This window comes from Nicotiana tomentosiformis, chromosome 5 (genome assembly GCF_000390325.3).
Source record: "Nicotiana tomentosiformis chromosome 5, ASM39032v3, whole genome shotgun sequence".
Taxonomy (NCBI): domain Eukaryota; kingdom Viridiplantae; phylum Streptophyta; class Magnoliopsida; order Solanales; family Solanaceae; genus Nicotiana; species Nicotiana tomentosiformis.
Window position 1 is genome coordinate 51,513,554 of NC_090816.1, and position 72,089 is coordinate 51,585,642.

The 72,089-nt window shown below is 38.8% G+C and overlaps 1 protein-coding gene across 4 annotated transcripts; it reads right to left on the bottom strand.

Moving 5' to 3' along the window:
* Positions 1–23,525: 23,525 nt before the first annotated feature.
* Positions 23,526–30,660, bottom strand: LOC104097071 (potassium channel AKT1-like). 4 transcript variants are annotated; one of them, XM_009603580.4, is made up of 12 exons: positions 30,293–30,660; positions 26,446–26,808; positions 26,299–26,356; positions 26,079–26,175; positions 25,910–25,971; positions 25,578–25,823; positions 25,406–25,504; positions 25,294–25,326; positions 25,009–25,194; positions 24,735–24,929; positions 24,579–24,654; positions 23,526–24,490 (listed from the first exon to the last, which is right to left on the bottom strand). In XM_009603580.4, the coding sequence occupies exons 1-12, from the start codon at positions 30,646–30,648 to the stop codon at positions 23,595–23,597; spliced, it is 2,667 nt and encodes an 888-aa protein (XP_009601875.2). In that variant the 5' UTR covers positions 30,649–30,660; the 3' UTR covers positions 23,526–23,594. The 4 variants fall into 4 exon arrangements, with proteins under 4 accessions (XP_009601875.2, XP_009601874.2, XP_009601872.2 ...); XM_009603579.4 differs by having other exon boundaries at positions 24,735–24,920; positions 25,910–26,227; positions 30,293–30,659; XM_009603577.4 differs by having other exon boundaries at positions 25,910–26,227; positions 30,293–30,659.
* Between the last annotated feature and the right edge of the window lie 41,429 nt (positions 30,661–72,089).

The window sequence follows — 72,089 nt, forward strand, 5'->3', positions numbered from 1 at the left end:
GAGATGAATTATTTGTTGCATGACTTGGAATTGGAAGCTATTGTTCATGCATTGAAGATTTGGAGGCACTATTTGTACCGTGTTCCATGTGAGGTCTATATCGACCACCAGAGTCTCCAACATCTGTTTAAGCAAAATGATCTTAATTTGTTGTAGCGGAGATGGTTAGAGTTTCTAAAAGACCATGATATCACTATTATGTATCATCCCAGGAAGGCCAATGTGGTGGTCTATGCCTTGAGTAGAAAGGCATAGAGTATGGGTAGTTTGGCATACTTACACGTAGCAGAGAGGCCACTAGCCATGGATGTTCAGGCTTTGGCCAATCAGTTTGTGAGACTGAATGTTTCGGAGCCCAGCCGAGTTCTTGCTTGCATGGTTTCTCAGTCTTCTTTGTATGAGCGCATCAGAGAGCATCAATATGAATACCCCCCATTTGCATGTCCTTAAGGACACAGTGCAGCACGGCGATGCCATGAAGGTTTCTATTGGAGATAACGGGGTGTTGCAGATGTAGGGTCGGATATGTGTGCCCAATGTAAATGGGTTACGTGAGTTAAATCTTGAAGAGGCCCACAGTTCGCGGTATTCAATTCATCCGGGTACCGCTAAGATGTATCAGGATTTGAGATAGCATTATTAGTAGAGAAGAATGAAGAAAGATATAGTGGACTATGTGGCTCGGTGCTTAAATTGTCAGCAGGTGAAGTACGAGTATCAGAGGCTGGGCGATTTGCTTCAGAGACTTGAGATTCCCGAGTGGAATTGGGAGCTATTACCATGGATTTCATAGTCGGGCTCCCACGGACTTTGAAGAAATTTGATGCAGTATGGGTGATTATGGATAGGTTGACCAAGTTGGCATATTTCAACCCGGTGGTTACTACCTATTCTTCAGAGCAGCTGGCTCAAATCTATATCCATGAGATTGTTCATCTCAATGGTGTGTTGGTGTCAATTATCTCTGATCAAGGCACGCAGTTCGTATCGCATTTATGGAGGGTCGTGCAGCATGAGTTAGACACACGAGTTGAAATGAGTACATTATTTTACCCCCAGACGGACAGACGGTCCGAGTGCTTCATCAAGATCTTGGAGGATATGCTACGCGCATATGTTATGGATTTCGGGGGTTAATGGGATCAGTTCCTACCGCTTGCAGAATTCGCCTACAACAACATCTACCAATCGAGTATTCAAATGGCTCCTTATGATGCCATATATAGGAGACGGTGTCGTTCTCCAATTGGTTGATTCGAGTCAGGTGAGGCTAGGTTGTCGGGCACCGATTTGATTCGGGATGCCTTGGAGAAAGTCAAGTTGATTCAAGATCGGCTTCGTACAACACAGTCTACAGAAGAGTTATGCTGACTCATGATGTAGCATTTATGGTGGAAGAGAGGGCTTTGCTGTGGGTTTCACCCATGAAGGGTGTGATGAGGTTCGAGAAGAAGAGCAAATTGAGCCCTAGGTATATTGGTCCTTTTGAGATCTTAGAGAGAGTGGGTGAGGTGGCTTAAAAGCTTGCATTGGCACCTAGCCTATCGGCGGTCCACTCGGTGTTTCATGTTTCCATGCTCTAGAAGTATTATGGTGATCCGTCCCATGTACTAGACTTCAGCTTAGTCCAATTAGACAAGGATTTGACTTATGTTGAGGAGCCGGTGGCTATCTTGGACAAACAGGTCTGAAAGTTGAGGTCAAAGAATATTGCTTCAGTGAAGGGTCAATGGAGGGGTCACCCGGTTAAGGAGGTGACCTGTGAGACTGAGCACGACATGCGGAGTCATTATTCTTATCTTTTCATCACTTCGGGTATGTCTCTTTGCACATTCGAGGACGAACATTTATTTTAACTGGAGGAGAATATCCTGACCCGACCGGTTGTTTTGTGTATTTGCACCTCGTTTCCCCTTATTGATGCTTCACACATGTGTATTTGTAGTCTTAAAACTTGCGGGATTGGTTAGTTTCATTCCGGAAAGGTTTCAGGTTGATTGACCCTTTGGTTCTTGGTTTAGAAACCTAAGTTAGAAATGTTGACTAAAGATTAATTTTTGTGAAAACAAACCTGGAATGATGTTTTGATGGCGCGGATAGGTTCGTATGTTGAGGAGTCGGTGGCCATTTTGGACAGGCAGGTCCGAAAGTTGAGGTCAAAGAACATTGCTTGATTGAAGGTTCAGTGGAAGGGTCAAACAGTCGAGGAGGCGATTTGGGAGACCCAGCATGAAATACCTAGCCGTTATACTAATCTTTTCACAACTTTAGGTATGTCTCTATACTCGTTCGAGGACGAACATCAGTTTTAAGAGGGGGAGAATGCAACGACCCGGCCGGTCATTGTGAGTATTTTAGCCTCTTTACCCTATTTATTGCCTACTCTATATTGTATTATGGTTATATGACTTGTCGGGCATGTTTGGTTTTGGTTCGGGTGAGTTTCAAAGTGAAATGGGACACATAGTCCCTATGTTGGAGGCTTAAGTTAAAAAGGGACACATAGTCCGGATGTTGATTTGGAGGTTCGTAGGTCGTTTCAGCTTGAATTGATGAAAGTTAGGAAGTTGAAGGTTTGGAAGGTTGAGAAGTTTGACTGGGAGTTGACTTTATTGATATCGGGGTCGGATTCTAATTTCAGAAATTGGAATAGGTGCATCATGTCGTTTATGACTTATGTGCAAAATTTGAGGTTAATCGAAGTTGTTTTGATGTGATTCGGTGTTAGTTTTGGGAGTTGGATGTTCATAGTTTCAATAGGCTTGAATTGGGTTGCGATTTGTAGAATTGATGTTGTTTGATGTGATTTTTGGTCTCGAGTAGGTCCGTTATATGTTTTGGGACTTGATGGTATATTCGGACGGGGTCCTGGGGGCCCTGGGTGTGAGTCGGGATGGAATCGGATCATTTTGGACATTGGTTGATTTGCTGAACCTGCTGCTATTTTGGTGTCATCGCACCTGTGGAGCGTTTGGCCGTAGGTGTGGACACGCAGGTGCGGGGGATTTGATCACAAAAGCGAGGATCTTGGGGCCAGGTAGTGATCGCAGATGCGTGGTTCTTTCCGCATCTACGAACTTGCAGGTGCGAGGAAATTGGTCGCAGATGCGGATGTGGCCAGGAAGACCCGGGGTCACAGAAGCAAAGGCCTTTCCACAGGTGCGTGAGCGCATGTGCACTAGCTTGGTCCGCAAAAGCGAAAACTTAGGGCATTAGTGTGAACCACACCTGCGATGGAGTTTTCACAGGTGCAGCGTCGCAAGTCTGACAGTAAGCTCGTGGGTGCGCAAATACCTGGGCAGAAAATGCTTAGGTAGGGGTTTCATCTCATTTTTCATTTTGGACGTAGAGAGCTCGGTTTGTGACAATATTTTGAGGGTTTTTCAAGGAAATCATCGGGGTAAGTGATTCTAACTCAGATTTGGCTATATTACATGAATCCATTATTATTTTCATCATTTAATTAGTGATTTGAGTTGGAAATTTGGGAAACAATTATGAAAACTTCTTAGACTAAATTTTGGGGATTTGAAAGGTGATTTGAAGTTGGATTTGAGTAATTCTTATATGGTTGGACTCATTATCGAATGTGTGTTCGGATTTTATAATTTTGGTCGGGTTTCGAGATGCGGTCCCGGGATTGACTTTTTGTGTTCACTTTTTTTTTCTCTTTAAAGATTGCAACTTTATTGTTTGGAATTGCTTCCTTTAGTTTATATTTATGGTATGAAGTTGTTTTGGCTAGATTCGATCCGTACGGAGTTGGATAATCGAGGGAAAGGCTTACTCGTAGATTGCGTTAGCGTGTTTTGAGGTAAGTATCTTGCCTAACTTTTGTGGGGGGGATTTACCCCTTAGGATTGGTGTTGTTTAATGTTAATTATGATATGTGAAAGTTGTGTACACAAGGTGACGAGTGTGTACACAGGCTAAATATGGTGATTGACCGGTATTAGCTATGTAGATTCCTTTCATGCCTTTAATTGAGTTACCATAATATGTTGTACTCATCATCATTAGTATATCTTCACATACTTTACTTATCTTATCTCTTACGTGTTAATTGCCTTTACATGTTTAGTTGAAGTTATTGTTCCTCTATTCCTTATTTATTATTTAATCGTTGAGTTCCTTACTTGAAATTGTTATTTTTTGGAATATCTTGCTGTTGAAATTAGTATTGAGTTATAAAGGATGTGATTCACATTGACGCAAAGTTGTAAGGATGTGAAATACCATGCTTGTTGAATTATTCACTTTCGGTTGTTATTGTTGAGACTTTTGTGCATATTGTGGTTGAGCCATGGGCTATTTATTGTGGAAACACCATCATTGATGACTTCTTTGGCAAGTTGTGATATTGGGCACTTAAGGTGAGATTTGTGATACGTTGTGATATTCATACGCATGCGGTGATACAAGGATTGGGGTTGATATGTTGTGATATTCATACTTGTATTTTGGTTGCTTTGTTTCCTTAGCATATTATTCCTTTTCTTCTTCTATGATGACTTATTTGCCTCAGTTCAGTGTCACGATCCAAATCCTAACCTGTCGTGACCGCGCCTATCGATGGTACTAGACAAACTGTCATTTCCAAATACTTCAAATATTTAACAGAAAAATAATTCAAGACATTTGAAATACGCAAAGTTTTCATAAACAGGGGGGTAAACCCCAAAATACAAGTGCGGAAAAGCTCCCAATATCGGGATGTCACTAAGCCATGAACATCTATACATAATCAATCTAAAAATGAAACGACTGTAACAGTTTGGATCCAAATACAATGAAAGAAAGAATAAGGAAGGAGAAACAAGGACTGCGAACGCCAGGCAGCTACCTCGGTATCTCCAACGATCAGCTACGCAAAATATCAACACTCTCCGCATCCAAAAACTCCTAGATCTGCACACGAAGTGCAGGATGTAGCGTGAGTACAACCAACTCAGTAAGTAACAATAATAAATAAGGAACTGAAAGATAGTGACAAGCTACACAATTATAATTCATTTTCAGTAGTCTCAACAAGAAAAGTAGACATGCTTTCAAATCCGGCAAATTAAGTCAAATCAGTTTATTCGTGCCAAATTCATGTAAAACCCAGATAAAAGTATCCTTCAGAAGTTTTCCAAAATCAATGATATATGGCAACTCTGTGCAACAACAATGAAATCATATACAGCCTCTCAGGGGCAACAATCACTCAGTCCTCCCATTCACTCCAACCTCACAATCACTCATTTCTCACAGCCACTCATTCCTCACAGTCACTCAGCACTCGACACTCATCACTCGGCACTCGCACTCAGTAGATACCTGCGCTCACTGGGGGTGTGTACAGACTCCGGAGGGTCTCCTTTAGCCCAAGCGCTATATCAAGCCAAATCATGGCATAAATCAATGAAAATATGTTGCGGCATGCATCCCGATCCCATAAATATCCTCACAATCAGGCCCTCGGCCTCACTCAGTTAGCAATCTCTCCAGTCTCTCGGGCTCTCGAAAATCAGGAAAATCAGCCCAAATAGCAATAATATGATGTATCAACAAGAATAAAAGAGACGGAGAAATGATATGCGAATAACACTGAGACTGAGTACAAATAGCATTTAGCAGGTAATCCAACATGTAACACGACCTTTGTGGGTCCCAACAGTACCAACACACAGCCTAATTATAGCCTCTAATATGATTCATAGTCAAATTTCTATAACAGATGAAGAGATATAGTTAACAACAAGTTTATTCAAGTCACAATTCCCACGGTGCATGCCCACACGCCCGTCACCTAGCATGTGCGTCACCTCCAAAACAATCATATAACACCAAAATCCGAGGTTTCATACCCTCAGGACCAGATTTAAAACTTTTACTTACCTCAATTCGAGCAAAACTCTACTCCAATATGCCTTTGCCTCGCGAATCGGCCTCCAGACATCTCGAATCTAGCCACAAGTAGTACAATACAATCAATACGGACTAAAGGAATCAACTCCATAAGAAACATACGAAATTATAAGCCAAAATCCAAAATTGGTCAAAAGTCGGCCCTGGGCCCACATCTTGAAATCCGACAAAAGTCACAAAACCCGTAAGCCCATTCACTCAGGAGTCCAACCATACCAAAATTACTCAAATCCGATAATAAAATCCCATTCAAAACCTCAAAAATCTAACTCAAGAACACTTCCTCTTTTTTCTCAATTTTCCACACAAAATCACAAATTAGATGATGGAATTAAAGACATAATCATGGAATTTATCCAAAACCAAGTAAGAATCACTTACCCCCAATCAACTCCACGAAAATCCCTTCAAGAATTGCCCAAATCCGTGGTCTCTAGCTCAAAATATGAAGAATGGGTTCAAACCGTCGAATTTGAAATTAAATATTGTTGCCCAGATTTCCTTCTTCGCGAATGCGACCGACCTCTCGCATTCGTGTAGACCAATTTGACTACCTCTCAGTTTAAATCTTCGCAAACGCGACCAACACTTCGCGAATGCGATGCTTTACCAACCCTGACCTACGCGAACACGACCCATGCCTCGCGAACGCGTAGACCAAAAGTCTGGGGATCCCCAGCTGCCTCACTCCTCTTCGCGAATGCGACACCACTCCCGCGTTCGCAGTGCGCACACAGACCACACCTTCGCATTCACGTCCTCTTCTTCGCAAATGCGAAGAACAAAAATTCCCATCTCACAAACACCCTTCGCAAACGCATATGAGGAAACCAGAAAAACACAGCAACAGATATCAGCCATCAACCAAGGTCCAAAAATGATCCGTTAACCACCCGAAACTCACCCGAGTCCCCCCGGGACCTCAACCAAACATACCATCAAGTCCCAAAATATCATACAAACTTAGTCGAACCCTCAAATCACCTGAAACAACATCAAAACCCTAATTACACACGAATTCAAGCCTAATAAACTTTGAAATTTCCAAATTCTACAAACGACGCCGAAACCTATAAAATCACATCCTATTGACCTCAAATTTTGCATACAAGTCAAAAATGACCCCACTAACCTACTGCAACATCCGGAATAGAAATCGGAATCCGACCCCGATATCAAAAAGTTAACCCCCCGGTCAAACGTCCCAAAAACTCGACTTTTGCCATTTCAAGCCTAATTCTACTCACAACCTCCAAATCACAATCCGGACACGCTCCTAAGTCCAGAATCACCCAACAGAGCTAACGGGACCATCAAAATTCCAATCTGAGGTCGTTTACACATAAGTCGACTTTCGGTCGACTTTTCCAGCTTAAGATTTCAATTAAGAGACTAAGTGACTCAATTCACTCTGAATTCACTCCGGACCCGAACCAACTAACCTGGTAAGTCATAAAACAACAGTGAAGCACAAAAATGAGCAGAAAAGGGGAACGGGGCTATAACTCACAAAACGAGTATAGAGACATACCTAAAGTGGTGAAATGATGAGGATAACTATTGCGCACATCTTGCTTGGTATCCCAAGTCGCCTCCTCGACCGGCTGACCCCTCCACTAAACCTTCACAGAAGCAATATTCTTCGACCTTAGCTTTCGAACCTGCCTATCCAAGATCGCCACCGGCTCCTCAACATAAGATAAATCCTTGTCCAACTAGACTGAGCTGAAATCCAACACGTGACACGGATCGTCGTGATACTTCTAGAGCATAGAAACATGGAATACTGGATGAACTCTTGCTATACTGGGAGGTAAGGCAAGCTCATAGGCAACCTCCCCAACACGTCGCAACACCTCAAATGGGCCGATAAACCTCGGTCTCAGCTTGCCCTTCTTTTCGAACCTCATAATTCCCTTCATGGGTGATACCCAGAGCAGGACCCGCTCTCCAATCATGAATGCAACATCGCGAATTACCTTAACCTTCTGGACTGGACTATGCGCAGTCTATCCTGAATTACCTTAAACTTCTCCAAAGCATCCTGAACCAAGTCTGTACCAAATAATCTAGCCTTGCCCGGCTCGAACCAACCTACTGGAGACCTACACCGCCTAACATACATAGCCTCATACGGTGCTATCTGGATGCTCGACTGATAACTGTTGTTGTATGAAAACTACGCTAGTGGAAAGAACTGATCCCAAGAACCTCCAAAATCTACCACACACGCACGGAGCATATCCTCTAATATCTGAATAGTGCGCTCAGACTGCCCATCCGTCTGAGGGTGAAATGATGTGCTCAGCTCCACTCGAGTACCCAACTCATGTTGTACTGTCCTCCAGAACCGTGATGTAAACTGCGTACCCCGGTCAGAGATGATAGATACCGGTACGCCATGAAGCCTGACAATCTCGCGAATATAAATTTGAGCCAACTGGTTGGAAGAATAGGTAGTCTTCACAGGAATGAAATGAGCTGACTTGGTCAGCCTATCGATAATCACCCAAACTGCATCGAACTTCCGTTGAGTCCGTGGAAGCCCAACAATAAAATCCATAGTGATCTGCTCCCATTTCCACTCCGGAATCTCTAATTACTGAAGAAACCCACCTAGCTGCTGATGCTCATACTTCACTTGCTGGCAATTTAGACATCGAGCCACATACTCCACTATGTTATTCTTTATTCTCCTCCATCACTAATGTTATCTCAAGTCCTGATACATCTTCGCGGCACCCGGATGAATAGAATACCGCGAACTATGAGCTTCCTGGACAATCAACTCACGCAAACCATCTACATTGGGCACATATAGCGTGCCATGCATCCTCAATGCATCATCATCCCCAATAGTGACCTCCTTAGCATCACCGTGCTGGACCGTGTCCTTAAGGACAAGCAGATGGGGGTCATCATACTGACGCTCCCTGATACAATCACAAAGAGAAGACCGAGAGATCACACAAGCCAATACTAGACTCGGCTCAAAAATATCCAACCTAACAAACTGGCTGGCTAAGGCCTGAACATCCAATGCCAGTGGCCTCTCTGCTGTTAGAAGATATGCTAAGCTCCCCAAACTCTCCGCCCGGCGACTCAAGGCATCGACCACCACATTAGCCTTTCCGGGATGGTATAAAATGGTGATATCATAGTCCTTATGAAGCTCCAACCACCTCCGCTGATGCAAGTTAAGATCCTTCTATTTGAACAGATGCTGCAAACTTCTGTGATCAGTGTAAATCTCACAATGGACACCGTACAAATAATGTCGCCAGATCTTCAAGGCCTGACCAGTAGCTGCTAACTCAAGGTCATGGACAGGATAGTTTTTTTCATAGGGCTTCACCTGGTGCGAAGCAGAAGAAATCACTCTATCCTCCTACATCAGAACACACCCAATACCGATCCGAGAAGCATCACAATACACTGTGTAAGAACCAGAAGTTGATGGTATAACTAGAACTGGCGTCGTGGTCAATTTTGTCAAGGGCGATGCAATAGATGGTACTCGGCACTCGCACTCAGTAGGTACCTGCGCTCACTGGGGGTATGTACAGACTCCGGAGGGGCTCCTTCAGCCCAAGCGCTATATCAAGCCAAATTATGGCATAAGTCAATGAAAACATGTTGCGGAGTGCAGCCCGATCCCATAAATATCCTCACAATCAGGCCCTCGGCCTCACTCAATCAGCAATTTCTCCAGTCTCTCGGGCTCTCAGAAATCAGGAAAATCAGCCCAAACAGCAATAATATGATGTATCGACAAGAATAATAGAGACTGAGATATGATATGCGAATAACACTGAGACTGAGTATAAATAGTATTTAGCAGGTAATCCAACATGTAACATGGCCTCTGTGGGTCCCAACAGTACCAACACATAGCCTAATTATAGCCTCTAACATGATTCACAGTCAAATTTCTATAACACATGAAGAGCATATAGTTAATAACAAGTTTATTCAACTTCTCAGTTTCACGGAATGGACCAAGTCACAATTCCCACGGTGCACGCCCACACGCCCATCACCTAGCATATGCGTCACCTCCAAAACAATCATATAATACCAAAATTCGGGGTTTCATACCCTCAGGACCTAATTTAAAATTGTTACTTACCTCAATACGAGCAAAACTCTACTCTAATATGTCTTTGCCAAGCGAATCGGCCTCCAAACGTCTCGAATATAGCCACAAGCAGTACAATACAATCAATACGGGCTAAAGGAATCAATTCCATAAGAAAAATATGAAATTATAAGACAAACTCCAAAATTGGTCAAAAGTTGGCCTCGGGACCATGTCTCGAAATCCAACAAAAGTCACAAAAATCGTAAGCCCATTCAATCACGAGTCTAACCATACTAAATTTACTCAAATCCGATAACAAAATCCCATTCAAACCCTCAAAATTCTAACTCAAGAACACTTCCTCTTTTTTCCCAATTTTCCACCCCAAATCACAAATTAGACGATGGAATTAAAGACATAATCATGGAATTTAGCCAAGACCAAGTAAGAATCACTTACCCCAATTAACTCCACGAAAATCCCTTCAAGAATCGCCTAAATCCGTGGTCTCTAGCTTAAAATATGAAGAATGGGTTCAAACCCTAATTTTTGAAATTAAATATTGTTGCCCAGATTTCCTTCTTCGCGAACGCGACCGTCCTCTCGCGTTCGCGTAGACCAATTTGACTGCCTCTCAGTTTAACTCTTCGCGAACGCGACCAACGCTTCATGAACGTGATGCTTTATCAACTCCGACCATCGCGAACATGACCCATGCCTCGCGAAGGCGTAGACCAAAAGGCTGGGGGTCCCCAGCTGCCTCACTCCTCTTCGCGAATGCGACACCATTCCTGCGTTCGCGATGCACACACAGACCACACCTTCGCATTCGCGTCCTCTTCTTCGCGAACGTGAAGAAAGAAAATTCCCAGCTCACAAACACCCTTTGCGAACATGAGGCTCCTCTCGCGAACGCGTAAGAGGAAACCAGAAAAACACAGCAGCAGACATCAGCCTCAACCAAGGTCGAAAAAAGATCTGTTAACCACCCGAAACTCACCCGAGGCCCCCGGGACCTCAACCAAACATACCATTAACTCTCAAAACATCATAAGAACCTAGTCAAAACCTCAAATCACCTCAAGCAACATCAAAACACGAATTACACACGGATTCAAGCCTAATGAACTTTGAAATTTCAAAATTCTACAAACGATGTCGAAACCTATCAAATCACGTCTGATTGACCTCAAATTTTGCACACAAGTTAGAAATAACCACACGAACCGACTGTAATTTCCGAAATCAGAATCTAACCCCGATATCAAAAAGTCAACCCCCCGGTCAAACTTTCCAAAAATTTGACTTTCGCCATTTCAAGCCTAATTCTATTCCCGACCTCCAAATCATAATCCGGACAGGCTCCTAAGTCTAGAATCACCCAATGGAGCTAACGAAACCATCAAAATTCCAATCCGAGGTTGTTTACACATAAGTCGACATCCGGTCGACTTTTTTAGCTTAAGATTTCAATTAAGAAACTAAGTGACTCAATTCACTCTGAATTTGCTCCGGACCCGAACCAACTAACCTGGTAAGTCATAAAACAACAATGAAGCACAAAAATGAGCAAAAAAGGGGAATGGGGCTACAACTCTCGAAACGACCGATCGGGTCGTTACATTCAGTGTAGCTATTCTTGGTATATCTCTTCATTATCTCATTTCCATTGTTTATCGTTATTACAATGTCATATACATGTTCAGTTTTCTTAGTTATTCCGGTAGGGCCTTGACCTGACCTCATCACTACTCTATCGAGGTTAGGCTAAACATATTGGGTACCGTTGTGGTGTACTCATGCTACGCTTCCGCACATCTTTTTTATGCAGATCCAGGTACCTCTTACCAGTCCAGGCACCAGTGAGTTGAGTTCGTATTTGGAGAATTCAAGGTATACCTGTTGGCCTCTATAGGTCTCGGAGTCACCCTCTATATAGTTTTATTTCATTTTTCCCTTTTTTTTTATATAGATACTATTGTATAGGGATGTTCAGTACTTTTGAAGAGCTTGTGACTTGTTATCACCAAATTTTGGGGAGTTGTGTTCTGTTGAGTTACAAAGTTCTTTATATGATAATTGTTGAGCTATTTGAAAGCTTTTAACATTTCTCTGTTAGATTCTGTATGTATGTTAGGCTTACCCAGTCTTAGAGACTAGGTACCATCACGACATCTTACGGAGGGAAATTGGGGTTGTGACACTTGCCCACATTGTTTCCACCATCATACTTCCCAGGACAGGATCCTACACCACTTTATCTCGAAGAGATACTTTTTTGGTCTACTTCCTTCTCACCAAGCACAAAGTGAAGTTGTCCTCCTAGGTAATTAATTTTATGATAGAATATGTTGAAGAACCATCGAATCTTTCCTGTGGGGTGTTTATTACTCACCTCCTCGAAGCCTTCAATATCCTTCTCTCAGACTACCCCTATGTGTCTATCTCCAAGTGTTATAAAAATAGAGCATTTGTTAGCATGGGTTATGTCGTTGTGGATGGTGCTTGCATAAAGAAGCGGGAAATTGAAGCCAAAGTAATTCCCTCTAGCTCCAAGGCAAAGGTTGATAATTCTCAAGTTGTTGTCAACAATCCAGAATTGCTTGCAAAGATTGTTGCAATTGATGACAAGCTGACTGCCATCAAAGATCTACTCCTAACAACTTAGTCTTCAGTTGGTGATATCTACGAAGTTGACAAGGAAGCAGGTTCTGATGTGTGCAAGTTGAGAGTCATGGTTCAGAAAACTGCAGAAAAGGCAGTAAAAGTCTTCAAGGAAGTTCATGATCGTGTTGATGGAATCTCAGTCACAATGAACGCAAGCTTTGACCGTCTCAAGGAAGTCATCTGCAATACCCTTACCTACTTTCTTCGTCACTAATTAATGTTGGTTGTGTCAAGACAATGTTTTTTTGGATGTTCTGGATGTATTTTTTTATGCTTGCATGTTTTTGGATTATCTGGATGACTATAATTAACTTATTATCTGCTTGTAATTAAACTTATTTGCTAGTAGTTAAACTTGCTTAGCCCTCTTTTTGAGTGATGCCAAATGGGGAGAAAAGATTAACTAACTTGCAGGTAAATTTGAGTCAACTAGTTGGGAAGGGTCGACAAGTCGACTAACTGAATAAGAGTCGACTAATCAACTCACATGAAAAAGGAAACAGGTTGAGGGGGATCCGACTCAAAAGACCTGACAGCAAGCTGAGGGGGAGCCGACTGAAGACGAAATAAACAGGAAAGTAAAATGAAGAGTGGGTTGCTCTAGTGGTAAGTACCCTCCACTTCCAACCAAAAGGTTGTGAGTTCGAGTCACCCCAAAAGCAAGGTGGGGAGTTCTTAGAGGGAGGGAGGCGAGGGTCTATCGGAAACAGCCTCTCTACCTCAGGGTAGGGGTAAGGTCTGCGTACACAATACCCTCCCCAAACTCCACTAATGGGATTATACTGGGTTGTTATTGTTGTTGTTGTTGTTGTTGTTGTTATCATCTAAAAGGGTGGAGATTGTTAGATATATGTTTTAATGATGGAAAATAACTTACTTCTATTTCAGGAAAATAACTCCAAAGAAGGAAGTCAGAAAGCAAAGTGGAAGAGCACGAATAAAGAAGAAACCAAGATTCTACTGAAGATCAAGAAGCAAAGATTAAGAAATCAATTATGCCATGATTACGAGCATCAAGAAGAACAAATATTTGATTCCAGTTATTTACGGAAGGCATAGCAATCAATATGCGTGAAAGATTGCGGAGGATAATCAATCGCGTCTATCAAGGAAACAACGACTTGCGGAGGATAATCGATCACGTCCATTAAGGAAGCAATGGACCAAGTATAGAAAGTTACTCTCTTATTCCTGGAAGAAATCAATTTTAATTGATTCTAAGGATCAATTCCCTTGAGTTGCCCACCATCTCTGGATCTGTCACACCTAGAAGACCGGCATTCAAATCACATATATACAACAAGAGGCGCGATGGAAGAATATACTTTGATCGAATCACTATCAACCTTTTTGTTTTACTCCAAACAAGTATTTTAGTCTATTCTAGATTTATTGTGTAACTATGGAGAGAAGAAAAGGAAAAAAGAATCACTGGTGAGGCATTGTATCAGAAGCAAGAAAAAAACTAAAACCATGAATAAGTTGGTGTATAACATCAACATACTTATATCAAAGATTTCAAATACTTGAAAGATAACTTCCTTGCAACCCAAGGGAGCTGAAAGTAGGATTCACATTAAATCCGAACCAGTATAAAATATTGGGTGTTATTTACTTTCCGCTATTTATTTTTTGTACTTTGTTTATATCTATCTCGCATCAAGAATCCAGTCGACTAGAAAGAAAATTAGTCAACTACCTCGCAAAAGAAAATAAAAAGTTATAATTCACCTCCCCTCTTGTACTTTCAACTAGCATTTGGATTTTTGTTTCTCATCTGTACTTGATACTAATATGTCAAGAGTCCTGAGGGGTCAGTCCATTACTGCTTGTATGTAAGGGTGTACAAAGAAAATCGATAAACCGCACCAAATCGATAATCCGAGTCAAATCGGAAAAAAAAAACCCGATATGGTTTGGTTTGATTTGGTTTGGTATTGGAAAATAATACCCGACCATAATTGGTTTGGTATGGTTTTAACTAAAAAAAAGTCAAACCGAAACCAAACCAACCCAATAGTACATTTATATAATTTTTAAAAATAATTTATACATATAAATATTTATTGTAATGTAATTTATAAATATTTCTTAAACTTTTTCACAGTTTTATCTTTTAACGTATTATTTCAAGTTTAGACATAACATTCCTGAATGGTAAATAAATTTTAGAGCCCATAAATATAATAACTCAAACAAAGTTCAAATCAATACTAATGCTAACAAAATAAATTAAATTCAATACTAGGAATGACGATAGTGTTGAATAATTATTTTAGTTTTACATTGGTTTATAATGAAAATGCATAACTTAGTTTATCTTTTTCTTTAGTGCTTAGTTATGTAATTAATATTAGTACTTATTAGCTATACTTATTTTAGCATGACCTATATAGTATTTTTAGATTATGTTAATTTTCATTATGGCTTATTAATTACCAATATTTATTTTATTTAATTTTATTATTTTATCTTTGTTATTGAATATTTTAGTATAATGCTATGACTTATCTCATATTATTATATTAGTTTCTTGAAAAATACATTATATAGTAGTATTTTACTAAGACTTAAGAAATATTTGGAGCACAAATTACATATTTTATGCTATGAAGATTTTACCGGAAAAAAACTCGAAAATCAGAGAAAAACCGAGATTGAAAAACCCGACTTTATTGGTTTGGTTTGGTTTATAAATTTAAGAACCCGACAACATTGGTTTGATTTGATAATTGAAAAATCCGAACCAACCCGACCTATGTACACCCCTACTTGTATGCTTGCACTTTTTCTCCTTTTGTCACTAGTTACAAACGTTTGTTCCGAAAACTCACAGCATAATCATATTCATAACTTGGATGTTGCAGAGGACATGGTTTCAGTAAATGTTCTTTTAAGTCTCAAGATTTACAGATTTCAAAAACAGTTACTGAACTTATATGAATCTTTTGCTTGTTTAACTATCGTAAACAACAGACGGATGTCATGGGAGGATAAGATCAGTGGCGGGCCAAGAACTTTGTTCTAAGCAAGCAATCACTGGAACATCGATGGTAGTCGACAATAAGGATAATCATTTTTTTTAATTCCCATATACCCCTGAAAAATATCATTTTGAGGTGGTATGCAATTTAAAAATAATAAATACTTTGACAAAAGAAAAATATAACAAATTTTAACTACCTATAAATAGATAGCTAAAACAAATTAGAGAGATATTGCATTTCTGCATATAGACAAGTCACAAAGAAAGAAAAAACTTACAAAAAAGGTATATCAATTGTTAAATACTTATAAGACTTAAAATTTCCCTCGTCTTCAATTTTAATTTTACGTTTTATTCTTATAATTAGTTAGGAACAATGTAGCAATTTTGAAACACCATAAATAAAATATAAACAAAACAAAAACAAACAATTTTTAACTAAAACAATAAATAAGTAAATAAAAATAAGTTAATCTAACCTTCATGCAGAAAGAACAAGAAAAAAGATGCACATACATTATAAATTACAAAAGAATTTAAACTAAGTAAAATAAGAAGTACTATTTAAAATTTATATATATATATATACTCCCTCCGTTTCAATTTATATGAACATGTTTGACTGAGCACGGAGTTTAGGAAAAATTGAAGACTTTTAGAATCTGTGGTCCTAAACAAGTCAAAAAGGGGCCTAGAGTATTTGTGTGGTTATAAAAGCTTCTCATTAAGGGTAGAATTGTAAGTTTAAGATAAATTGTTTCCAAATTTAGAAAGGGGTCATTCTTTTTGGAACGGACTAAAAAGAAAATAGGTTCACATAAACTGGAACGGAGGGAGTGTGTGTGTATATATATATATATATATATATATATATATATATATATATATATATATATATATTAGCAACCAAAAAAAAACTCAATAGGAATATATTTACCAGAGGGATCATTTTTTTATATAACGAATCTCATTATGAATTTATATATAACCAATCTCATTATGAATTTATATATAACCAATCTCATCTATCTATACTATATTAAAAATACAAAACCCCTTAGCGAAATATCATTCGCCTTATTTATCCTTCATAAGTGTATTCTACTTTGGATAAAGTTGTAATTATAAACTCTAATAAATATTTCCACTGGAATAAAACTAAAAATTACCGTTTATTCCCGTTTTTGTTACATACGGCTTTTTCTTTATTTAGGTTTAGGTCTCACTTTAAGTTTAGAATTCTTTTACCAAATATTTACTTAGCTATGTCTTTTAGTTGTTTAGGTTTAGGACACACTTTAGATTTAGGATCCTTTATCAAAATTCTCTTATGCTACAAATCTTTTGTAACAGCTTTGTTTTCGTCTTAATTATTGTATGTAGCTTTATTTTGTTAACAACTTTTATTTTCGTTATAACTATTGTAGGTATCTTACAATTGATCATTGGATGAAGTTCTCAAAATTGTGGGTTTAGATACGGCGGTAATGACATCTCTAGAGGTAAAATTTATTTATATTTGAGGTAAACCCTTTAACCTTTAGTGTGTTTTTGAAGTTAAGTACTAATAATGGTTCATGTATTCTTGACAGACTATTACAAATTGAAAAGTTGTTAGATTTGTGTTTTTTGTTTTGTTTACCCTAAAAAATCGGATAATAATTGAATTTATTCGTGGCTTTAAGGATACGTGATCTAATTTGATACAAAATGAGAAATCAGATTTAATATGGAAGAATAAGTAGAAAAATAAATACAAACCATGCAGATTCAACAACTTAAGCCTTGCAAGGTTAAGTTCCTTCGAATTTAGATGTGATATTATTGAAGCCAGAATAATATGAACAAAGCTGGAAAAAATAGTATCTTGTTCTCTTAAGTATATTACAATGTGTCCAAAAACTTACTCCTTTCCCTTTATATATACAGGGAGATGAAACCTTTAAGACATTATTTTATATGAAATTATATTGTTAGCTCCCCTTTTTGACTTAATCCCGTAATTTCCGCCATAATGATTGGTCAGTGACGAGAATCACAGATACTTGTCGAGTGAGTTGGCAAAACTTTTCTTCGAGGTCGTTAAAAGTGGGGTCGGTCGTGCCCCCGATAAGTTCGAGGGCAAATTTGATGGTCTTGTTCGAACTTCGATTCTCGATATCGAGCTCAGTCACATCTATAACTTCGATCTCTTACGCAGGTGCCGAGCCTCGACCTATTGTTCCAGATACCTCGATCAAGCATAGAGCTCGGTTCTACCTGTATACAGATAGTCTCCTAATTTTTCGGAGAGTAAGCAATTAAAAACGATATGAACCTTCGGTCCTTGCTTCGATAAATCATGACGTTGGGTACATGACGTAGGTGATAAGAATAGTGGAAACGTGCCGTTAGTCCGATTTTCTAGGCATTAAATATATGTCAGTTGACGGTCGGCTACCTCGGGAGTTGAGCTGCCGCTTGGGGAACATATAAATACCCTTTAATCCGTTTGTTTAGAACTTTTATGCTTGGATCCGGTACTGGACTTTGAAGTTGTACGGTACGCCCATAGGACCTCGGGTAGCACTTCTTTCCATTTCCCTTTGGCGTCGACCAATCTCTTTACGAGGTTTTGGATTAGAGTTTTGTTGGTAGATTCTGCTTGTCCGTTCCCACTGGGGTGGTAAGGAGTGGATAAGATCCTTTTGATCTTATGGTCTTCAAGAAACTTGCTTACTTTGCTGCCAATAAACTGTTTTCCGTTATCGCACACAATCTCGGCCGGTATTCCGAATCGACATATAATGTGGTCCCAGATAAAATTGATGACTTCTTTTTCTTTGACCTTTTCATATGCATGTGCTTTCACCCATTTAGAAAAATAGTCAGTCATAAATAAAATAAATTGGGCCTTACCGGGCGCCCGCGGAAGGGGGCCGACGATGTCCATCCCCCATTTCATAAACGACCATGGTGACAATACCGAATGTAACAGCTCTCATGTCTGATGAATCATCGGGGCATGCCTCTGGCATCCATCGCATTTTCGAACGAACTCCTTTGCATTGTTTTCCATGTTGATCCAGTAGTAACCGGCTCTGATTATTTTTCGAACCAATAATTAAGCGCCCGAGTGATTTCCACAGGTACCTTCGTGAATTTCCTTCAAAACGTATTCGGTATCCCCTGGCCCTAAACATATTGCCATCAGCCCATCGAATGTTCTTCTGACCAAGGTTCTATCCTCGGATAAACTAAACTAGGCTGCCTTGGTACGTAGAGCCCTCGATTCTTTTGGGTCCGAGGGTAGTTTTTCGGTCCTGATATATTCCACGTATTTATTCCTCCAGTACTAAGTTAGGCTCGCCGAGTTGATTTCGGCATGGCTTTTTTCCACTACCGATCTCATAAGTTGTACGACCTCTCCTATTTTAAGCTCGTCTTCTTCGATCGATGATCCCAAGTTAGCGAGGGCATCGGCTTCGCTGTTCTGATCCCGAGGTACATGTTGCAAAGCCCACTCTTAGAACCGATGTAACGTCACCTGTAACTTGTCTAAGTATCTGTGCATTCGTTCTTCTCTGACCTAAAATGTTCCGTTAAATTGGTTTACCACAAGGAGGGAGTTGCACTTGGCTTCGATCACCTCTGCTCCCAAGCTTTTGGCTAATTCAAGGCCTGCAATCATGGCCTCATATTCGGCCTCGTTGTTAGTCAATTTCACAGTCTTAATAGACTGTCTAATTATATTACCAATTGATGGCTTTAGTACGATACCAAGTCCGGACCCTTTGGCGTTCGAGGTCACGTCTGTAAAGAGGGTCCAGACTCCCGAAGGTGTCCCTGAGTTAATCAATAACTCTCTTTCGACCTCAGGTATCAGGGCTGGTGTAAAATCGGCCACAAAATCTGCCAATATTTGGGACTTAATGGCAGTCTGAGGTCGATATTCAATATCATATCCGCTTACTTCTACGGCCCATTTGGCCAATCGACCCGAGAGTTCGGGTTTATGCATAACGTTCCTTACGGATAAGTAGTTACGACACATATGGGGTGACATTGGAAGTATGATTTAGCTTCCTCGAGGCACTTAGCAAAGCGAGCGCTAATTTTTTCAGGTGGGGGTATCTAGTTTCGGCCTCACCCAAGGTCCAACTAATATAATAAATCGGAAATTGCGTACCTCGTTCTTCCCGGACTAGGAATCCACTTACCGCTATCTCTGATACTGCCAAATACAAGTATAGTTGTTTGTGTTTCTTCGGTGTGTGAAGCAGCGGTGGGCTTGATAAGTATCTTTTGAGCTCTTCTAGAGCTCGTTGACATTTCGGGGTCCATGGGAAGTTATTTTTCTTCTTCAGCAACGAGAAAAATCGATGACTCTTATCGGAGGACCTCAAGATGAATCGCCACAGGGCGGCGATGCACCCGGTTAGTCTTTACACAGCCTTCACACTGTCCACTACCGTGATATCTTTGATAGCTTTGACCTTGTCAGGGTTGATCTCAATTCCTCAGTTGGATACCATGAACCCGAGAAATTTACCTGACTCAATTTCGAATGCGCATTTTTCCGCATTCAGCTTCATGTTGTACTTCTTCAATATACTGAAGGTTTCCTGCAAATTCTTTAAATGGTCCTCTACTCGCAAGGATTTAACCAACATATCGTCAATGTAAACTGTCATTGATCTTTCTATTTGTTTTTCGAACATCTGATTTACTAGGCGTTGGTATGTTGCACCGGTATTTTTAATCCAAACGGCATTACATTATAATAGTATATGACATTTTTAGTGATGAAGGAGGTCTTTTCCTGATCACTTGGGTCCACCTGTATTTGGTTGTACCCGGAATAGGCATCGAGAAAATTGAGGATCTCGTGGCTGGCCGTGGCATCGATCATACGATCGATGTTGGGCAAAGGAAAATAGTCTTTGGGTCATGCCTTATTCGAATCTTTGTAATCTACACATATTCTTAGTTTATTCCCTTTTTTAGGGACTACCACTACGTTTTCTAACCAATCCAGATATTTAACCTCTCGAATGGACCCTATTTTTAGGAGTTTAGATACCTCGTCCTTGATGAAAGCATGTTTGACCTTCGACTAGGGCCTCCTTTTCTGCTTGACCGAATTAATTTTTGGGTCCATGCTTAGTTTGTGAGTGATTATTTCTGGTAGGATCCATGTCACATCAAGATGGGACCAAGCAAAATAATCTATGTTAACTATAAGGAATTGAACAATTTTTTTCCTGAGTTCGGGAGTTAATCCTGTGTCTAGGTATACCTTCCGATCGGGCAAATGGTCGATTAATACAACCTGGTCCAGCTCTTCAACCGTCGATTTGGTTGCGTCAGAATCATCGGGGATTATAAAAGATCGGGGAACCCCATAATCATCATCGGAGTAAGTCTTTTGCTTATCTTATCCGATGAAGTTCGGGATCAGTAATTGCTATTTGGCTTTTGGATTGGCGCCAGAATTTGATTCATTTGGTGTTGTGAGCGTTGATATCGGAACCACTTTTTCGACGGCAAACATCTCTTTTGCGGCTGGTTGTTCCCCGTAGATTGTCTTGATCCCCCCTGGGACTGGGAATTTTAACACTTGATGCAAGGTTGAGGGTACTGCTCTTATGTGGTGGATCCATGCCCTTCCGAGAATGGCGTTGTACTTCATATCCCCTTCGATCACATAAAACATGGCCTCCCGCACGATTCCGACGGTGTTGACTGGTAACGTTATCTCCCCTTTGGTGGTTTCACATGCCATGTTGAACCCGTTTAGGACTCGGACTGCTGGCATGATCCTGTCTTATAGACCAAGCTGTTCTATGACCTTTGACCGAATAATGTTGGCCGAGCTACCTGGATCAATTAACACACATTTGATTCTAGTTTTATTTACGAGTACAGATATTACCAGTGCATCATTGTGAGATTGTATGATCCCTTTTGCGTCTTCGTCGCTGAAGGATAAGGCTCCTTCAGGTATGTAGTCTCGAGTTCGTTTCTCCCTGGTGACGGAGATTTTGGTGCGTTTCAACATTGGCCCTTGTAGGATGTCGACTCGACCGATGATCATATTTATGACATGTTGAGGTTCGGTATCTTCTCGTCCTGTCGGTTTGTTAGAATCCCTATTTCTAAAGTGGTTCTTGGCTCGATTGCTCAAAAATTCTTGAAGGTGCCCATTGTTGTATAAACGGGCTATCGGGTTCAACCCTGCTCAGTGCCTGAGTTTGGCTTTGCAACTGAGCTATTGCCACCTGTTGAGCTTATAGCATTTTGAAGATCATGTGTAGACTAATCCCGTCTTCTTCAATGTCCTGTGTGTTTCGAGCTGCAGATCGGGCTCTACCACGGATGCTATTTTCAGGGTCGGTCCGCAAGTTTACGTCGATGGCCATATGTGAATTTACGTCAATTGGATCTGCAGTCTGAATCCCAACGACATCAGCGGGTGGCCCTGCATTAGCGGGCGCCATGTTGTTATTCTCACCTTGATGACCAGCCTCGTTGTCGATATGTAGAGGTGCCAGTTGAGAGTTTGCCATTTTCGGCCTGAGATCAAAGATACATCAAAGAGCAAGTGTAAAGTAGTGTGTGTTATGAAGGTTTGTATCAAATAACCACTATTATGCTTAGCCCCACGATAGGCGCCAAACTGTTTACTCCAAAAAATTAGATAACAATTGAATTTATACGTGGTTTTAAGGATACGTGATCTAATTTGATACAAAATGAGAAATCAGATTTAATATGAAAGAATAAGTAGAAAAATAAATACAAACCATGCAGATTGAACAACTTAAGCCTCGCAAGGTCAAGTTCCTTCGAATTTAGATGTGTTATTATTGAAACCAGAATAATATGAACAAAGCTGGAAAAAATGGTATCTTGTTCTCTTAAGTATGTTACAATGTGTCCAAAGACTTACTCTATTCACATCTGTAACTTCGATCTCTTACGCAGGTGCCGAGCCTTGACCTATTGTTCCAGATGCCTCGATCAAGCATAGAGCTCGGTTCTACCCGTATGTATGTTTATAATTTTTCATATATGATCATCAATTTAGTGACTTATTTACATATTTTGTATAAATTGTTTAGACTATAGATCATTGCATTCCGTAACAAAAAAAGGGTTAGGCATTCTAAGTCATGATATAAATTCAAATTTTATTAATTCAAGATTATTTCGCCTTGTGTTTTATAATTAAAATTACTAATTGTTGTGCCAGCTCAAGTTGCTCATATTTTTTAAGATTTTTTTATTACCTATTTTGATTGATTTTATTATAGATATTACATGATCTAAAAATTGTGTTACTTAGAGAATAAACATTAACAATTGGCGTGACGATTCCGTCGGTTTAAGTAAATAACTCTACTTAAGAAAAGCTGAGAATAAACTATACGGAGATAATCGACAGACTTGCAGCATGATCACAGACCCCTTAAGGTAAAAATAAATAAATGATTTTCTTTACTTTTTGTTCAAGAACTTAAACACATTATTTAATAATACACATAATTGTTAAAAAAAAATATACTTATTGATATAGGGTACACGCGCAAAGGTACCCTAAGATTAGTTATGTAAATAGTAAACAATTTCGACGAAGCGGATTCAATTGAACCCCTTAATCCTAAATAGGTCCGGCATCCTAAATAAAATTTCTCCGCCTTTAACTAGATGTTCTAGTTTCGAGCTCTATAAAAGGAGAAACCTTCTTATATGCTTCCCCTAATGAGCCCCTAGGCAATGGGAATTTGAATTAGTCAGTGTAATGGTATCCCAGATGATCATACAAAAAAAGGTTAGAAATTCAGCACCAATGCACCACCCCCCCCCCCCCAAACCCCCCACACACCTGAAACCCAAAAATGAAAAGAAAAAAACACGAACATGATTATGGGAAATGGAAAGTTCGCATTTGCATTTTCTATATCCATATCAAGAATCATCACCGCTAGGGTAACAATGTTCATTGGCTCCTCCATCACTAGCAAAGATTAAAAAATCACCATCTCTAATTAATTCTATGCCCTCAATTTCAGCTCCATCATTGTTTAGAACTCTGGCCTGCAAGATTCCGTATTTTGTGGCACCAAATTCAAGTAGCTCTTGGAAGCTGTGTGGAAGTAAGACAAGCTTCCCTGCAAAATCTCCCTTCTCAGGGCAACTCACTGTTACTCTGGAACTATAAGTCTTGGTTGTCACTGCCGTTGCAGCCTGGTTTTTGGATAAACACAAATCACGCCCATTGGTCTGCTCAGCTGACATTAGCCCGAATAATGAGTTATGAAAGTTATTAGTCCTTCGTCTAGGACGGGATCGCCCCCATGATCCATCTCCTGCTAGAAATGAGCCTCCTTGGAACATAGGAGGCATGATCGTTGGCTCGCTTTTGAATCTTCCAAGAAACCGAACTCCAGACTGAGGATGTTCCTCAGGGATAGTTTGAGTTGTTGTGAGTTTCTTGGATTGAAAGAGTAATTTGATATCTTCATGTCCCTGCTGCACAGCTAGGTCCCTCGGGGTCCAACCATGTTGGTCTACTTGGTCAATATTAGCCCCCTGATCCAAGAGGTAGTTTACTATTTCAACGTTTCCTTCACAAACAGCAACATGCAGGGCTGATGATGATCCATTGATATTGGGACTTGTGATATCCCCACCATAATGGACAATTTTCTTGAGCAAATTCAAGTTGTTTTGTTCAGCAGCAATGCAGGCAAATTGACACACATCACCAGCTGAAAGTTTAGCACCATTGTTGACGAGTAGCCTCATCACTGAATCATGCTTCCCTAAAATGGCCTCCCATAATGGTACATTCCCTTCTGAATCTGTTTGCATGACAGACAGTAACTAATTTTGTGATTATTTTGGATAAAAACACATATGGGTGTTTGGCTAGAACGAGAGTATACCTACCTCTAATATTCGGATTGGCCCCAAAATCCAAAAGCAAAAGCACACAATTATCAAGTCCTTTAGATGCTGCTATGTGCTGATGAGAAAGAAAAGATGAATTAATTAATTCTTCAAGAATTTAAACTTGGATAAAAGAGAGCTCCATAGTGTACAAACCAAAGCTGATCTCCCATTTTTGTCAGATTCATTTGGATCTAGACCCCGCTTCAACAAGTGATGCAACAACAAGTTGTCACCTCTAAGTGTGGCAAAGCAGAGTGTGAGAGGAAGGTCCATTCTACCGCGAGCTAGCATTTTTTCTGTCTCCTGCAGAACTCCTTCCATAATTGGATCCTTCATCTCCTTCAGATGCTGCTCAGCGGATTGGCGTCATATTTCAGCCAGATTATGTTATGCGAAAATGGAAAAGAATTTGAGCCATTTATAATACCTGCAGGAGATTATTCATGATTATGGTCCCATCTCCAACATTGGCCTGGACAATGTTCAAAAATGTTGTGCGGTTCATTCTGAGTAGCTGAGTTAGGCTCTTTGTTCGTACTGCAAATAGCTGAGGCATGTAACAAAGAACGCCAATCTCACCACAAAGATCACCAGCCTTGACCTCCCCTATGACCTGAAATATTACAACTATTTCATGCCATTAACTGTGTTTCATTAGAAAAGGAATAAAATTGTGTATGTTCAAAATTGCAACTTTTCAAATGAAACTTACCTGTTCAGCTCCATTTTTAAGTATCAATAGATCCTGTCAAATGGTGATGAATTTAAAGTCCCAAAAAAGCATGTCAAATCCAGAATACATAAAGGAGATAAAATAAAGTTACCACATCTCCTGTTACTAAAATATAGAAGTCAGTTGGTGCTTCATTCTGCAAAATGACATCCTCTTTGGGAGGAAAATACTCTGCCTTCATCTCTGAGACCTTGAATTATGGAGCTAGTATCAAACATCAAAAGATATGCATGCTTGTAGTTATAAAAACAATGACAAGTTACCAGCTGGAAGAGTAAATCATTTGACACGCCATTGAACAAGTAAACCCCATCTACTAGAGAGTAGAAAAGATAATGTGAAATGCTTGAGCGGATTGCTTTAGGAAGAGAATCAAGTGTCTCTTGCTGCTGCACTCCCTCTGAATCTGTTCTGTATTTCAAGCACAAGTGTGCTACCATCTGATCTTGGAGCCGAGCAGGCAATTGGTTCCTCTGTGCAAAATTGGAAGCAGCTTGAATTGTGTCTCTCTGTAGCACAACAAACATTCACATAAGCTAGTGAATTCCATTGTCTAAATCAAATAGTTAAATGCAAAATAATATAATTTACTCACAAACTGTCTAGTCCTACTTGTCTCGTGGACAATCAAGAGTGTCATATTTCCTATTAGATAAGCTGTGAGGCCCAAGTTAAAAAGCATGTAAAAAATATCAAAGATCATCTCCCGTGTATTCTCCGGATGCAGATCACCATAACCTACTGTAGTAAGAGTAGTTATTGACCAATAAATAGAAGTGATATAACGATTCCATAGACTCTGATTAAGGAAGTCATCCATAGATGCCCCAATCCATGTCTTGTTTGGGTCTGGATAATGAGCTGCAATAAGATAATAAAAGCATCCAGCACAGTGAACAGCAAAAAGAGTGACCTGCAGACCAAATAGGAAACATTGATCAGAAACACTCATCTCCTACCACAAGAACAGTCAAATGTACTTACACATATAAGCTTTGCACATCGGACACAATAGTAATTGAAATTCCTATCTTTCTCCAATCTGTTTCAAAGAAAGAAAGGATTAGGTTGAGCTTTGAGGGAAAAAGGAGCTATAAAACACATTTATCATTTTCAAGCCCAAGCAATTACCTGGCAAACAAGGCACTAACTCTTCGTAAACGCCAGAGACGAAGCATATAGAATAAATCATATTCATCAAAAGGTTTCGGGATTTTCCTGGCAAGTTCTGAAGGGATTGTTGATATGACATCACAAATCATCCAAGCTCTTGCATACTTCTTAGCAATCCTTTTGTGGCTATCAACTAGTACATATGTGGTTTTATCCCGGTAAGCTACAAAGAAGTTGAGAACGATATCAATTGCAAAGAATGCATTGACAATATTATCAGCGATGGCCAGTGGTCTTTCTGGTTTCTCAAGGAAGCCAAACTCAAATGGACACACCCAAGCTGTATAGATGACCAGTGCAGCCAGAAAACTCTGCCATGCCCTGCAACATTACTTCAACATAAGCTGATGCTAAGTAAAAGCCAACTTGTTTTCCATGATCATATACCTTTCCATCTAATATGACTAATAATTAGTATTTCCCTGCGAATGGCTGAGAGGTGTACTAAGAACGAAATGCATAATTTTGGTTTCCAGTTTCCAATATGCTTGTCTGCTTTCCAGACCCGCAAAAAGAAAAGGAAAATGAGAAACAGATAACCTGCTGCATGATAACAAAAATGACTACTATTACTTCTTAATCTCAAGCTAGTGGGGATTGACTGTGTGAATCCTCGCTAAATTTTTCATTGACAGACAAATTTCTAAAGAGACTAAAAATTCCTAACAAATACTAGACGTAAGGTAAGCATACTAGCATGAAGCCTAAATTTCTAACTAGTTGGTATTCTCTATATGGCTTATTTGCTTCTATTGCATTCTATTTTTCTTAAGATTCATAGACTTCAAGGGTTTGTAGGCCTTTTAACACAACTTCCTTTCATATGATTTTAGGTTTATCTCATTCTCTTTCTAACACTTCGATTCATCATATCTGCAGATCAGTATATTTGGAGGTTTATGCATGGCATGACGAAACCATCTCTAATGCCATCCTCTCAGTTCATCCTCTATGTGTGCTCCTTACACCTTCTGTTGATATATTTATTTCTACATTTTCAGTTACCTTCGGTCTCATTCAAGACCTAATCAAGGGATTTTCACTTTTGGTATATAGGGGTTTTCCACTTAATAAGTGAAGGGAAGAGGGAAGTGACACTTATTGAGCTTTATAAGGCTGACACTACATAAGCCTCTAGAGGAGAAAGCTCAACAGCTCCCCTTCATTCATTACTACGCAGGTTGCCCTATTAATCGTCGCTCTACCACTGGACTTGTGTTTTCCTTTGAAATTCTCGGACCAGTCTACAACCCGTTAAAAAATGAGTTCGTAACTCTTCTTCACATGCAGTATGGTCGAAGGTTTAGTACATGAGATAGCAGGGGTATTCATTTTGACTCCCAACCAAGAATGTAAATAGGCAATGCACCATCCTTACAGCTATGGTTCTAGCACTTCTTTTTGGGTGCTCACTTCGGTGCCCAATTTGTGCCTTTTTTTCTGGCCCTCACCCTGCTAGAAACATAATTGATCATGTGTTCATCTTAATATATGCATTTCTGCAACACTTATTTTGTGGGTATGTTGTGCCTTAGCGACCCAACAAACTCCCATATAACATTAATCGTGTTATGACCTTTCATAGAACATTCCTTTCACTTTGCTAGTATCCTCTTATCACACAACACTCTCGTAGACACAAACTCCCATATATCATTAGCCTATTATGACCTTCCAACATAAAATTTCTTCCACTTTGCTTGTATCCTTCTGTCACATTACACTCTCGCAGAGCACTACATCTTAACCATCCCACTTTAATTATGTGTTATTCCTTCTATCTCAATTTATGTGACGCACTTTCTTTTTTTGTTTGCACAAAAAGAATGACAGATTTCTATACTTAGAAATAATTAAACTTCAAAATTTCCATTTTATCTTTAATGAAGTGATTTTATAGCCAGATAAATGTCATGTCATGATTTAGACCACATGTTCCAAAAAATTCGTTCTTTCTTAAACTCTGCACCCAATCAACCATCTTCACATAAAATGGGCGGAGAGAATACATCTTTATCTATCTTACCATTTTCTTGGCACAGAGTATACACATCTGAATCATCGGTTATACTCTGCCACTGGTTCTTTCTTTTATTGCTCAGGTAAACTTGGAGGATTTCAGGTTCTCATTAATGGGAATCCCCAATACCGAAATGAGTATGCTCAAGAGATAGATTGACAGTTATACTGGAGAGGATGTCACAACTTAATTTCATGCAAGTGCCTTGATGCAATTTTGAGCTGGACTTTTCTGTATTTAAGTGCCTCAATGCACCTCAGGATTTTGAGGTTACCCTATGGTTATTGAAGATCTGTTCATGCACTATGTTAGATATCAAAAAGAACCAATTTCCTTTTTCAGTCACCACAACAGATTTACTAGTATAAGGCAGGATAGATATATAGCAGATATTTTAGGGAGCAGTATTGTAAATTTGTGGTATTTCATACACAAGGAAACGCCAAATTATTGGAAGTACCAAAAAATAAAACATATATGAAGATACTTTGCTGATCCCATACAGCCATGGTCAATATAGGGTAATGGAACCAACCGTTGATGTAATTCACTATCGGAAAAAGATCACTTTCATATCTTTTTCGGGAAATGGCTTAAGTTCTTCCTTTATTAAGTATGGTCCAAGAGCAAGATCATTTATTTTTGAGCTCTTCGAACTACTTCTCATGGAAAGGATAGACATTATACTAAAGAATAAGCAGCCAAACGTTATGTTGTCCCCCGTCCACGCGAAAATATTAGTTCCATAGGCAGCCTAGAAAATAAGGTACATGCTACAGCTAGTTAAATTACAACGATAGTGTATATCTTTGTATATATAACTCAAATATGATAAAGATAATTATAGTTAATTATCTATAATTACTACAGAATAATGGTAAAAGGGCAAGTAAACCTGTCGTAGCTAGTTAAATCGCGATGTATATAACTTAAGTCCTATAATAAAGTTAACATTCTGCAAACAGAGTGAAAGATCTTCCCAATGAAAATGAATGCCCGGAAGAAACATACTCCGAAACTATAGCATTGAAAACATATAGGATGACATGACACTTATCCAATCAAAAGTCAAAAAGACGTGACACTTTTTCCAGAAAACAGATGGGGGCTAAATCCTTAGGGGTTGTTAGTTATCAGGATTAGGGTTATAATCCTAGTATAGAATTTGAGGTTGTATTTATCCCGTTTGGTTATAGGTGCAAATTTTGTACCAAAATGGTGGTATTAACTAACTCATATTAAACGTGAGATAACAATTCCACGATATTAGTATTTTGGAACCAAATGACTCATTAGAGTTACAAATACACTTCAAATCGCAGGAAAAGCAAGTCAGCTAAAAATTTAAATAATGTCTTTGCGGTTCAAGAAAAAACAAATTCGGCCGAGTCGATTAAAAGTGATGAGTGAGCAAGGATGTCAAACAAACTTGGCCGCAAGATTTTGCCTTCATCAGAATGACATTATGTACAGCAATGTGGCGAAGACTAGAATGAATGGAATAACTTACAAAACCAATAGAACAGAGAAGACTAAAGCCAATTTTTGGATTACAAACGATATTCTAGAAAGAAGACAAAAGTAGTTCTTTACTCTCTTTTTTATTCATTTTTGACAAAAGTAGTTCTTTACGTTACAATCAAGATCAAGCAGCATCAAATACAAATATCATGTTATTATCACAACGTGCAAATACACCCAACGATATTATTAATCTTCCGAATTCATAAGGAAAAAAAAAAAAGAACATGCACAGACGCAAACACATTGGACAGAAAAGTTTACCTATAATGGTGATCACTGGGATGAATGATGAATCTGCGTAGCTTGACTGTGCGGTTGGTCGTTCTGGCACCGAGAGAAGGCAGAATTCCAGTAGAGAGACTGTAATGTCTGCCGTCTCTAGACAACTGTTCAATTTCTTTGGCCGCAGCACCACAAATAGAGACTCCAAATCCCCATAGACTATTTCCTCGCTCATCACCCATGCCTAGAGAGAGTATTTTTTTTCTCAACAATTGGCAAATAATCTTATGTGCAGCTGCAACTAAAAAGAGAATATTTAGGAGGTGATTTCGATAGTTCCTACAGCTCAAGAGAACTACCTTCTTAGACACGTATAGCATTGTGAACCTAAGCATGAGGCATTTGACCGACGTACGTCATGAAACCACTTTGAAAGTTTATTCTCGCTTTTGCCCATACATTATAAGTTTCATTTAACCCCTTAGTCTTTTGGGTTTGAAAAATAATACCTTTTAAATGGATGGTAAACCTCCTAGATCTGAAATCATTAGCAAAAAATGAATGTAGTTTCAAATACCATGTTTGTTTTAATTATTACTTAAATTTTAATGTCGTATTATTAAATTCATTGTTACGTAAGTAAAGAAAAGATCCATTTTATGTAATGATCGATTTATTGTGATGGCTCGTTACTTTATTTTTTTTCTATTATGCCTTTATTATTTAATAATGTAATTGTTATAAAATAAAGACTGTAAAGTAAAGACAAGTATAGAAAGAAACTGATATATTATTCAAACTTATGTACATAATGAACTGAAAACTCCTCTATTTATAGAAGAAAGGAAGCAGCTGCGAGGCTTTGCAGGAAGCAGCTGTAAGGCTTTTCTTTAGCTGCTTGTAAGCTGTCTGCATGAGTTGCTTGCAACCTGCCTGTTTAATAAGAAACTGCTGCAAATTATTTTATTGAGCTGCTTGCAACCTGCCTGCATCAGCTGCTTGTAGATAAATTTTAACAGAGTACTAAATGGATAATCTTCTTCAGGAAGATTATCTATAGCGGAGTAATAAATGAGCATCCACAATATAATTATTTTCATAACACTCCCCCTTGGATGTTCATTAAAAGGTATTGTGCCTCGTTAAAACTTTACTAGAAAAAAATCCTGTGGAAAAAAATCCTAGTGAAGGAAAAAGAGTACGCATATTTAGTAATACGCATTGCTAGCTGCCTCATTAAAAATCTTATAAGGAAAACCCAGTGGAAAAAAACCTTAGTAAGGAAAAAAGAGTACATCGCGTATTTTACTCCCCCTGATGAAAACCTTGTTTCCAATATTTGAGTCTCCGCATTCCAATCTTGTATACCATCTTCTCAAAAGTTGAAATTGGTAAAGATTTAGTGAATAAATATGCCGGATTGTCACTTGAACGGATTTGTTGCACATCAATGTCACCATTTTTTTGAAGATCGTGTGTGTAGAATAAATTTGGTAAAATGTGCTTCGTTCTATCTCCTTTTATAAATCCTCCCTTCAATTGGGCTATGCATGCAGCATTGTCTTCGTATAAGATTGCGGGTCTTTTCTCACATTCCAAACTATATTTTTCTCGAATAAAATGAATTATTGATCTCAACCATACGCATTCCCTACTTGCTTCATGAATAGCTATTATTTCAGTATGATTTGAAGAAGTAGCAACAATAGATTGCTTTGTGGAGCACCATGATATGATAGTACCTTCACATGTAAACACGTACCCGATTTGAGATCTAGCTTTTTGGGGATCAAATAAATAACCTGCATCTGCATAATCAACAAGATCTGCACTACCTTTGTTAGAATAAAATAAACCCATATCAAGAGTTCCCTTTAAATATCGCAATATATGCTTAATCTCGTTCTAATGTCTCTGTGTAGGAGAAGAACTATATCTTGTAAGTAAATTAACAGAAAATGCTATGTCAGGCCTTGTAGCATTAGCAAGATACATTAGTGCACCAATTGCACTAAAATAGGGTACTTCGGGACCAAGGAGTTCTTCATCCTCTTTTGGAGGTCGGAACAAATCTTTATTCACTTCAAGTGATCGAACAATCATTGGTGTACTCAATGGGTGCGCTTTATCTATGTAAAAGCGTTTTAAGACCCTTTCTGTATAGGCAGATTGATGGATAAAGATCCCGTTTACTAAATGTTCAATTTGCAGACCAAGACAAAGTTTTGTCTTTCCAAGATCTTTCATTTCAAATTCTTTCTTAAGATATTCAGTTGCCTTTGGGAGCTCTTCTAGAGTTCCAACAAGATTTATGTCATCAACATAAACAACAAGTATAACAAATTCTGAAGCCATTTTCTTTATAAAAATACATGGACAAATAACATCATTTATGTAACCCTCTTTCAGCAAATATTTACTGAGGCGATTATACCACATGCGCCCAGATTGCTTTAAATCGTATAAAGATCTTTGTAATCTGATTGAGTATATTTCCCGAGATTTTGAATATGCTTCAGGCATTTTAAATCCTTCAGGGATTTTCATGTAAATTTCATTATCAAGTGACCCGCACAGATAAGTTGTAACCACATCCATTAGATGTATTTTAAGCCTTTCACGTAAGGCTAAACTAATGAGATATCGAAATGTTATGGCATCCATAACTGGTGAATATGTTTCTTCATAATCGACTCCAGGTCGTTATGAGAATCCTTGTGCAACAAGGCGAGCCTTGTATCTTTCAACTTCATTTTTATCATTCTTTTTTCGCACAAAAACCCATTTATGACCAACTGGCTTTATACCAGCAGGTGTTTGGACTACTAGTCCAAAGACCTCTCTTTTAGCAAGTGACTTCAATTCCGATTGAATTGACTCTTGTCATCCAATCAGATCTTTGTTGACATTCTTCGACAGATCGGGGTTCAAGATTCTCACTATCTTGCATAATGTTAAGTGTAACATTATATGCAAAAATATTATCCACCACTATTTCAGATCACTTCAAATTAATTCCATCACCGGTATAACTTATTAAAAGTTTCTCATTCACTTGAGTCTCAAGTTCATTGATTTTTTCAGGAATTTCACAACTAATCAGATCTTGGGTCTCTTCAGGAGATCCCTTCATAATATCATTTTGATCATTTGTCGATTTTCTTTTTCTAGGATTTCGATCCTTAGAACCCAAAGGTCTAGCAAATCAGTAAATGCGTCTGGCATTTGATTTGCTATATTCTATAAATGGATGATCTTCTGGACCTCCTGATTACAAATATGGGTATGTGGATCAAAGTGAGATAATGATGAAACTTTTCACACAATTTCTCTTTTGATTTCCTTTTTCTCCCCCCTAATTGTGGAAAATTTGTTTCCTCAAATCGACAATTTGCAAATCGAGCAGTAAATAAATCTCCCGTCAATGGTTCAAGATAGCGAATAATAGAGGGTGATTCAAACCCAATATATATTCCCAACCATCTTTGGGGGCCCATCTTACTGCGCTATGGTGGTGCTACTGGCACATATACAACACATCCAAAAATTCGTAGATGGGCAATATTTGGTTCATGACCAAAAACTAATTGTGACGGAGAATATTTATTATAATGTGTTGGTCTGAGACGGATAAGTGATGCTACGTGCAAGATAGCATGGCCCCAAACAGTAGTGGGCAATTTTGTTTTCATAAGTAGTGGTCTTGCTATCAATTGCAGCCGTTTAATAAATGACTCTGCAAGGCCATTTTGAGTATGCACATAAGCTACATGATATTTAACTTTTATTCCAACTGATAGACAGTAATTATCAAAAGTTTGAGATGAGAATTCTCCAGCATTATTAAGGCGAATAGCCTTTATAGGATAATCTGGAAATTGTGCCCTTAATCGAATTATTTGGTTTAATAACTTTGCAAACGCCAGGTTGCGAGATGATAGTAGGCACACATGAGACCATCTTGAAGATGCATCTATTAGGTCCATAAAATATCTAAACAGCCTACTTGGTGGGTGAATAGGTCCACATACATCCCCATGTATACGTTCTAAAAAGGCAGGGGACTCAATGCCAACCTTCATTGGTGATGGTCTAGTGATCATTTTGCCTTGATAACAAGTATCACAAGAAAATTCATCATTTGTAAGAATCTTCAGGTTCTTTAATGGATGCCCACTTGAATTTTCAGTAATTCATCTCATCATTATTGATCCAGAATGGCCCAAATGGCCATGCCAAAGTACAAAAGTATTTGAATCAGCAAACTTCTGGTTTACGATAGAGTGTGCTTCAACTGTACTAATCTTTGAATAGTATAAGCTAGAAGATAAAGTTGGTAACTTTTCTACAATGCATTTCTAGCCAGAAATATTCTTTGTAATACAAAGATATTCCACGTTCATTTCATCTATTGTCTCAACATGATACCTATTTCGGTGGATATCTATAAAACTTAACAAGTTTCTTCGGGACTTGGAGGAGAATAATGCATTATCTATAATAAGTTTTGTTCCCTTAGACAGAAATACAATAGCTCTTCCGGAGCCTTCAATCAAACTTATATTACCAGAAATTGTAGAAACATTTGCTTTTTTCTTATGCAAATAAGAAAAGTATTTCTGATCTTTGAATATGGCATGAGTTGTTCCACTATCAATTGCACAAATATCTTCATGATTGGTCTTTGATCCAAACATAATTTAAGGATTATCCATATTCTTCAAAATGACATAAACAAAATAAATATGATAGTAAATATTATTATCAAAGCATAACTTTTATTTATGTACAACAATTACATAACCATACCATCTACTACAAACAACAAAAATTAAAATATTTACATTTCTACAGATTCACTACCGATCACATGACTTGTTTCTCCTTCTGAGAGTACAAAATAATCAGCTACATCCAAATGCATGAAGTCTAAATTATCTTCAGAAATAAAATTTACTTCATCATTTTTCTCTATCTTCTTCAGGGAGGCTTGATACAGCTCTACCAGGTGCTTTGGCGTACGACATGTACGTGACCAGTGCCCTTTTCCTCCACATCTATAGCATGCATTTTTGGCTTTGCTGCTTGCACCGCTTCATGTTTTTGTTCCTTCCTTTTCCACTACTGGTGGTGAAGAGGGTTCTTTGGTGCATTGTTATTACCACGATTAGAGTTTCCTCCCCGATCACGGCCATGACCACGAATGGGGCCACGTCCTCTTCCACGCTTAGCTTGGTGAAAGTTCGTCTCATTCACTTCAGGGAATGGACAAGAACCAGTAGGTCGGCTTTCATGGTTTTTCATTAATAGCCCATTATGTTGCTCGGCTATAAGAAGATGTGAGATAAGTTCAGAATACTTTTTGAATCCCATCTCTCGATATTGCTGCTGCAGGAGCATATTCGAGGCATGAAAAGTGGTGAAAGTTTTCTCCAACATATCATGATCAATAATATTATCACAGCATAGTTTCAATTGAGAAATAATTCTGAACATAGTAGAATTATACTCACTGATGAGTCCAATCATAACGTGCCTGTGGAAGAACGACCATCTTCAGGTGGTCATATCTATCTTTCAAATTATTCCACACTATGACTGGATCTTTAACAGTAAGATATTTCATTTTCAGGCCCTCATCAAGGTGATGGAGTAGGAATATCATTGCTTTGGCACGATCTTGGTTTGATGTCTGATTTTTATCTTTGATGGTGTCTGCCAGACCCATCGCATCAAGATGAATTTCGGCATCAAGCACCCAAGATATGTAGCTTTTGCCCGTTATATCCAGGGCTACAAACTCAAGTTTAGAAAGATTTGACAGTATTTAGAAAAAGAAAGTTCGTACCTCTGATACTTTCAAAGTATTTTCTCGAGATGGCAGAGTCTCGTGTTGATAACGTGTTATAAAATAAAGACTGTAAAGTAAAGACAAGTATAGAGAGAAACTGATATATTATTCAAACTTTAAACTTATGTACATAATGAACTGAAAACTTCTCTATTTATAGAAGAAAGGAAGCAGCTGCGAGGCTTTTCTTTAGCTGCTTGTAAGCTGTCTGCATGAGCTACTTGCAACCTACCTATAATAAGGTGTTGCAAATCATTTCATTGAGCTACTTGCAATCTGCCTGCATTAGCTGCTTGTAGATAAAGTTCAACAGAGTAATAAATGGATAATCTTCTTCAGGAAGATTATCTATAACAGACTAATAAATGAATATCCACAATATAATTATTTTCATAACAGTAACTCTATTTTCTTTACCCTATTTTCTGTTTAGCTCCACTCTCTATCCTATTTATTTTCGCCATATTATAACTTTTTCCTTCTAGTTTACGGTGGCATCTCTACCTTATATATTTCTTGTTTGTTTGCTCACTCTTATGTCCTAGAAATTACAGATGTATTGGTAAAAGACGGTCTTAACACGTGGCCAGCGCAATAATCAACACGTGACAAGTGTTTCTTAGTTCCAAGTCAGGATCAGACTACTTTGACTCAAGAATCGGAGGGTCGATTGAGGAAGTACATCCCGAATTGTTTACGGTGGCCCAGATAGTGTCACCCCGGAGGAGACCATTTGGATAATCATCACTGTAGATAAAGATGATATTCAAATAAGCAGATTCTGGAATATTTGGGATTCTACATTAATTCTTTGGCTGTTATAAATCCACCGGGCAGAACATACGAAATGAGCAAATAATGCTCATATGGGACATGTGTGATCTTAGGGGACGGTTATATTAGGTTTACACTATAAATGCTCCCTTTCCCTAACAATTGTTCTGATTTTTCTCCATATTCAACACAGTTAGCGCACTATTGCTATGCAGAAATTACTTATTCTTCAACACTGTTCAAAAAATTCCTTTCCGTCAAGGATCATCAAAAAGAATTCTCTCTTCTAGACTTTCACTAAATCTTGTTAATGTGCTTATATCATCTACTTGTTTATTTCTTTATACAATTACATCTTTTCTAGACATAGAACTCACATAATCGGTTTAATATAGTTTGAGGCCCTAATTTAATAAATTTACTTGATTTATCAAAAATCTAAATTTTTAAGTTAAACAATTTAGCGCCCGCCGTGGGCCCAAGCAATTGTCCGATCATTTCAAAACGTAATTGATCTTTCTATAACTTCTTTAATTCTCTGTTTCTCACTTATTAGTTGTTATTAGAAGGAATACAATGTCTAGAATCAATAACCAACCAACAAGTTGACCATAGCTTACTAACAGGAGGAATGCTGGATGACCAGACCATGCCCATCTAGGGAGACTTCCCCCGAGAGATCTCCTAGCAGGGACGGAGAGCAATGTAAATTAGAAAAGACAATAAAGAGTTCTATAGCCCAGTAGCAGGCGCGGAACAATCAGTTTGGAAAAGTGTTCATGGCTTTAACTAGTAGAAGTTAAAATTTCAGGAGTTCCACTTATCATCAAAGGAATAGACATGGACAAAATACTCTCAGCAACCTAGGAAGCCAAGCGCTGCCCTATTGCCGATACCGTAGAAGTTCAAGATGCTAGATATTCCAAACTATGACGAAACATCGAATCCTTGGGATCATGTCATAGCCTGCACTATTGTTGGGGCCAAATGCACATTCAAGTGTACACGGTCGACATGTAATAAAGTGATGAAGTAGAGTATCATTCCCACGAGAACTTGTGAGTAACTACCAACTAGATTAAACTAGAGTATGAAGCAATTAATAAACTAGATATCGAACAAAACACGTAGGAAACTTAGAATAAAAATTAATAGGAGAGAATATTTCAGGGTTATAAGCTAGCTAACAATCTTGTTGAGTTATCTGCTTAAATTGACTACTACCTCTATTTCAATTTGCTTGAACTTTTTCAGAATATGAGGGTCAAGTTGACTAATTATCGATGTGAATACGAACATAGATTATTTATGTTTTTGTAATGACCCGACTAAATCCCACCAAGTCGTGATGACACCTAACCCAATCCGCTTGGTAAGTCAAACAATATAAAGTACACCTATAATGAGAAATCATCAATATAAGTAATAAAGACTGACAAACGAATTTAATACAACTATCCCAAGGACTGGTAGTATAAGTCATGAGCCACTATAAATTATGACAACCCGGGGAATCGGCAGAAAGAGATGGGTTGGATACTGAAATCTATACAAAAGTCCTGATTTTTTCGAGGCAGGAATTTGACCTGTATCTGGCCAACTCCGCGAACTGCTGGGTGCGGCATATTCATGGACTGGCAAAGCGAACTCTCAATTAGATAAGGAGAGCCTAAAGAGCTCTCTATCTTTCCCCAAATTTCGACTAGCACGATTCTTTTTCTCAACCAATTTGAATTTCATTTCATTTTTTATTTTAAGTAGAGTAGTAAGTAGCTAGGCGGATTTCAGCGCATGTTGAATTGAGAATCACCAAAAAGAATTAGAAGCGCATATGATAGACAAGCAGAGAAGGATCTTATGCTACCGGTGACCTGCCTGTCTATCTAGTATCTAGTACTAGGACTAGTAGAGTAGAGGTACTATCGGGCGAGGCTTCCTCGATCACAGCTTCTCGCATAGCTAACTGCCAGACAAGGATGCAAATCAACTCCTTATATAGAATATAGACCGACACATTCAATGAAATAACAGTTAGATATAGAAAGCTAATGAAAAGAATAAATACAACATCCGTTTGAAGTTTACATAAACATAAATGAAGTCGTAAACTACCATGAACAAATGGTAGCTTGAATCTGGAATGCAGCTATAAGTTCAGTGCCATACTTCATCATCTACAGTAACTCAGCTCCAAGAATCTGCTCGCAAGGTGCAGAAGTGTAATATGAGTACAATCGACCCCATGTACTTAATAAGTATCTTGACTAACCTTGATGAAGTAGTGACAAGAATTTTAAGTCAAAGACACTCACTTTGCATAATCTGTGCAGCCCAATAACATGTACAATACAGAGAAATATCGAGAGAGGCAGTTATAAAATAACGAATATCAAAATTTACGTACACAATCAAAGAATAGATCATAAGCATGCTTTTCTAATTAACAAATCAAAACCAATACAGTTTCACTAGCTCCGCCTGTAAAGGAGACATGCACCGAGTAATTTGTACTCAAATACTTTTACCGGGACGTAAGCGTCTATACTAGACAATGAACCAATTTCATATAAATTTCCAAATGACAGGTTTATGTAACCTTTGCATGAGTTCAACATGACGACGTATGATGATAACTTCCTCGCAACATCAATCTGACACCCTCCTAGTGTCCACCAACCCAGTAACAAGTCGCATGGATAATACATGTAAAATATGTGAAATGTATGACAAGCATAAAGAATTCATGTGCATAATCAAGAATGCCAACTTTATACTGCCACATGTGCATAATGCCTCTTATACTCCACACAACATCATCACTAAAATGCCACCCTTATACCGCCACATATGCATCAATAGTGAAATGTCCCCTTATTCCGCCACATGTGTAACAAGAACATCAACGTGGTGCCACAATCCGTGTGTACACCATCAAGGAGAAATATGACAGAAAAACTATTGGGAGATAGATCTGTATCCACACACTTTACGGCACCAACCTTGTGCATAATAATAGGCGCACGACGAAGACCTCGTTCCCTAACAATAGCAATATCGTCACAACTGCACGGCAAAGACCTCATGCCAAATCAATATCACATCACAATCCGTACGACAAATACCTCGTGCCACAATATCATCACAATCGCACAACAAATAACTCATGCCTAACCTAAGTCCATATCTGAAAATCATATGCAGTGATGCATGCATATGGATGGGAAAATAAGCATGTACGATGCATATGGACTGAGAAATAACCATGCATGGATGTGTGCACGTATACAAGGGATGATCCCTAAGTAGGATGTATGCCTATTTGTTCGTATGACCATAGACCTAACATGTAATACGTCACCCAAATGATCATTATGTCCCAAAAATCGAAAGTCATTTCATAGTCTTTAACATGGGTAAGGAACTCAAGTAGTCATACTTCAATTAAAGGCATAAGACAAGAATAGCAAGTACGGGCGTGTATCATAATATACATGTAACTACATCTAAGCAAGTGTAACAATAACCCCAAGAAGAGTTCATCATGCTTAAAATAAGGTACTATTAGCCTCACATTAGCTATAGCATGGTCTATCGCGCTCACGTGGTCAGTCAATTGAATAACACATAGAATTAAGTAGGACATACAACCAAATAAGGCATAGAGTAATCTAGAATCTACCCCGCACATGAATACTTATGTCACATGTATATACGCTCGTCTCCTCATATATACATCACCCTCGCATGTAGTAAACGATATTAATTAGTAGGAAACATTTCATCAACCAAAACTAGGCAAGACACTTACCTCAATTAGCCCAAATCAATCCTCTACAATAGCCTTTCCTCTATAAATCACCTCCCCCCGGCTCAAATCAAGCCAAAAAATAACTCAATAAAATCAAACAATACTATATGAATCAATTTCAAATAATAAAGTTTTAATCTTTACCCAATGCTCAAAAATTAAATAAAAGTCAACCCCGGGTCCATATGGTCAAAACCCTAGTTAAAAGGTAGATCCCGACTACTCATAACCCCACGAGTCCACATATGTGATTAGATTCCAAAATCGAGTCCAAATCGACTCTCAATTCATTAATTTTCATTTTCCAAAATATTGTCAGATTTCTTCAAAATTCTCTTCCAAATTCCATAATCTAGGTGTAATAATCCATGGGGAAACAAGATATAATATGAAAATCAATTAGAAATCGTTTATCCTCTTCCCTTGTGTAAAAATTATTACACCCCGTATTTTCATGTTAGAATTCGTCTTAAGTGAATCAATATAAGCCGGAGAGTTTAAGGACCTTTGCAAAAGTAATGATGGTTTAAAACAAGTGTTAAGGAAGTATCGTAAGGGTTGGAGGCTAAATGAATCAAAGATATTATAACTCATACTTTTAGGGGTAAAACTAGGAGTTATTAATATGATAATGAGGATTTTTTAAGGTACTTAAATCATATAATATTTGTATGTTGAGTTTTGATGTCAAACAAGTTGTAAACAAAAGTCGCCAAAAGTTATTGCAAGTTACATTCATAATTTTAGTGAAATTTGGGTCTAATGTCACTGAGTATTTCTCCTAATATACTTGGCGTTATGGGATGATCTACCTACAAGAATGAAGGTCTATGAGTCTAGTTTCCAACACATTAAACCGTTCATCAATGCAACATCGGAGTAGAGAGATATTTATATTTTCGCGAGACTGCGTAGGCAGCCCCTTTGGGACCCACTTAGGCAATCCAAAATTAGCAAGTTGTATAAAGTGGTAGAACAACTTGGAGATCTCATTTTTCGTTCATATCAGTTCCTATACAACCTAAAACTCTCTCTAAAGGTTCTCACGTAGTTCAAGAGCTAATCCTTAGGTGCTCAAAGTGAATCAAACACTTGAAACCTTGTGGTGGCTATTTTCAGAGATTTCTTCATGGTGAAGTAAGCTTGAGTTGGAGCTGTTCTTGATGATTGAATATGAGATTATGACTCTTCTACTTTTTTCTTGAGCTTATCTAATTCATAGTTATCTTATCGTTAAAGAACTTGTAAGATAAAAGGAGTAAAAACCATCTTTGATGTGTTGTAGTTTTTAGACTGTTTTGGAATATTTTTGAGCTATATTGTCGCAGAAAAATTATGGAGAACAACTTGGGTTTGTTTTTATTGATCGTGTTATTATTCTTATGGAGAAAGCAAGGTTCTGGTTGTGGCTATGAGATGAGCTCGTCGCTCAATACGCTATATTCTAGTTTCCTTTTCATTGACGAAAGTCCTATTGCCGTTTATGATTGTTGTTGCTGCGCCACTTATTGGCTGATTATGAGCTTAATTCTAAGTTAAATTCATGGATGGTTTACGTGGAAAGAGGGCTGGTTATGTGTTGCTGGTTGTGTTGCTCGATTTAAAAAAAGAAGAAGTTGGAAATGTGCCATTTAGTAATCTGAGATCGAGCTTATCGCTCATTACTTTATTGTTGAGTTGCTGGCTGGTTGTAGTCATTATTATGCCTATTGTAGGCTTGGGGAAAGTACTAAAATAAGGGGAGATGCTACTCGATTTTTTATAGTAACGAGTTATCATTTAATATACGTCGCATACTGGTTTTCTTTAAGTTAACAAACGTATTGTCATTGTTATAGGTTGAGGTGCTATTCGGGAAAAGTTTGTTTTTGAGTTGGTACAGACGACGAGAGGCATGTAATTGCTATCCATTTTCTTTTATTGGCATGAATCTGTAGTAAGTACGAGTTGGATGAATCTTATATGAGAAACACATATTATAGAGCTCATGTCTCAATATATGTTACATCTTTTCGTATACTTCCATCGTATCTTATTGTGAGGGTTCCTATCCACTTTATGTTATTCCATGATGTAGGACAAAGATAGAGAGTTACATACGTACCTCATACATTCTACTATGTACATGATATACAACATCGTATACATATATTTTCTGTAGCCTGGCCACTTGGTCAGTGAGAGATACTATTGCCTGGACTTATGGTCAATGAGAGTTTATATTTGCCTGGCCTTACGGTCAGAGAGAGTTTACTGTTGCCTGACCACTTGGTCAATGGGAGATACACTGAGCCCTATATGTGGCCGGCTAGCTATGATATCACTATATTACATTGTGTTTAGTCGGAATAGGTGATTATATCTCTGGTTGGGTGGTAGGCACTATGTAGACTTGCTGGACTAAGGTAACTAAGTCAAGCGTCGGTCCCGCTCCCCAAGATCGGGGTGTGACACGAACCTTGCCAACATCAAAATCAACCATGCCAGCAAGTCATAATACACTATATGAAGCTACTCGAAGTCTCAAATCACAAAAAGAAATGTTACAACTCAAAACGACTGGTCGAGTCATTACTTTCTCCCCCTCTTAAATATACGTTCATGCTTGAACGTGCCAAGAGTCATTCCAAAGTCATCCAACCACTGTATAAGCTCATCATGCATATACCGATGAGTGATCCCACGTCACGACAATATATATATATAAGTCCGTCAACACAACCTAACTGAAGATTCTTTAGCTTACAATCCTTAGAACCAAATTCCAACATTTGGATCTCACTCCAAGATCCGATTCTTGTACATATATATTATACTAGTCTCCACAAGACTTATCAAGTCATAAACATAATCCCAAGATATAACAACACGTTGTACCATATAACCCATATACTTATAGCATTATCTTCCAACCACGATAGTTGTTCATCAGCAAACTTGGTACCAGTAATATGCTTCATATTAGATAAATCCTTGTTACAAACCTTCGTAGCATTGCAACGAAGAAAGAAACATTTAGAAACTCATAACCACCAATCAAGTCAACAAGTTGTAGAGTTCTCTCGCCTAATAAGAATCGTTGCTAATATCTAAGCTGACTAATGACTTTCCTCTCCAAACATATCTTATCCAATTTGGATTGCACTAATTTCAGGTCAAATAATCTCATCTCACCCAATACAAGCTGCTTGAGCGACTAGCCACATCCAATGTCGCCTAGAGTCACATGCGACATGGTCCACACCCAACAAGCAACAACTCGAATATAACCAAATATGGAAGGAGAACTAAATAAGAGAACTAGATAACATGTTCGGTAGGTACCATCCCCAAGGAACAATTCTATGATTCCATCCCCCAAGGGAGAAATAAAACACACAAAATAAGCACAAAGAATCATATCCTAACATAACTCTGATGCATCACGTAGCCCGATCCAAACATACCGATCCACAGGGAATACCCATCGAGCCATAATGCTCACAATCAACAACCACATGTATATCAACAACAAACACGTGAAGTGCATGACCATAACCATGGAGAAATAGATAGCACAATATACCACAGACAGAAAAATCACGACCAAGGCGCAATAAACAATTCAACACCCCAAGAGCCATCTTACTCAAATATCTCCATAAGGCCTAAATAGAACCACATCATGTGCTTAAGGAGTCAGGAAATCTCACAACCCATCGTAGCATAAAAGAGTAATACATAAAACAAATCAGGGCATGTATAACATCCATTCCGCCTGATGATACACCCACAATAAATGTTATGCAAGAGTGAGCAAGCCTGATCTAGTGTAGAATACACATTCTCATTAGGCCTACCAATGAGCCACCCCCCCCCCCCCCCAAAAAAAACAATTTCTATCATCCCAAAATAGGTAAATAACCTCCCAAAAATCCACAATGGACCAACCACAACAAAAGAATTCAGTCATCCTAACTCTTAACACACCTTCACAGTCCACAACCAACGAACAGTCTATAAACCTCAAGAATATAGAAATTTCCATATCTGATCTACAACTCTCCCACTCACATGGCTGATATGTCACTCATACATAATCATCAGAAGTACTCCCATAAATCTTCTGTGCCATATAGCAAAACCTGAATATCAATAGTTACCAATCATGTAATTTCCGTAGTACCATTCAAGCATCCGCAGATCATCACATAATACATACTACCACATTCACCCTACTCAGGCGATACAAGATAGTGCTAGAATCCTTTTAAACATTTGAAATCTCCCATGATGTCTAAAACTCTTGACTTTCTTTTGGAACTGAACCATAAGCTTGTCCTTACAATCCGAACCCCTTATGACTCAATGCATTTACCGTGCTACAATAAGAAAATATGCAAACCTCATTATCAACTCTGAATCACGAGTAGGATAAACACTCCATAAAATAGAAACCTTCGATCTAACACAATTCAGGAGAACATCGCAACATGCAAAAAAACTCCTATGCACGTAGAAAACATCAACCTCAAGCCATGGTCAAAATAATCGTGAGTTCTTCGAAACCTATTAGCACATAGCCAAGCCATCAGAACATGATCTATACAAACAACCAAGTCACACATACTGTCAATCCCAAAAGTAACCCAAATCGAAATGCTCGCCCTAAAAAAACCTTTTGTGAATCCACAACTATTTCTCTTATCTCTCTAAGACTGCAACATAGAATCAATAATGATATAGTAAGACTGCAAGTCTTGGCACCATCCAAGGCAAATCTCAAATCCTTAGCCACATAATGAAATTCAGCAAATCCTCAAGATACCACATATGAGTCTTGGACCCACTAAAACTATTTGCGAGAGTCACTCACTTCGACCAAGCCACGAATGCATAGTCAAATATGCCAAACAACTAGCAGTTCTCTAGAACATGAATACTACAAAAGAAGAAACCGAGAAATTCCTTATTCATGCACACTACATCCACAAAGGAATAACAATCATGAATTATCCCAAGATTTCCGTATACCCATTAAGTATAATACATCATGCATCCAGCAATCCCTTGCTCGATCCATCATCGAAGTCATCCTCTTCGAGTCATAACTAATCCACAAGCGGCCCTTAGCCCAATAATTGATATAACACATGACCATGCGATCTGATTGTCGATAATAGACTCCCCCACTTGGCTCGAAGCCACAAAACACATCATCTGCTAATCCACCATACTCTTTCTTCATAATTTCCATAATCTCGCACTGCCATCCAGCTGAATCTCCTCATAGGCTCATGATGTACTAGTCATCATGCCTTCCAAATCATCCGCCGAGTGCATACTCATCCTTGTGACAGTCATACGAACCTCCTCAAGAGACCCGAACTCAAATCATAGCACGTACATCCCACTAGATAGAAGGAATACTCTTCATAGAAATGGACTAATATAATTGGCAATTGATGCGCAAGTTAAAATCATCAATAAGTAACACACCATTTATTCTTAAAATACTTTCTCCCAAAAAAGATAATACACAATTTCCACTCACGAATATGTAAGAAAGCAAAACACATTGAAAATACCCACAAAGCATAGTATTTGTTAAAACAGCCACATATGGCATGACTTGAGTACAAAAGCTTTTAGGCAATTGTATCTTCGAAGTCATTTTAAAACATTTGAGTCGAGGCTCATTTCATAATCTTTATCACATATTCTCATTTCATTGGTACCACTAGCCACAACTATAACTTAAATTCTTGGCACGTTGGCCACACTCTATATCCCCAATTCAATTATTTCATTTCCAACCACCTTTATAGTTTATCAACAATAAGATATTTCCAATCAAGAATTTAGGTACACATATGAGCAATTTTGAGTCTTAAGCATATCGGGTTTTTCTCACCCAAATTGGTATACTTGTTCTCATTTAAAACACGACTCAAAGCCACAATATTTTAATACGCAAACCATACTTTGAACATCTATCTTTCGACATAAGGCTCATTCGGAATAATCAAGTTTATAGGGAATAACCCGGAATATAGAAGTTAAGAATATTGAGCCAATCATACTTGATCTTACAGAAACATTATGGATATCTATTCTAAGAGAGAAAGTTAAGCCAACATACCTCAATTGAGCTTTCCTTAAATTACTACAACGTTCCAAAAATTCTAGCAATCCCAATCTATTTTGAGACATAACAAAATTGAACCATAATTAGGAAGATATTTATGGTCTCAGCTCATTTGAGCATTTTATCAAACACTAGGTATGCAAATTTAACCACAAGGTTCTTCTACAAGATTTCCTTCACTACACAATCCAATCCTTACTTATTTAAGCTCAACAATCTTCCCACAAATCTTATTGGTACATGCATGTATAGATAATACTCTCATACCCAAGAATCATACTCCTAATCAACCATCTTCTACCCAAATTCGAAATTGAAAACTAGGGTATGGAACCTTACCTCTTAGATGAATAACTTGTGGGTTTTCCTTGTTAATCTTCCAAGATTTGAGCAAGACTTGATGAATAATTAGCCTAGGGTTTCCTCTCTCTCTCTAAAACACTCTCCCTTCTCTCTAAAACATCAGATTTTTGCTAAAAATAGTCCAAAGCGTAGATTTAACGAAGTAGTGTAGGGTTTTAAAAACCAAAAATTGGAGCTCCAGAACAAGGTCTATGATCGCATAATTGATATTGGGTCCGCATAATTTGGCCTCCAAAACTAGGCGTAAACTGACCTGGTATGCGGTCATTATGCGGCTCACAGACCTGTTCTGCTGTCGCATAAGGCATCACAGAATTGGTCCGCGGTCGCATAATGCGCCGCAAACCTGGTCTCCAAAACTCCCATTTCCTCCCTCACTCTGCGACCATTATGCGGTCCGTAGAGTGATTTTGCGACCGCATAGTTGTCGCAGAAACATTTTCCTTTGTCGAAACTTTTCCTTTACTTTCGGTGCATTATTCAACCCAAAAAGTCCTTAAACACGTATACCTACTCCGACACCACGAAATCTTGAATTCATTTGTGAAATTTTACGGGGCTTTACACTTTAATACTTCGAAATTTTTTAGGGTATTACACTCAGTCCCTGATGTATCGGACCATATCGAATCATATAGAAGGTCGGTCAAATGGTTGATAAGCTTTTGTTGACCCCGAAAATGAAGGTTGTGCATATGATATTTCATGTATCTATGCTCCACAAGTGTTTAAGTGGCCCATCGCGTATCACCCCTGTTGAAGATATTTATGCCACACAAAATATATCCTGTGAAAAAGTTCCGGTGGCTAATCTAGATTGTCAAGTCCGAATGCTGTGAAGTAAAGAAACTGCTTTAGTTAAAGTGCTTTGGACGAACAAAATTAAGGAAGAAATGACGTGGGAAATAGAAGAAAGCTTTAAATTTAAGCACCCCTATTTATTCCATTATATGGGAGGCAACAATGAGGCCATCATGATAGGCTGTGATCCAACATTTGAGGACGAATGTTCCGAAGGGGGAGATGATATTACACCCCACACCTAACTAAAGCTTGGTAAGTTTGGTCTCTAGCGCAACCAGTCAGCCGGCGACACATGTGAAAGTAAATGGGTTTACACGTTTTAGCAAGCTTGTGCCTGGTGTCCCACCCGGTGTCGTAACCGGGGCGGGGCGGCACATTTTGCATGAGGACCCGATGGAGATTTCTATGATTGGTACCTGTATAAAAATGGTAGTAAGGCTCATTCTCTATGATTTTAGAAGTATCACCAACACTATTTCTCCCAAAATACTCTTATCGCCCCTTTATAATTTCTAAACAAATAAAGGCAAAGTCGAAGGTGAGTCTGAATCTAACAGGTTTTAGCATAAAGGAGCCTGTAATAATCTCTATAGTAGTTATTATCTAGTTGCATCGATTTTTAGGATTCTTCGCATGAATTAGTGTAAGTTTCTCCTTCCTTCTAAATGATTTCTGCACTAAAAGGTTTGGTGGTTGTAAGCCCCTCTAAATGATGTTTTTCTGTCCTTGTGTATTCTTTCTGGTAGCGTTCCTATTAATGTCTAAATTGTTTCCATTTGGCATCATGCGGTCGTGAAGTATGATTCATTTTGAGTTTAAATTTAATATCTTTTGTAGTTGATTCTGCATATCACTTATATGTATATGTATTTATTTTTCCTTATCGCACCACACAATAGACGACTGGGTATGACACCTATTATGCAACCACCAATCAGTTGGGTACGATGTGAAATACTACCGAGCCCTTACGTGGCCGGGTATGACTGAGCCCTGGTGTGGCCGGGTACGATTGAGTTCTCTGTAAGGTTGAGTAGAGAACTATGTGAAATAAGATATTACCTAGCCCTTATGTGGATAGGTACGATCGGGCCCTTACGTGGCCAAGTACGACCGAGACCTCTTGAGGCCGGGTATGATGTGATAAAAGGAACAAATCTTACCGAATCCACTGCAAGGCCGAGTACGATATAAAGTAAGATTCCCCAACACAGGGCTAAGTAATCTTATATTGTATTTAATGGAAAAATCCATTTAGTGGCCTACTCATTTGTAAAGTTGCATCTTTATAAGTTATGGCTTTTATAGTTCATGCCCCCAGTGGCTGTCTTCGGTACCCAGGTTTAGATCATGTGACAATGTTTCTTATACTATGACTCTGATTTATATGGTTTCATAGCTTTACATACTGTAAGGCCCCATAGAATTTTCTAATGATTTAAGACCTTATAGTGCACCAACGATGATTGGAAATAATGTTTTTGAGTACTAAAGGAGACCTATAGGATAGAACCATATTATTTTGACATAAAAATACATATGGAAATTGTTTCGGAACATATTAAGGAGGTTTGCAAGTGGGAAGAAGTTGCTTGGAATGAGTTGGATATATTAAGTGGAAAAGATGTCACAATTTGCGCTACACCTGACTTTGAACGGGTATAACTCTCATAATATAAAGGTATTTTCCATGAATTGTGCCCCTAAAGTGTAGCCCTTCGAGTTTGGTTTCAATCTCATCAATCCGTTTGTCATTTGGACATTCCTACTAAAAGTTATGATCAAATTACTAAAGTTAGACCACCCAGTTATATTGGAAGACAGCAAAGCAAGGCTCGCTTCACCAGACTGGGTGCAGATCCTGTCTTCCCTTGTATGCAATGGACAGCGAAGTGAGGCTCACTTCGCTAGACTGGGCGTGCCCCAGCTTAAGGTTTCTTTTAAGTTATTTCGGGGGCTCATTTTCCCCATTTCACGTGGACAAATTTTGGAATTTTCTCCACTCTCTCAAGACCCCCAACTCCTCCCTTATTTAAGGTAAGAAATCCCCATTGTCTTTGTGTGAATCCTGTCATTTCCATACAAGAACTAACTCAATATACCATGAAATCATTAGATTTTCAAGAAAATTTCTTCAAGAACTCAAAGGAGGGTGTTGTATGATTTCTTCCAAACAGTAATCCTACACCCTTAGACTTACATGCATGGGTTTTCGTGCATTTTCTGAGCATGTTTCTTACCTTACACTTAGTAGAGTCATTCTTATCGGTGTGTTGTCGACCACATCTATAATTAGGAGGCTACTTGGGCATTTCAGAATGTTACCCTTCTTTGATATTCTAGATCATGCGATCGAGCTTGATTATAAGACTGTTGCTATCCCTGGACTTCAGGAGACTTTAGTGCATTTTCTGAGCATGTTTCTTACCTTGGCTCAAGCAGGATTGATCTCAGTTGCGCCAGCTATATCTCAGGCTGGGGGAAGAGCTTAGACTCCTGCCGCCCGTACTCCAGAGCAGAAGGCTCATGTTGATCAATCTCTGGTTGTTATGCCGGTGCAGCCCGTGATTGCGGTTCAGCCCGAGGTTTGGCCAGTGGCGTCAGAGGGGGAGTAGAAGAGGTTACAGAGGTTCAAGAAATATCATCCTCCTACTTTGAGTGGCCCAGATTCTAAGGATGCACATGGTTTTCTAGACTAGTGTCACCGTATTCTGCGCATTATGGGCATAGTGTCACAGACCCTTTGGGATGCATTGGGCACCGAGTTCGAGCAGTTACGCCCGGGAACTATGACTGTGTTCGAGTATTCTATGAGATTTACTGAGTTATACTGTCGTGCACATGCTTTCGTTTCTACTGCTAGAGAGAGATTATATAGATTTATTGAGGTACTCAGTTATGGTCTTAGATTTGGGATGGCACGAGAGTTGGAGACTGATACTCCATTTCATCACGTTATGGAGATTTCTATGAGGTTAGAGCATATACGTGGCAGGAGAGGGAGGATAGGGAGGCCAAGAGGCCTCGAGGCTTTGGAGTATTTAGCAGTTCCCATTCTTTAGCTACAACTCGTCATGGAAAAAGTTTTTATTAGTCGACCAGTTTAGTCTGCACTTCAAGTTACTCATACTGTTCCAACTAGTCAGGGACATTATAGTACTTGTTTTGGATAGCCATCTTCCAGTGCACCATGTCATGCCCCAAACTCAGGGAGCACGACCGGTGCTCAATCGAGTGAACCTGGCCGAGCAAGCCTGCTAGATACTTTCTACCTCAAACTCACTCATGGAAAAAAAGGTGATATATATTCATTAATTAGACAATAGGGAGATCATGAATACAATACCAAAACTTTTCTATTAGTTTCTTCATCTTTAATATCTCAAAATACACACCTTTTTATAGGCTAAAGTGGAACAAGTGATTCATTCAAACATAAATATGAATTGTTTGACTTCCTCCAACACCGACATTCAACCCACACAATGTCTACGGAGCCTCTAAAAAATAAAAAGGAGTACAATGATAGTGCCGGCAACAAGGCTCCGGCTATACCTCCAAACATGATAACAAAATGTACAAAAGATACATGATCCCGGAATGAGGTAGGGCTCACCAAGTCTGCTAGGAGGAAGGTATACTGCTATTGCTGGTCAATGCTACCTGCTGTGGAACCACCTGCATCCATTAAAGATGCAGCGCCCCCGGCAAAAGGGACGTTAGTACTGTCGACTAGTACTAGTATGTATAATCAAACACCATTTCAATAAAATGAACAATAATACATGGAAGAAAATCATGATATCAATAGAAGCCTCAAACAATACCAAAACATCAAGTTAAGAACCACATAAGTTTTCAAGTCACTTTCCATGTTTTTAGGTGGGGAGCTCTTTTATTCCAGTATACCATTATACACAATACCACCGTACTTATACACGGAGCCCGATCACGGCCTGATCGGCTAGGCCGCCTCATTTGAGACATTAACCACAATCACTATTTCCAGCACAATCACCACCATGAGTGCGGCATGGCATCCGATCACGGCCCGATCGGCTAGGCCGTCTCACCCGAGACATTACCTTTTCTATCAATCATCTCACATCATATTTTCTTCACATCCATTCAATTCATCGGCTCTTATGGCCATAATTATAAAGTCATTCTTGGCACTTGGCCGTATTACATAATTCCAGTTTCCCTTTCCACATTCAAATATCATTATCATTATCAACAAGAATAAGGCTTCCCATTCAAGACATTACATTCACATATGAGCAATTTGGGAATCTTAGGCACATAGAGGCATTTCATACAATTTGGCATAACAACCTTTATTTCGATCTTGACTTGAAGTCTTAACATTTTTAACACATATTCCATATTTTGAACACATCCTCAATGATAAGGTGATATGATGAAGCATTTACAATACATAGTGAGCATATATCCTTCAACACAAGTACATTCAGAATAGCCAATTCTATTATTATCAATTTGGGATTTACACCAATTACATGAACACCGTGAGATTCGATTCTATGAAGAATGGTTTAGCTAACATGCCTCAATTAAGCTTCCTTAAACTTTTAAAACATTTCGGAATTCTTCGCAACTTCCATCTATTTTAGAAATATTACAAGTTGAACCAAAATTAGGAAGATGATCATGATTCTAGCTCATTTGAGCATATTATCAAGCACTAGGTATGCATTAAGTTTTTAAGGCCCTTTTATGAAAGATTCCATCATCCCTCAACCCATTCTCTACCAGTTTTAGCTCATAACCTTCCTACATTATTTGATAACACATGCATGCAAGATAACCTTCCTACTCACTTTTTAGTAGATTTTTGAAATTAAGAGCTAGGGCATAGACTCTTACCTTTAGGAAGAAGACTTTCCTTGTGAATCTTCAATGATTGAGCAAGAATTGATAGATAATAGGTTGAAGGTTACTCCCCCACTCTAAGCACTCTTTCTCACTCTAAAAGTATCGGAAATTTTGCTCAAAATGGACTATGGCATATGTTTTAACGAAGTAGGGTCGGGTTATAAAAATCCAAAAATAAAGCTCCAGAACAGGGTATGCGGTCGCATATGCGACCACAGAATGGATATGCGGTCTGCATATCGGCCGCGTAATTTGGTGCCAAAAACTGGAAAACAATCTGCCTGGGTAGCATATGGCCTAAGTAGCTGCTTCACTTTGCGGCCATTCTGCGGTCCGCAGAGTGATTATACGACCGCATAATAAGCCACAGAAATGCCTATTTCTGCAAAATATTTTCCTTCAACTCCCTAGCACACTTTTCAATCTAAAAAAAATTTCTACTATTATTAACCTCTACGCCTACCCCGGCATCATGGAACCCTGGTTTTTAGGAAAATAATTTCACGGGGCCTTACACACCACCTACACGGGGTTCCTACACTAGTTATTCTAGCCGACTGGGTCAGACTCAGTACCAACATCCACGCTCGCAGAGAGGTTGTTTTGAGTGTGGTGACACTAGGCACATGGTGAGAGGTTATCCTAGACTTCCGCAGGTTGTTTTGAGTGTGGACCTCCGCATGGTACACAAGCTATAGTTTCTGCTCTAGCTGTTGCTCCACTTGCACAACCAGCTAGAGATGGAGAACATGCGGGTAGAGGTCGTCCTAGAGGAGGAGGCCAATGTCATTGTTATTCTTTCCCCGGTACAAGTAAGGCAGTTGCATCATATGCTGTCATCACAAGTATTGTTCTGGTCAGTTATAGAGATGCATCAATTTTATTTGATCCAGGTTCCACTTATTCGTATGTGTCATCCTATTTTGATTCATATTTGAATACGTCTCATGATTCTTTAAGTACCCCTGTTTATGTGTTTATGCCTATTGGGGATTCCATTGTGATAGACCGGGTGTATCGTTCTTGTTTGAGCACGATTGGAGGCTTTGAGAATAGGGATGACCTTTTCTTACTCAATATAGTGGATTTTGATGTGATTTTGGGCATGGATTGGTTGTCACCACATCACGCTATTCTTGATTGTCACACTAAGACCGTGAAGTTGGCGATGCCAGGGTTGCTGAGGTTGGATGTAGAGGTTCATTGGGTCATGTTCCTAGTAGGACGGTGTCTTTCCTAAAGGCACAACAGATGGTTGAGAAGGGGTGTTTGGCATACTTATCCTTTGTGAGGGATGTTAGTGTTGATACTCCTACCCTTAAGTTAATTCTGGTAGTGAGTGAGTTTTCACATATATTTCCAGCAGACCTACCAGGCATGCCACCCGATAGGGATATTGATTTTAGTATTGATTTGGTGCCGAACACTCAACCCATCTCTATTCCACCATATAGCATGGCTCCAGTGGATTTGAAGGAATTAAAGGAATAACTTCAGGAGTTGCTTGATAAGGGTTTCATCAGACTGAGTGTTTAACCTTTGGGTCCTCCAGCTCTATTTGTGAAGAAGAAAGATGGTTCTATGAGGATGTGTATTGACTACAAGTAGCTGAACAAGGTTACTATCAAGAACAAGTATCCACTATCATGTATTGATGATTTATTTGATATACTTCAGGTGCTAGGGTATTCTTGAAAATTGATTTGAGATTGGGGCAACATCTGTTGAAGATCTAGGCTTAAGATATTCCGAAGATGACTTTCAGGACCCGCTATGGCCACTACGAATTTTTGGTGATGTTGTTTGGGCTGAAAAATGCCCCAGCAACCTTTATGCACTTGATGAACAATGTGTTTCAGCCATATCTTGATTCCTTCATTATCGTGTTCATTGTTGATATTCTAGTGTGTTCTTGCACCCGAGATGAGCATGAGCGACACTTGGGATTATGCTCCAGCCTTTGAGGGAGAAGAGGTTATATGCTAAATTCTCCAAGTCCTTGTTTTGTCTTGATTTAGTGGGATTCTTGGGCCACGTGGTGTCCCATGATGGGATTAAAGTGGATCTGAAGAGGATTGAGGCTGTTTAGAATTGGCCCAGACCTTCTACTGCAACTGAAATTCAGAGTTTTCTAGGTTTGGCTGGGTATTATTGTTGTTTTGTGGAGGGTGTCTCGTCAATTGTAGCACCTTTGACTAGATTGACTCATAAGGGTTCCCCATTCAGGCGGTCTGACGAGTGTGAGGAGAGCTTTTAGAAGCTCAAGAATGCCTTGACTACAAATCTAGTTCTGGTTTTGCCTTCAACATTGGGTTCTTATACAGTCTATTCTAATGCTTCACTAATTGGCATCAAATGTGTGTTGATGTAGGAGGGTCGAGTGATTGCTTATGCTTCACGTGAGTTGAAGCCCTATGAGAAGAACTACCCAGTACAGGATTTGGAGATGGAAGCCATTATTCATGCTTATGATTTGGAAGCGCTATCTCTACGGCGTGTCATATAAGGTGTTCACGGATCATAGGAGTCTTCAACGCTTATTCAAGCTAAAGGATCTAAAATTGAGATAACAGATATGGTTAGAGCTACTAAAGGACTATGATATCACCATTCTTTATCATTTTGGGAAGGCCAATTTGGTTGCCGATGCTTTGAGTAGGAAAGCTAGAGCATGGGTAGTCTTGATTTTATCCTAGCTGAGGAAAGACTTTTAACTTTGAATGTTCAGGATTTGGCCAACAGGTTCGTGCGGTTGGATGTTTCGTAGCCTAGCCGGGTTCTTGCTTTCTTGGTTTCACGTTCTTCTTTGATTGAGCGCATTAAGGCGCGTCAGTATGTTGATCCCCACTTGCTTGTCCTTAAGGACACGATGGAGCACGGGGATGCCAAGGAGGTGACTATTGGGGATGATGAGGTGTAAAGACTTTAGAACTAGATTTGTGTGCCCAATGTGGATAGGTTACGAGAGCTGATTCTTGAGGAGGCCCATAGTTCACGGTATTCCATCCATCCAGGCGGAGTGAATATGTACCATGATTTGAAGCAGAATTATTGGTGGAGAAGAATGAAGAAAGATATTTTGGCGTATATGGCTCAATGTATTAACTATTAGCAGGTTAAGTACGAGCATCAAAGACCGGGTAGGTTACTTCAGAGACTTGATATTCCGGAGTGGAAGTGGGAGCGAATCACTATGGATTTTGTAGTTGGACTTCCACAGACCTTGAGGATTTTTGATGCAGTGTGGGTCATTATGGAAAAACTGACCAAGTTTGTACAGTTCATTCCAGTTATGACTATTTATCTTCAGAGCAACTGGCTCATATTTATCTTTGTGAGATTGTTTGCCTTCATGGTGTGTCGGTGTTATTATCTTGGATTGAGGCACGCAATGTACATTGCATTTTTGGAGAGTCGTGTAGCGTGATTTGGGCACACAGGTCGAGCTGAGTACAACATTTCATCCACAGATGGACGAGCAGTCTGAGCGCATGATTTAGATCTTGGAGGACATGTTAAGTGCATGTGTTATTGATTTTGGGGCCTCATGGGATCGATTTATTCCGTTGTTCAGCTACAACAATAGCTATCAGTGGAGTATATAGATGTCTCCTTGCAAGGCCTTATATGGGAGGTGATGCCATTCTCCAGGTTGTTGGGCACTAATTTGGTCCGTGATGCTTTAGAGAATGTGAAGTTGATTTAGGAGTGGCTTCGTACAACGCAGTCCAGGCGAAAGAGTTATGGTGATAGGAGGGCTCGTGATATGACATTCATGGTGGGTAAGAGGATTCTACTAAGTTTCACCCACGAAGGGTGTGATGAGGTTCGGGAAGAAGGGCAAGTTGAGCCCTCAGTACATTGGTCCTTTTGAGGTTCTTGAGAGAGTTGGTGAGGTGACCTACAGACTTGCATTGCCACTTAGATTCTCAGGAGTTCACCCGTTGTTCCATGTTTCCATGCTCCGAAAGTATTACGGTGATCCATCACATGTATTAAATTTCAGCTCAGTGCAATTTGACAAGGATTTGAACTATATTGAGAAGCCGGTGGCTATTTTGGACAGGCATGTCCGAAAGTTGAGATCGAAGTACATTGCATCGGTGAAGGTTTAGTGGAGACATCAACTGGTCGAGTAGGCAACTTGGGAGATCGAGCATGATAGGTATAGCCGATATCCTCACCTTTTTGTCACTTCAGGTATGTCGCTATACTCGTTCGAGGACGAATACTTGTTTAAGAGGGAGAGGGTGTAATGAACCAATTGGTCGTTTTGAGTATTTTAGCCCCTTTTTCCCCTATGTGATTCTTTACACATGCGTGGTTATGTGACTTGCAAGGATAGTTGTTTTGGTTTTAGGAGAGTTTTGGATTAATTTGAGACACTTAGTCCCCTGGTTGGAGGCTTAAGTTATGAGAATTGACAGGAGTTTGACTTTTATGTAGACGAATCCAGAATGGTGTTTTGATGGTTCTAATAGCTTCGTATGGTGATTTTGGACTTAGGCGTATGTCTGGGTTTGGAATTGGAGTTTCCTAGGTTGTTTTGGCTTGAATTGGTAAAAGTTGGAAAGTCGAAGGTTTGGAAGGTTGATATGTTTGATCGAGGCTTGACTTTATTGATATCAGGTTTGGATTTTTGTTCCGGGAGTTGGAATAGGTCCTTTTGTCATTTGGGACTTGCATGCAAAATTTGAGGTTATTCCGAATGGTTTAGGCATGTTCGGCATAAGTTTTGAAATTTGAAATTTGGATTAGATCCTTAGGCTTGAATTGAGGTGCGATTCTTGGTTTCGATGTTGTTTTGGGTTATTTGAGGCCTCGATTAGTGATGGTAGGCTATAATCTCGTGTTTTAGTCGCTTAGTGCACTCTGATTTACTGCACTTTAATTGTGTTTGAGCTTTAATTGCTAGTGTTTTGCACTTATTGTGTGTTTTATGCCTTGTATGAGTGATTCAGAGTTATGTAGATATTGTGGAACTAATTCTAGCTATTTGGAGCTTTAAAGTCTGAGTAAAAGCCAAATGGAATAAGTTGGGATCGTGTTCGGGGATCGAGGATCACTTTTGGACGTCAAAATACAAGGAAGAATCAACTGCTGAAGAAATGCATTAGTGCGGCACATTGGGCGACGCACAGTGCGACGCATCAGGGTAAAATTATTTCAGAAATTGACAAACTTCAGAGACTGTGTTTTTATGGTCTATCAGGAAAAAGCACTAATGCTACGCACCCTTCTACGCACAGTGCGACGTATGAAAAGCAATAAGTTTGCAAGTTTTCCTATTTAGGCTATAAAAGGGAGATTTCGTCTAGGCCCAACCCTACTTGGTATAAATACATGGAAAAATGGTATTTTCTAGACTTTTGACACATCTAAGACCTAAGAAGGCTAAGGAGGAGTTGGAGAAGCAAAAGCACAAGGAGTTCATCATTCAATCGTCACTCAAGACACGAGTTTGGATCGTTTTATGCTTTTCTTTACTTTAAACATATTTATGATGAATTGCTCCATATCTGTGGAGCATTCTCTTTAGGGTTTGATGGATTTAGGTTATTGATATTTGTTTTTGGATTATAACTCTAGTTTTTATGTATTAAATCGTTTTGGATGATTTAATTATTGTATTTATATTAACATGTTCATGTAATCGAGGGAGTCATAACTTGTGATATCTTTACATTATCTTGTTGGTTGAATTCATTAATTCTTCCTAGTAATCGAAGGAGACTAGTTGAATTGTTGATTAAACCTAGTTAGGAGGATAATCGAGAGAGGTTCTCCTAAAGACCAATCTACTACGCATTCTTGCATATCTTCACAAAGCTTAAATTGGCTCATCTCGTGAGGTTGAGACTTAATCGAGAGAGGAGTTTCTACTAAACAATTGAACTAATAATCAAGTGAATTCAAGAGACTCACTTGATCATTAGAAGTGGATTAACTAGAGTTAGATCCCAAACAATTATCTTGCACCTATCCTATCAATCCATATTTTCTCCCACTGATATCTTTCTTTGCTTATCTTTGTTTCGATTGACATTAGTCAATAGATTTAGATTCTTAGTTAATTGTAGTTAGAAATTATAGAAATCTCAATTGTTGATCATCCTGGATAGCAATCAAGATAGGAAGTACAAGAATATTGTTTAACTCCAATCCCTATGGATACGATATTATACTATACTATATTTGATTAACGAGCATAATTCAAGTGTGTGTTTCGAGCTCGTCAAATTTTGGCGCCGTTGCCGCGGATTGGCAATCAATAGTGTTTGAAATAGTTTGTAGTACTAATTCAGTAATTTTTCTTTTTTTTTTATTTTTCTCTTTTTACGTTTTGGTGTTCCTTGACTGTGTGCAGGCTACATGTTAGATTGGTGCATGACTCGATCGTCTGGGAAAGATGTGCTACCATATGAACCGGAAATTGAAAAACAACTGCGACAGTTGAGGAAGGGAAGAAATCTCCCTGAGAATACAGAGAAGGTTGGGCAATCCTCAACCAAAGAAACTATGGCTGGAGATGATGATAATGTAGATTTGGTTGCAAGAGAGGCAGCCCAACAACGAGAAAAAGCTGCACGAGATGCTGAGGAAGTAGCTCTTCGAGATGCACAAATTGTCTACGAAGATGAGAGAGCTCGGAGAATTGCTCAAGACCAACCTTTTGGTGTAGAACAGTTCGGAAATATAGCTCCTATGCCTGGAAAACCACTTGGTGATAATGCTAGACCGGTCTACAACCAAGGCTTATCAAATGTGAGACCACCTCCAGTTGCAGCTAACAATTTCGAGTTGAAGCAAGGGTTGCTTCAAACCCTTCAAAATTGTTGTGTCTTTAGAGGAAAGCCAAACGAAGATCCAAACAACCATCTAATGGACTTCTAGGAGATTATGAACACCATTCCATACAATGGTGTGTAACAAGATGCATTTTGTTTAAGGGCATTCCCCTTCACACTCAAAGATGATGCAAAGCACTGGCTTCGAAGCTTGTCTAATGGATCGATTAGAACATGGGATGAGATGACCAGAAAATTTCTTTCTAAATATTTCTCATCAGCTAAGACAGGCAGGTTTAGAAGAGAAATCCATAACTTCTGCCAAAACGAAACTGAAACTGTGTTTGAAGTATGGGAGAGATTTAAGGAGATAGTGCAAAAGTGTTAACATAGGGGAATTAAACTCTGGATGCAACTCCAGGACTTTTGGGATGGATTGACATCAGCCTCACGTAGAACATTGAGCAATGCAGCTAGAGGCCCGTTAATGAAAAAGACTCTAGAGGAAATAGTCACAATTCTAGATGAGTTATCTGAAGATGCAAATCAGTGGCCCTCTAAAATTGCTGAAAGAAGAAGAACAACTGGTGTTCACCAAGTTGATGCTAACACATCTGTGCAGGTACAGCTTGATGCCATGGCCAAAGAAATAAGGAAGCTAACCTTAGCCTCAATACACAATGAGCCTTATGCAGCATGTGACATATCTGGAAGTGGACACTCTACTCATGAGTGTCAGGCCTCAATTGAGGAAGTTAATGCTGTTGGGAATTATAACTTCAATGCAATGGGTCATAAGCACCCCGGTTTTTCATGGAGTTCACCCGGGGGTAATACAAATGAATGGCAACAAAACAATCCTAGATTTTAAGGACAAGGAGCTCTTGGTTTTGTGAATCAGCCGAGGCCACAGTTTCAGCCTCAATAGCCAATTCAGTCTGGGTTAGAAGATCTAATGAAGTCCTTCATTGTCAAGACAGATGAGAGATTAGATGCTCATGGTGCAGCTATCAAAGAACTTGGCACTAGTTTGAGAAACTTGGAGAAACAAGTGGGATAAATTCCAACTATATTGTGTGAGAGAATTCCAGGAACTTTCCTAGCTGATACTGAGAGAAATCCCAAAGAAACGGTGAATGTTGTGACCTTGAGAAGCGGGCAAGTGGTGAAAGATACGGCTCCAGTCCAAAAAGAGAGTGTACCTCGAAACGAAAGTGGGGAGCAGCTAAAAAATGAAGTTGAGAAGAAGAAGAAAAGCAATAAGGGAGCTGGGAAAAAGAAGAAGGAGAAAACTTCAAGAAGGGAGGAATCTAATGAGAGCGAGCATATGCATGATTTACCTTTTCCCCAAAAGTTGTATAAAGAAAAGCTGGACAAGCAGTTTGAGAGGTTTCTAGATATGCTGAGACAGGTTAATGTAAATTTGCCACTCACAAAAGTTCTCTCACAAATGCCAGCTTATGCCAAATTCTTAAAGGAGATCCTTACAAAGAAGAGAAAGGTAGAAGACACCTATGTGGTCAAGCTCACAGAGCATTGCAGTCCAATCTTGCCAAACAAAATCCCACAAAAGTGTGGAGATCCAGGGAGTTTTACTATACCTTGTTCTTTAGGCACTCTTAACTTTTATAAATCTTTATGTGATTCTAGTGCCTCAATTAATTTAATGCCGTTGTCTATTTACATGAAACTGGAGAATGAGCTTGGAGAGATAAGGTCTGCTCCAATATCTTTGCAGCTGGCAGACCAAACAACTATAATATCCAAGGGGTAGTGAAAAATATCTTAGTTTGGGTAGATAAGTTCGTATTTCCTGTAGATTTCATAGTGGTGAAGATGGTGGAGACTAAGGAGGTCCAACTCATCCTAGGAAAACCATTCTTAGCGACGGGAAGAGCAATATTGGATGTACATGGTAGTAGACTCATGCTTAGAATAGGTGAGGAGACGGTGACTTTCAAGATGGATGTAGAAACGGGGGTGAAAAGGAGAAGCCAACTGCAAATGTTAAGTGGAAAGTGAAGGGCGCAATAGAAAAGGCTCCAGTGATTGAGAAAGATAAGTGTGGGTTGTACCCCAAGAAGGCTGAGAAGAAGTTGTCTACATGGATGTGTGCATTAGTTCGGGCACAAAGAATGGAGCCCGACTTTGATTCAGACCCCGACTAGATATTCATGGAAGTTTCCTCTTCCTTATGCTTTTTAATTGTGTGTCACGGGGACATGACACAACTTAAAGTGTGGGATGGGGGATATTTGTATGTATATGTATTTCTTTTTGCTTAGTTGTAGTAGTTAGAGATAGAAAAGTAATTTGAAGAAAACATAAAAATTTTAATATTTGTGATTTTTCCCGACGATGGATATTAATCAATAGGTTTCTTAAGGGAGTAAAGTTGAGAGAAAAAGACAAAAAGATTTTCTTTTGTTAGGTAGTGTAACAATTACCCCTTGGTTTTTCTTTGTATCACGGTTCTTTTCAAATGGATTTTATTTGAACCGGGTGTAGTTAGTTTTTATTTTTTTTAGGAGTAAGATACCGTGTGCTATGATTTGAATTGAAAGCAATGTCTCTTGACTTTATTATGCCTTGAGAATAGTGAGTACTTTAGTTGTAATGCTTAGGCTCAGTTTTTGACTCTTGTATAAGTAACTTAAACTGAAAGATTTTAACTTTGCTTAACTGCTTTGACTAGAGTGTCTTGATGAGTCCGATCCTGAGTGAGTTATGTGCCACGTGTGTGTGAGGTTTTGTGTATTCTGTGCATTGCATTTGATATCTAGAACTTTCCCCATGTATTTGCAAAGCGAAATAGTAGTTTTATTTAGTCTTGGATGTGATATAGGCATTTCTTTGTTGAGCCAGTTATATGCTATTACCCACCTAATTGCTATGTATCTTAGTTAACCCCTTTGAGCCTGTAATCCAGTTTCTTTGGCAACCACATTACAAGCCTTACCCATTTGTTTGAATTGACCATCTATTTGAACCTTTTACATCTAGTGAGAATTTGAAGTTGTTATGAACTTTGTAAAAGTTGAAGCATGGGGTGGTTGGTTTGGCTTTTGAGTGGAACTATTGAAATAAGAAAAAAGGTGCAATGTTTTGAAGAAATAAGAGCCACTTGAATAGAATAAGTAAAAGAAAAAAAAAATAATTGTATTGTTGTGCAAAATATTCTTTGAAAGTCGTAACTCTTGATGTAATTGTGCTTAAAGAAGTAGGGAGTTAAAACATATTGATGTGAAGGTGTAGTTATGGTTTGACATAAGGTTGCGGTTTTGAATGTTAAAGTGTATGTATTAAAGTACTCAGGGAGGTGTAGTCACTCTTATATCTAAATGTATCCCACCGTCCCGCAGCTTACATTACAACCAAATTAAAGTCCTACTTGATCCTAGACTGAATGAACTCAATTAGTAGAGTAGTACACTACGGGCAAGCCTATGGTACGTCGTTTGTGGCATATGAATGTTTTTTCAGAGAGTGAGTGAATTGTTTCTATCTTGAGTTTTTAATTGTTCTTAAATTCTATTATACGTGGAACTACTCTCGTTTATTGTGTGAGGGCACTTAATTCTTGAAGGAAATGTAATGTCGTTAACTTCTGTGTTAAAGTAAGTGAGCGGGTTGTGAAAAATGCGTGGTGCTTTTGAGTCAAATCTTGAGGCGAGGATGTTACAGTATTGTGCTTAATCTATTTTAAATATTCAAGGTATGATGAGTTAGGAGAGTTGTTTAAAAAGGTCGTGTCTATATAAAGTATAGTTTGATTGCTCGAAGACGAGCAATGGTTTAAGTGTGGGGTATTGATGGTAGGCTATAATCTCGTGTTTTAGTCGCTTAGTGCACTCTAATTCACTGCACTTTAATTGTGTTTGAGATTTAATTGCTAGTGTTTTGCACTTATTGTGTGTTTTATGCCTTGTATGAGTAATTTCGAGTTATGTAGATATTGTGGAACTAATTCGAGCTATTTGGAGCTTTGAAGTCTGAGTAAAAGCCCAAGGGAATAAGAAGGGATCGTGTTCGGGGGTAGAGGATCAATTTTGAACTTCACAATTCAAGGAAGAATCAACTGCTAAAGAAATGCACTGGTGCGGATCTCTGGACGACGCACAGTGCGACGCATCAGGGTAAAATTATGTCAGAAATTGACAAACTTTAGAGATGGGTTTTTGTGGTCTGTCAGGAAAAAGCACTAATGCTACGCACCCTGCTATGCACAGTGCGACGCCTGAAAAGCAATAAATTTGCAAGTTTTTCTATTTCGGCTAGGAAAGGGAGATTTCGTCTAGGCCCGACATTACTTGGTATGAATACATGGAAAAATGGTATTTTATGGACTTTTGACACATCTAAGACCTAAGGAGGCTAAGGAGGAGTTGGAGAAGCAAAAACGCAATGAGTTCATCATTCAGTCCTCATTCAAGACACGAGTTTGGATCATTTTATGTTTTCTTTTACTTTAAACATATTTGTGATGAATTGCTCCATATTTATGAAGTAGTTCTCTTTAGGGTTTGATGGACTTGGTGTGTTGATATTTGTTTGTGGATTATAACTCTAGTTTTTATGTATTGGATCGTTTTGGATGATTTAATTATTACATATATATTCACATGTTCATGTAATCGAGAGAGGCATAACTTGTGATATCTTTGCATTATCTTCGTGGTTGAATTCATTAATTCTTCTTAGTAATCGAAGGAAACTCATTGAATTGCTGATTAAACCTAGTTAGGAGGATAATCAAGAGAGGTTCTTCTAAAGACCAATCCATTACGCATTCTTGCATCTTCACAGAGCTTAAATTGGTTCATCTCGTGGGGTTGAGACTTATCAAGAGAGGAGTTTCTACTAAACAATTGAACTAATCAAGTGAATTCGAATTGAATTAATTAAAGTTATATCTTAAACAATTATCTTGCACCTATCCTATCAATCCCTATTTTCTCCCACTGATATCTTTCTTTGCTTATCTTTGTTTCGATTGTCATTAGTCAATAGCTTTAGATTCTTAGTTAGTTTTAGTTAGAAATTATAGAAATCTCAATTGTTGATCATCCTGAATAGAAATCAAGCTAGGAACTACAAGAATATTGTTTAACTCCAATCCCCGTGGATACGATATTATACTATACTATATTTGATTAGCGAGCATAATTTAAGTATGTGTTTAGAGCTCGTCAAGTAGGTTCATGTTGTGTTTTGGGATTGGTTGGTGTGATTTGACGGGATCTTGGGTGCCTCTGGTGTGTTTCAGATGGGTTTCAGGTCATTTTTTCTTATTTTTGATTGCTGATGCCGGTGTCTGGTTTTGTTCATCGCAATCGCGACAAGGAGTTACGTTCGCGTATGGTATTCTGGTGGCGGGTGAGTTTTGTTCTCCGCGTTCATGATTGTGTGGTTGTTGGAAGCAGTGGCCTTCGTGTTCATGCCTTGAACTCCGCGTTCACGTAGAAGTGGATGCCGGAGGGGTCAGGCAGACTTTTAGCCTTAGCGTTCACAGAGGATAGATCATGTTCGCGTAGGCACAATGGAGTTGGCCATAGCGTTAACGACTAGGATGTAACATTCACGAATAAGGGGCAGCAGGTGGATTGTGTTTGGTCTTTGTAATTGCGATGTATGCACCTGGGCAGACCACTTAAGTACTCTATTTTGAGGGTTTTGGTTCTTTTATTGCATTTTGAGTTGTAGAGCTCAGTTTTGGGGATTTTTGAGGGAATTTTCATGATTTGGATTGGGGTAAGTATTTTTAACTCGGATTTATTTATTATTTATGATTCAAACCTTGAATTTAATGATTAATTGGTGAATCTAATTGAAGTAATTGGGGATTTTAGTAAAAAACTTTTCTAAAGTAAAAATTGATGATTTGATGGTCGATTTGAGGCCGGAATTAGGTGAAACGCATTTATTTGGACTCATACTGGAATGGGTGTTTGGAATTTGTAAGTTTGGTCGGGTTTCGGGTGCGGGTCCCGGATTGACTTTGCATAATTGAACCAAGACAGTAGCTTTATCGTTTGGGCCTTTTTCCTATGGCTTTTATTGACATTATTAAGTTGTTTGGGCTAGATTCGAGCCGTCCGGAGGGTGATTCATGCTGGAAGGGATTCTTAGAGTATTGAATTTGCTTATTTGAGGTAAATATATTGCCTAACTTTATGTGGGAAAATTTTCCCTTAGGATTTGGGCTAATTTGCATTATTTGTGCTATGTGAAATTATGTATACATAAGGTGACAAGTGTGTACACAGGCATATGTGTTGCAATTAACCAGATTAGGCTTTAGGCTATTAATATGCCTTGAATTAGGGTTGTTTGTTATATGAAACATATTTTATTATTTTTCACTCCCCGTACTCTGATGTGATTGATATGATTTTCTTTTGTACATATTATTGTTGAGCCGTGGGCTGTTTCTCGTTGTGACTTTGGTATTGTTGTTTTGGCGACATTGTGGAACTTGGGCACATGTTGTACATATTTATTGTTGTGTTGAGATTGAGATGCACATGCGGCGGCATAAGGGTGGCATTCCAATGTTAATGTGCTTGCGGCGAGATAAGGGTGGCTATTTATGTGCATGCGGTGACATAAGGGTGGCATTCCATTGTTAGTGTGCTTACGGGAACATAAGGGTGGCTTGTCGGGATTGTTATGAGATATATCAAGGGTGATTCTTGTTATTGTTTAGGTGTTGAATCTGAGGGTTGATGTTTGATCAAATTCTTGCTTTCATTAAATCACATTCCCTTGAGATTTACGAGTTGTTAGTGGCGTTTGATTTGTCCTTACGTTCCCCGATCCCATTGTAATTATATTGGCAAATAATGTTATTCTACATTGAGTTGTCATTACATATTCTTCGAGGTGGTTAATATTTGTACCGTTATGCTTTCAGTAATCCGTTTTATGTTGATATCTTGCACATGTTATTTGACTAGTGAGTGTCTTGACTTGAACCTCGTCAGTACTCCACCGAGGTTAGTCTTGATACTTATTGTGTACCGATTGTGGTGTATTAATACTACTCTTCTACACATTTTTGTGCAGATTCAGGTACATTGGATTATGCTGGTAACTAGGGATTTGAGCCCGAGCTGTGGAGACTTCAGGGTATACCTGTTGTTCCGCTCGCAGGCCTCAAAGTCACCTTCTATTATCTCATTACTATTGTTTATTTTATCCCAAACAGTATTGTATTTTTTGAGTTTTCTTGTGTACTCCCTGTAGAGCTTATGACTTAGTATTATCAGGTTTTGGGATGTATGACTGTTGTATTCATCTTGAAGCTATGTTATGGCATTTTCCAGCTTTTATTTAATAGTCAAGTTGCTTTATTTTGTTTGATCTCATCATGTGTTAGGCTTACCTAATATTAGAGACTAAGTGCCATCATGATTCTTAAGGAGGGATTTTGGGTCGTGACAGACCCGCAACACACGAGGTCTCTTTCCTATTTATTTACTATATTTTGTCTATTTTATAGTCCATACAGTTGTTCTAGTGGTATTGTATATTCTAGTAGATGCTTGTGCACTTGTGATACTGAGTTTTGAAGATTTTAGACAATTGTTCAGGGTTGTATTTTTGTTTTGACATTCAGTTTCTTATTTTATCATGTTCAAGCTTTTAAGAAGGTGGTAGTATTTTGCTATTAAAATGAAACGATTCCGCTTATTTATTTCATTACTTGTTTTAAAAGTTATTATGAACTATCAATCGTTGTGTTAATTTTCTTCGATTTCCTTATGACAACGTTGGATGCCATCACAAACCTATGTTGGTAATAGGGTCGTGATAGTTAGGTATCATAGCCCTAGGTTTACATAGGTCTCACGAGTCATGAGCAAGTTAGTCAGAGTCTTGCAGATTGGTATAAAGATGTTTGTACTTATCTTCGAGAGGCTACATGACTGTTAGGAGAACTTCCCTTTCTTGATTCCTTATTGTGCGACATTATTTTGGTTGAATCTTATATATTCAGTTCCTTCTTACTCATTCATACGCGATGTCGAGCACTCGATATCAGTTGGGCATCGATGAGTCGTGGTGATGCTACAAATATGGTGCTTGATTGTTTTTCCTGCGTTATGAGGGGAGACTGATATCGTCGCCTTATGGAGGGTTGTTCAGTTCTTTCAGCCAGTATTAGTGCTGCCTACTAGTTCAGGGCTATGCATGGTGCATTGTAATATTTCACATGTTGATCTTCGTGCGGTGTTGGTGCAGAGTGGTAGGGTGTTTAATTATGTGCCACGACAGGGAATGTTTCAGGATGAGCATTATTCTGTTCATGATTAGGATTTTGGCACTTGTTCCAGCAGAGAAGAGGCATTTGGGCTATGGATGTTCAGGCTTAGGCTGATAGATTTGCGAGATTGGGTATTTTCGAGCTTAGTAGAGTTGTCGCTTGTGTTTTGCGTAGTTGTCCTTGTTTGAATGCGTTAAGGCTCGTTAGTAGGATGGTCTTCATTTGAATGTCCTTAGGGACACGATTATTTGAGGTGGTGCTAAGGAGGTGGTCCTTAGTGATGACGGTGTGTTGGGACTTCAAGGTCGAATTTGTGTTTTCATTGTTTATGGTTCAAGGGAGAATATCCACGAGAAGGATAACAATTTATGGTATTCTATTCATCCCGGTACTACATAGATGGATCGTGATTTGAGGCAACATTATTGGTGGCAGAGGATGAAAAATGACATTGTTGGACATGTCTCGCGGTAGTTAAATTGTCAGTAGGTCAAGTATGAGCAATAGAGACTGGGTGGTTTTCTTCGGAAGATGGCTACACCGGAGTGGAAGTAGGAGCGTATCTTTATGGACTTTGTGGTTGGGTAATGTCACGTCCCAAAACCAAGGAGTGCGACCGGCGCTCAACCGAATGAACCCGACCGAGCAAGCCTGTTAGATTCCTTCTGCCCAAACTCATTCATGAATAAAGAGAATATATGTTTTCCTTAATTAAACAATAAAGTGGTCATGTCTACAATTACCAATTTCTTACCATAAGTTTCACCAATTTTAAAGTCTCAAATGGACAAGTAATACAACCACAACATAGCATAGTTTGTCTTTTCCAGCACCAATACATAACTCACACTATATCTACGGAGCCTCTATAGATAAAGAAGAGTACAATGATAATGCCGGCAACAAGGCCCCGGCTATACCTCAAACAGAATACACAAAGTACAAATGATTCATGACCCCGGAATGAAGTGTGGCTCACCAAGTCATCTGGGAAGAAGGTGCACTGCTATCACTGACCAATATCTCCTGCTGTGGAACCACCTGCATCCATTGAAATATGCAGCGCCCCTGGCAAAAAGGATGTTAGTACTGTCAAATAGCACTAGTATGTATAACTAAACACCCTCTCAATAGAATGACGAATAATACAAACAAGATTATCATAATATCAAAGGAAGCTTTAATCAACATCAAACCTCAATTTAGGATTAAGACACTGTTCAAATTAATTTCTATATCTCACATTGGGAGATTTTTAGTATCGATATACCATTATTCCCCATACCAATACCACCGTACTCTCAGTACAGAGTCCGATCACGACCCGATCGGCTAGGCTATCTCATTAGGGACATCAACCACAATTACTCTCAATATCATTACCACCTTCTTTAACACGGAGTTCGATCATGACCTGATCGGCTAGGCTATCCATTAGGGACATCAACCACAATTACCATTTCAATTACAATTTCCAGCACAATCACTACCATGTGTGCGGCATGGTGTCCGATGACGACCCGATCGACTTGGCTGTCTTAATCGAGACATCAACCTTTTTATATCAATCATAGCATTTCATATTGCTTTCACATCTTTTCATTACATTGGCACTAATAGCCATTATTATAAGATCATTCTTGGGACGTTGGCCATATTTAGTATTTCATGCTCACCTTTTCACTTTCTAACATCAACATCATCATCAACAACAACAAAAGTTCAAATCAAGGCATGTAGTAAACACGTGAGCAATTAAGAGTCTAAGGCACACAGAGATATTTCACAAAATTTGGCATAATAGCCTTCGTTTGAATTTAACTTGAAGTCGAACATTTCTAATGCACAACCCATTTTTTTAACACATCCTCAATTGATAACATAACATAAATAAATCATTTGGAATACTTGTTGAACTTATATCTTTCAACCTAATCTTACTCAGAACAACCAATTTTATAATGATCCACTCGGGACTTACATGATTCACATGAATGTCGTGGGATCCAATTCTAAGAGAAGAGTTTAGCCAACATACCTCAATTGAGCTTCCTTAAACTCTAAAATGTTCCAGAATTCTTAGCAACTTCAATCTATTATAGAAATATAATAAATTGAATCAAAATTAGGAAGATGATCATGGTCCTAGCTCATTTGAGCATTTTATCAAACACTAAGTGTGCATTAAGGTTCCAAGGTCCTTTTATGGAGAATTCCATCATCCCACAACCCAATCTTTACCATTTTTAGCTCAACAATCTTCCTACACCCTTTTATAACACATGCATGTAAATAAACAACCCTCCTACCCAGAAATTATCTTGCTAGTTGTCCATTTTTGCATAAAATTCGAAAGTGAGGGTTAGGGTGTAGAATCTTACCTCTAGGATGAAGACCTAGTGAGTTTCCCTTCTTAATCTTCCAAAACTTAAGCAAGAATTGAAGAACACCTTCTCACTCTAGGACACTCTCTCTCACTCTAAAATGTCAGATTATATCTCAAAAATGGCCCAAAATGTGTATTTAACGAAGTAGGGTTGGGTTTTTAAAACCCAAAAATGAAGCTCCGGAACAGGTTCTGTGGTCGCATATGCGACCGCATAATGGTTATGCGGACCGCATATCAGTTTCATAATTGGTGTCCAAAATGACCAAAAATCTGCCTGAGTCTGCGGTCACTATGCGATCTGCATAACTGTTCTGCGGTCGCATAGTGCACCGCATAACAGTTATGCAGTCGCATAGTCGACCGAATAATTGCTTCCAACTGACCCAATTAATTGCCTCACTCTGTGGCCATTATGCGGTCCGCAGAGTCATTCTGCGGTCGCATAGTGGACCGCAGAAATGCAATTTTCCACCAAAACTTTTTCTTTACTTTCCGGTGCATTGTTCAACTAAAAACGTCCGAGCCGCGAAACATCATTTCTATGATTCTCAACACGTAAAACCAATTCGGCACCATGAAATATTATTTTCTTTTGCAAAAATTTTACGGGGCCTTATAGGTAACCACATGATTTGAGGAAGGTTGGTGTGATTTGGGTCATTGCAGACAAATGACTAAGTCTATGCATTTTATTCGGTGATTACTTCTCAAAGTTTGAGAGTTTGAACATGACGAGAGGGGGTTTGATTGATCTACATAGGGAATGCGAATGCTTGATTATCATTTTGGGGTGTAATATAGTCTCGAGTTTTGAATGCATTGTTGGACCTTTAGTTGATGTCGGTGGAATGAACAAATTCTTACAGCTTGTGGTAAAGTGTGGACTCAGGAGGATTCATTGATTACATAATGGAAGTATCCATGGCAAGGTTACACAAAGATTCGATACAAGTCTACATAGGTGGGCTATCTCTTATGAGAAGGTTAGGGGTTGTATGATTTCTTATGAGGTTCCTATCATGAGTGTCACAACCCAAATCGGAGGGACGCGACGGACACCCGGTGCCTTACTCAACCGAGTTCTAACTTAACATATCTTTCTTATCACAACATCATAGGTAAATGGGTCGGAAGGGCCATCATGAGATAACTAGAATAAAACATAAGGGAATACTAGACATAGGACGACCCAAAATGATATAGAGACTTATACACGTGACCTACGGGCCTATAAGGCCGACATGATCATTTGTACACTCAAAAAGAGTATCCATATAACATCCGTCTACAAGCCTCTAAGAGTATATAAACATCATAAAGGTCGGGACAGGGCCCCGCTATACCAATCAATACATGTCCAAATCATAATGACCGAATAGGCAACTTCGGAGCAAGTGGAGTGCACCAACACCTTCCGTTCAGCTGATAACCTACTAGGAGGACTGTCAACCTATCTATCGGGACTTGCAGGCATGAAACACAGCGTCCCCAGGCAAAAGGGACGTCAGTACAAATAAAGTACCGAGTATGTAAGGCATGAAAGAAACATGGTGTAAAGAACTCAACATATAAGTCTGAACATCTCTATGAATCGTGAAACATTTATAATATCATGCATATGTGTGTAAATGTCATACCATGAATAGGTATATGAGTAAATAACATCATTAAGCCTCTGAGGGCATCCCATGATATCATCTCGGATTCTGTGGGCGAAATCATCAACGTATACCAGCTGATCAGGCGGTGATGCGTATATTACACCGTAAC

Coding starts and splice junctions, on each gene's coding strand:
- LOC104097071 (XM_009603577.4), bottom strand. CDS start 30,648: ATGCTTAGGTTCACAATGCTATACGTGTCTAAGAAGGTAGTTCTCTTG. Junction 25,505..25,577: donor ATGATTTACTCTTCCAGCTG/GTAACTTGTCAT, acceptor CCATAATTCAAG/GTCTCAGAGATGAAGGCAGA. Junction 24,655..24,734: donor AAAATGGGAGATCAGCTTTG/GTTTGTACACTA, acceptor CTTTCTCATCAG/CACATAGCAGCATCTAAAGG.